The sequence below is a fragment of the Arachis stenosperma genome, chromosome 10, assembly GCF_014773155.1.
Source record: "Arachis stenosperma cultivar V10309 chromosome 10, arast.V10309.gnm1.PFL2, whole genome shotgun sequence".
NCBI lineage: Eukaryota > Viridiplantae > Streptophyta > Magnoliopsida > Fabales > Fabaceae > Arachis > Arachis stenosperma.
In genome coordinates this window covers 3,203,131-3,270,681 of record NC_080386.1, presented here as the reverse complement: position 1 = coordinate 3,270,681, position 67,551 = coordinate 3,203,131, and the positions used below count along the sequence as shown (strand labels likewise).

The 67,551-nt window shown below is 35.0% G+C and overlaps 4 protein-coding genes across 5 annotated transcripts; 1 reads left to right on the top strand and 3 right to left on the bottom strand.

Annotated features, from left to right (window-relative positions):
• The first annotated feature begins 30,597 nt into the window (after positions 1-30,597).
• On the top strand, positions 30,598-31,828 carry LOC130957653 (uncharacterized). Its single transcript, XM_057884503.1, has one exon. The coding sequence runs from the start codon at positions 30,746-30,748 to the stop codon at positions 31,571-31,573; it is 828 nt and encodes a 275-aa protein (XP_057740486.1). The 5' UTR covers positions 30,598-30,745; the 3' UTR covers positions 31,574-31,828.
• A 6,214-nt stretch (positions 31,829-38,042) lies between these two features.
• LOC130956584 (uncharacterized) lies at positions 38,043-38,570 on the bottom strand. The gene has a single exon (XM_057883627.1). The coding sequence runs from the start codon at positions 38,568-38,570 to the stop codon at positions 38,043-38,045; it is 528 nt and encodes a 175-aa protein (XP_057739610.1).
• A 2,600-nt stretch (positions 38,571-41,170) lies between these two features.
• LOC130956080 (uncharacterized) lies at positions 41,171-45,187 on the bottom strand. The gene is made up of 2 exons (XM_057883108.1): positions 44,754-45,187; positions 41,171-41,466 (listed from the first exon to the last, which is right to left on the bottom strand). The coding sequence occupies exons 1-2, from the start codon at positions 45,072-45,074 to the stop codon at positions 41,296-41,298; spliced, it is 492 nt and encodes a 163-aa protein (XP_057739091.1). The 5' UTR covers positions 45,075-45,187; the 3' UTR covers positions 41,171-41,295.
• A 3,008-nt stretch (positions 45,188-48,195) lies between these two features.
• Positions 48,196-50,176, bottom strand: LOC130956571 (uncharacterized). 2 transcript variants are annotated; one of them, XM_057883617.1, is made up of 2 exons: positions 49,068-50,176; positions 48,196-48,899 (listed from the first exon to the last, which is right to left on the bottom strand). In XM_057883617.1, exons 1-2 carry the CDS (start codon positions 50,101-50,103, stop codon positions 48,889-48,891), a joined length of 1,047 nt encoding a protein of 348 aa, XP_057739600.1. In that variant the 5' UTR covers positions 50,104-50,176; the 3' UTR covers positions 48,196-48,888. The 2 variants fall into 2 exon arrangements, with proteins under 2 accessions (XP_057739600.1, XP_057739599.1); XM_057883616.1 differs by lacking the exon at positions 48,196-48,899 and having other exon boundaries at positions 48,978-50,175.
• Positions 50,177-67,551: the final 17,375 nt, after the last annotated feature.

The following is a 67,551-nucleotide window of genomic DNA, read 5'->3' as shown; positions in this document are numbered from 1 at the left end:
AAATCTTATTAATATATCTTATTTAAAGATATTTATAATTACTTATTTTAATTTATAATATTTAGCACAAAAGTTAAAACAAATAGTTATTAATGTGGCTTTTATTATATATAAAACTTTTATCAAGCTAAAAGACTCTTTATTGTTCTAATTTTGTTTCTAATTCTTTTAGTATTTTTAACCAATTCATCAAATTGCAAGAAAACAGATTATGAAGAGATTACAAGAAAGGTGACAAATGAAGAAATGAAAAATGCTATTTTTTTATGGGTAGTTAGAAGGCATTTGAAAATGACAGCCTCCCAATCAAATTTTATCAACGAGTATGGAATATGGTGGTTATCTCTCTCAAAGACTGTGAATTTTTAGAGAACCAAACAATATTACAGATATTAACAAGACTCTAATTACCTTAATTCCTAAGATTTCTTTGTCGAAAAATTTTGGGTATTTTAAGCCAATTAGTCTTTATAACGTTTGTTATAAGTTTGTAACTAAAATTATTGTTTTAAGATTGAAAAAATTTATGCCTACACTTGTCTCTAACACCCAATCTAGTTGTGTCTGGTAGGGTAAGCGTAGACAATATATTAGTAGCGCAAGAAGTGGTTCACATTATGAGAAATAAAAAGCATGGGAAGGACTTTATGGCTATAAAAATTGACTTCGAAAAAGCCTATAATAGGCTAAATTGGGCGTTCATAATGGACACTCTTAAGAATGCAGGAATTCCTGAGAACATCACTAAAGTCGTTCGCTACTACATATCAACGACTTCCATGAATATTTTATGGAATGACTCTCCTTCAGAGACCTTCAGGCATACCAGAGAAATACGACAGAGAGACTTCTTATCCTCTTATATGTTTGTTCTTTGTATTGAACGCTTGTCTCACTTGATAAATAAATTAATTCATGACAAAAATGGGAATATATCATGCTTTCAAGGGGTGGACCTAAAATTTCTCATCTCTACTTTGCAGATGACCTAGTACTTTTTGCTAAAGTGGATATTAAGCAAGTCCGGATCATCAAGAATGCTCTCTTTCTCTCTCTTGCGATTGCTCGGGTCAAAAGGTCAATCTTGAAAAATCTTATGTTTTCTTCTCTAGCAACGTCAACCATAACAGTAGACATCTTTTGAGTCAAGAGCTAGGAATCAACTTCACAATTAACTAAGAAAAGTATTTGGGAGTTTCACTCATTCACGAACAGTGCAACAAACAACACTTTCAATTTATTATTGACAAGATGCAAAGCAAGCTGTCTAGCCGGAACAAGAAGACTCTCTCTTTAGCAGGAAAATGCACACTCATATAGTCGATTCTTGCAACTATTCCAAGCTATTGCAGGCAGATCATAAGGATCCCAACAGTAGTGTGTAAAACAATTGACAAAATTTGTAGAGACTTTTTATGGAAAAGCAGCAAAGGAGAAAGAAAAATACCTTGATAAATTGGGATAGCATATGCAAGCCTAAAGAGAAAGGTGGGTTGGATTTGCGAAAGGCTCAGAATTCAAACTCACTCTTCCTCATAAAACTCGCTTAGGGACTAATTCACGACATAGACAAGCTTTGGGTGAAAATCATGAGAGCCAAATATGGCAACAGTAAAGATATCCTACCAAAGATTCAGTATAGATCAAGAAACTCAAATGCCTGACTCGAAATAAACAAGGCCTGGAAGAAATTCAAAACCAATTTCATCTGGAGGCAGATGGGACTAAAGTCCTTTTTTGGAAGGAACAATAGATCCCTGGATTCACTAATTTGAAAGAGGTGACCTTAATTAATTTGGAAGAGGACAAACTCAATGAAACGGTTGCAGACTATGTCAACAAAAATGGTGACTAGGATTGGAAAGCCTTCAATCTTGCTTTATCCGAGGAGGTCACAGATATTCTACATACTATCAAAGCTCCTAATTTAAATTAGGAAAGATTCTATCAGTTGGATGTCCTACTCAAATGGTGTCTTTTCTATTAAATCAGCCTATAAAACTTTTTATATTGAAGATGGAGAGGAGCATACTCTATACAAACAGATTTAAAAAGCCAAATTGCCACAAAGACTTAGATCTTTTATTGGTTACTCACTCATAATACAATGTTGACAAATCATAAAAGAAGAAGGAGAGGACTTATCGAAGATGGCAACTGTCCAAGATGACAAGGAGAAGAAGAGACTTTGCTCCATACATTGTGTGACTGCTCTTTTATCTGCACTGTTCGGAACAACATTGTCAATAATAGTTTACAACAAGAATTTTTTAGCCTTTCTTATTCAGAATGGCTTAAAAATAACTTGAGTAAACATACTCCATCCCAAAATGGTACTCCATGGACCATCACTTTTGTGACAACCTGCAACTTAGCCTAGCAATACAGAAATGAATTAGTGTTTAACAATCTAAATACCCAGAATAATTAGATGCATCACAAGATTAGAAATTTGGCAGAGAACTACAACCATATTCTGGATATCCCAGAGCAGAGTAAAAGAGCACGTTGTCTTACCAAAACAGTCGATGAAAGCCACTGAAAAGAGGATGGGTCAAGCTTAATATTAATGGTTTTGTATTTCAATCTGACAGCAAAAGAACCAATAGAAACATAATCAGAGACTCCAGAAGACGACTCATTGCTGGATACAGTATGAACATTGAGAAATGTACAATTAATATAGCTGAGTTTTGAGATTTTTTTATAGGAATGAAATTAGTAGTAGACTTGCATATCCCTTACCTGAAAATTAAATTTGATTCGAGCTGTGCTATTAATCTCGTCCAGAGTACCGCAGTAGAGACTCATGTTGGAGCTCTTCTGGTGAGGTCGATCAAGGAACTGCTAACAAAATCGCAAAAGGTGATGATTCGGCACATTTTTAGAGAGGCGAATCAATATGCTGATGCTCTAGCCAAATATGAATAAGAAATGGAGAAAGGGTCATGCTATTCGAAGAAGTCCCAGTTATGATAGTTCTCTTGATGGAGCTGATGAACGTGGAGTGAAGTTCTGCAAAATCATTTTAATTTAGTGTTTTTTTTCCTGGACTTTAGGCTTCATTTTAGAAAAAAAAAATTGTACTTATTCTTTTTTATCTGTTATTCTAACTAAATAAACTTTTATTTATTATGAAACCTAAAATCATGTGTAGTTTAAATAAATATTACTAAATGACAGATATAATTAATGAGAACAATTATAAAGTACAGATGTATATATACAGATATTCTCTTTAGTTGAATACAAAAGTGACATGTGGATCTATGAGGACAATTATAGAGTACAGATGTATATATACAGATATTCTCTTTAGTTGAATACAAAAGTGACATGTGGATCTATGCTAATAATTGGGGGGACAACTTGATCATCTTTCTGAGTAGCTTGCAGTGTTTGCAGGACTCGTTTACAATGCAAACTGCTATTTTACCAGTTGCTACTTGTGACATAATTGATCGTAAATGCAGGTCCTTCCTTTGGGGTGAAACTGATCAATCAAAAAGGGTTCATCTTGTTAATTGGAAGAAGATAAATAGTCCCAAAGAATCAGGAGGCCTTGGTATTAGACATGCAAAGGATCTGAATCATGCGTTTATGATGAAAATGGGATGGGGTCTAATAGAAAAGAAGGACTCTTTATGGGCCAGAGTGTTGAGATCTAAATACAACTGTGAAGAAGATCTGCTCCCAAGGGTCTCTAGGAAAAATAAGGCTTCCAACTTGTGGAAAGGCATATGCACAACCTGGAATGGGGTGGAAAAAAATTCTATTTGGCGTATTGGAGAGGGAACAAACATCAATTTTTGGAAGCATAATTGGGTGCCAGAACTTGGGAAACTGGAGCATCATGCAACTCAGGTAATCAGTCCTTTAGATACTTGTTGTAATTTGACGGACTTCCTTACTGTTTCAGGGTCCTGGGACTTAACGAAGCTCAACGAATGGCTCCCGGACTCAGTAATTAAGAGGATTAGTGCAATGGCACCTCCATTGCCATGGAAAGGAATGGATAGCATTGCTTGGTCTGGTACATCAGATGGTTCTTTCTCCCTCAAATCAGCATACAAATCAATTATTGATGATGCAACACCCTCGGATGAGCTCTTTAAATTGGTTTGGAGATGGAAAGGAACTGAAAGAATCAAATCCTTCCTTTGGTTAGTGGCCCACAACGTGCTTCTAACAAATGTAGAACGGAGAAGACGACATATGTCCAATTCTGCTCAATGTCCGGTTTGCAATGCAGCGGATGAAGATAATCTCCACGTACTTAGAGATTGTCCATTTGCCAAAGCGGTTTGGAACTTCTTCAAGGCTCATGACATTATTACAGATTTCTTCGACATGACTATTAGAGATTGGCTCTTTGCCAATTTATCTAATGAAACTGATTGGTCATGTATTTTTGGAGTGGCAAGCTCATGTCTCTGGTTCTTCCGTAATAAATATATTTTTGAAGGCAAGAGGATGCACCCAACAACAGCTTTTGAAGTTATTAAATTCCGTGGAAAAGAGATGTTGAGCGTTATGAGGAAAAGCTCCCAATTAAAAAGAAATCGTACTGTAGCTATAAGCATGATAAAATGGTATCCCCCTGTAGAGAATTGCATGAAGTTGAACGTGGATGGATCATTTTTCAAGCGAGAAAACAATGCAGCTTATGGAGGAGTGTTTCGTAACCACCTTGGCAGATTTGTTGTTGGCTTCTCTTGCAATTTAGGTAGCTGCTCCATCACACAAGCTGAGCTCTGGGGCATTGTAAAGGGTCTGCACATTGCGGTAGCAAATGAATTCTCTCGTGTTCTCATTGAGTCTGATTCGGCTATGGCTATTGATTTTATAAGAGAAGGTTGTACTAATTCTCATCCTTGCAAACCTCTCCTTGACGATATAAGCTTGTTAAGTAGCCGCATTCATAAGGTTGAATGGAAGCATACGCTGAGAGAAGTGAATACTGTAGCTGACACTCTTGCCAAGAAAGGACAGCACCTTCCTCTTGGTCTTCATCTGTTTGATACTCCGCCTCCTGACATTACGAATTCTCTCTTGTTAGATAGTTATGGTTCTCTAAGGCCGAGAGGCTCTTGTTAGTTTTTCTTTTTTCTGTTTTTTGTTTTGGGGTCTTGACCTCCCTTATCCACCAAAAAAAAATATATAGTTCCATACTGAAGCTAAGCTGGTGGAAAGAAATACCATGGATGGGCTTATCATTGTTGGGCTATTATTTTGTTATTAAAATATTGTGTGGGTTTCATCACTTAAATCAAAATGCCGTTGGACATCACTTATTTTTAGATCATATTAATTGATGCTATGCATATCATTTTTTTTTTATTTTTTTTTTGCCATATGTATTTATATTTATGAATGTAAAAATTATATTTTGTATAAATATAAATTCTAATTTATTATGATATTTTATTGAATAAGTACTTATGTAATAACAATTATGTTATATTATAATTTTTTATCATAATAATATAAATTTTAAATTTATTGTAGAGTCAAATATAAAGTGTATATTACATTGTAACATTTAAAAATATAAAATATTGAAAAAAGATTTATTAGGTTGTTTGAATCAACAAAATAAAATAAACATAACAGCAATACAATTGTTTTAAGAGACTTGTGTAAAAAACTAATATTAATATGTATGTACAGATAAAAAAATCTAAATGAGTTTAACTCTCTTCAATTCTAGAAAAATTATGCTTCGAGTTAAAAAATTATGACCTATAAATGAAGCGGACTTAAACAGATCAACCCATTTAATTCGCTCAGCTAATTTAATTTTTTTCACTTAACTTAAAATTTTGAATTATAAAATTTTTAATTTGAAATTTAAATAGATATAATTTACATGAATGATTAAATTTAAGGTTTAATTATTCTGTTGGTCTCTATAGTTTCATAAAATTTTCAATTAAGTCCCTATACTTTTTTTTTCTTTTTAATTGGGTTCTTGTACCAATTTTTTTTCAATTAGGTCCCTCTTAGTAGTAATTTTCTTAATTGTATAGGGATCATCTAAAAAAAATTGGTACAGGAACTCAAATAAAAGAAAAAAAATAGTATAGAGACTCAATTGAAAAAAAAAACAGTGCAGAAATCCAATTAAAAGGAAAAAAGTATAGGGACCTAATTGAAAATTTCGCAATATTATAGGGACCAACAGAGTAATTAAACCTAAATTTATTTGAGTTAATAGTCAAATTAGTCCCTGAAAGGCGGGACATTCTTTAAATTCATCCCTAAAAGATTTTTTCCATCAACTTGATCCTTTAAAGATTACAAATTAATCATATTTGCCCTTCAGTGATTTCATTAACAATTTTCGTCAACAATTGATAATAAAAATATTAATTAACAACATACATAATACTTGACATAAATAATTAGATTTTAACTAGATATATTTATCAAAATTTATTAATTTAGTTCATTTTTTCAATTACATAAACTATATTTTCAATATAACTTAATAACTAAATTGATAAATTTTCATAAACATGTTTGGTCAGTATTTAAATAAAAATTGTTAATGAAGTTACCGAATGACAAATCTATCTATTCTATTATATAAAAATCAGATTTTTGCACTTAATAATAAAGTTGACGTGGCATGCTTCTAAAAGTATTTTCTGATTTATTTCTTTTAACACATTAAATATAATTTATTATAATAGATTAATTATATTAATTAATTGATTTGATTAGATATTTAAGTATCATATAATTTAATATTATATATATCAATTAATTGAATATAATTATTAGAGTATAATTAGAATAATTATTATTATTATTATTATTTCCCTTCCCTATTGCTTATATAATTATATGTTAGTTTAATATAGCTTTCTTTTCGGACACCGTATTAGTATCAGTATTATATTTAGACATTTAGTTAATGTTGGAAATTGGAATGTTTTATTGGTTTGTTGGGGAATAGGATCACATATATACTTCGGGTAATGCTACTGTGCTGAAAGACAAATTTTTCTTCATGTGCTGAAGAAGCGTGGCACTAGTGTAAAAGTGACGCGTGTTAGCATTGCCTCTACCTTGGGAGACAATTTCTGTGTCAAAACAGAATGAATAGACATCAACATTATAAATATTAATTACATTAGATTAATTTACTTTTAACAATAATAATTTATTTGTTAGGCTTTATTAGTTTTTGTAAAGGTTTAGCTTTAAATTTGTTATGAATATTATCTAGCAGCTAAAAATGGATCCATGAAATAATAAATTAAAATAATAATAATAACAACAATAATATCATTATATAATAATAATAATAATAATAATAATAATAATAATAATAATAATTATTATTATTATTATTATTATTATTATATAAAAAATGATCTTAGTTCTTATAATTTTTTATTTTGGATTTAATAAAATATAAAAAATTATCTATTTTTTATTAATTTACTTTGTTGAATATTATTGTAGCAGTAAGTTATATTTTTATGCTTTATATTATAAATAAATATGCTATAAAATAATATAAATAAATTATTCTAATAACTTTGTTATATGTATTTAAAATATATTTTTAAATAAAATATATAAAATATAATTATTTTAATAAAGTTACTTAATATGTTATAATTTTAATATCATAAGAAAAATAAATAAAGTTTAAAATAATTTACTTTCATGCATGTACTATAATATGTAAAGATTTTTTAGTTATTATAAATATTAAAATATTTTTATATGATAATAGGTGTGAAAATTAAGAGAAAAATATTTAAAAAGAGAAAAAAAAGTTTAAATTTTAAAAATTTTGGAAATTCATTTAATCAAAAAATGATTGAAAATAATGTTTATCTCAATTTAAGGATTATTACTTGCTTTTGAGTTTAATAATTTAATTATTTATCTAATATAATTACTTAGCTTATTCTATTCTTTAAATAAAATTATATAATATATAATAATTTTAAATACTTTAAATTGTTAACTTTGTTTAAAAAAATTATGCTTGCTCTATTTTAAATTCGTCCTTGCTTCAAAAGAAAAACATTATTCAAAAATAATGAATAATGTTATTTTTACTCTATTTTTTTTATTTTTGAGTTTTATTTTTTTTTAAATTAGATGAAAATATATTGAACAATTAAATTTTTTTCTGGAATATTTTGGTTTTGTTAAATATATATATTTTTTAATACGTTTCATCTAATTTAACAAAACCAAAATTTTTCAGCATAAATTTTAATTATCTAATAGACTTTCATTTACTAATTTCATGAAAAAATATAAACTCAAAAATAAAAAATATAATAAAAATAATACTAACAATTAATTTTGAATATTTTTTTAAAATTAAAAATATCTTTATTTTTTATTATTATACAAGTTAAATATGAATATACATATATAAATTTTGGCAAAAAAAGAAAAATTTGGGTGGTGATATTCTAACTTTTTTTGTTATTAGGCATTATTATTATTATTATTATTATTATTATTATTATTATTATTATTATTATTATTATTATTATTATTATAGAAGGATTTTATTGTTGTTATTATTATTATTATTTTAATTTATTATTTCATGAACCAATTTTTAGCTCTAGATAATATTCATAACAAATTTAAAGCTAAACCTTTACAAAAACTAATAAAGCCTAACAAATAAATTATTATTGTTAAAAGTAAATTAATCTAATGTAATTAATATTTATAATGTTGATGTCTATTCATTCTGTTTTGACACAGAAATTGTCTCCCAAGGTAGAGGCAATGCTAACACGCGTCACTTTTACACTAGTGCCACGCTTCTTCAGCACATGAAGAAAAATTTGTCTTTCAGCACAGTAGCATTACCCATATACTTCGGCTCTTGTTTGATTTATTCTAGTAAACTAATACGCAATTTAATTGATTAGATAAGTTGAATTTTAATGGTTAAAAAAAAGTTTTAGATATTTTTATTTGACTAATTTTTTAAAAAATTATGTTTTTAATTTTATATTAAATGTCTTTAATTATCTATAATTCTATTATTTTTTAAAAAATATTATATTTTATATTATGTCATATTATCGGATCATATACTATCCATGACGAATATAAAAAATTTGAACCTAGGAGCAAAGTATATATAATGCATGAAACAAAATAAGGGAAGTAGAGTAGTAGTTTAAGTTTAACAACATAATGGAAACTGTTACTATTTAACATTTTTTATGTCTTTTTTTTTTAAGATGATTAATTTTTTGTTTTTTTATTCTTTAGAATATTCAAATAATATTTTTTATTTTATTTATTTATTTTTCTATATTTGAAAAATATATATATATATATTTCATATTATTTATTCAATACAAAATAAGCATTTTCAAAAAATAAAATATCTTATGACAATTATTTTTATGCTGAATAAATACTTTACTGAAGTAAAATGTATAAAAAAATTGATTGGTAAATTGGTTCTTTATCTATATTTTATTTTTATCAAATAATAATAATAATAATAATAATAATAATAATAATAATAATAAGATAGTAATAATGTTAAGAAACAAATAGTAATAAGATAATAAAGTTATATTTTTGAAAGAACATAAATAAAAGACAAATAAATGACTATTTGTACACATAAAAGATGAAAACGCTGACATATGTATCCACACTAGATCGAAACTAAACTTGTCCTCACGTAAGATGCCTTCCGTGTGACAAAAGTACCTTGTATTTGGAGGGTTGGAGTGCCACGTAGGGTACTTTTGTTAGGGGTGGCAAAGCGGGCCAGCCCGCCCCAACCCGCCCCATAAACGGGACGGACCGGTCCGCCTCGCCAACTAATATGGTTCAAAATGCTAGCCCGCCCCTCTTTATGGCGGATTGGCGGGCTAGCCCGCTTGACTTTTTTTTTTTAAAATAAAATTCATTAAAATTAACTAAAAAATAATAATTAAAAAATTAAATACAAATAAAAAATAGTTAAATTGTAATATAATTTTTTTTACTTATTTTTTAAATTTTTAACTTTAATAAAATTGTTTAAAATAATATTTGCCAATAGAATCATCCTTATTTTAAAAAATAAGTCACATAATTTGAGCATATATACAAAATTGTAAAATAAAATAAATAAAGTTACTAACTAAAAAAACAATAAAAACAAAAAATGAAAAAAAAAGTTTAAAAATTCTATAATTATTAATTTCATAATAGTAATCACTCTATTATTTAATTAAAAAAATAAAAATAAAAAGTCTTCGGCCCCACGGATCGGCCCGTCCCGTCCCGCAAAAATCCGCCACTTTGGCGGTGCGAGTTTGGTGGATTTTTTTAATTCGGCGGGCTCCAAATCCTAACCCGACCCAACCTTTTTAGCGGGTTTAACAGATCGGCCCGACGGGCTCGACCCGTTTTGCCACCCCTACTTTTGTCACACGAAAGATACCTTGCGTGGATATAAGTTTAGTTTCGATCTAGTGTGGATATATATATTAGTATTTTTATTTTTTATTGATATAAATAGTCATTTATTCAATAAAAGACTAATAAAACTATTTTAAAAAAATTAACACAATTAAGTTTCTATGCTATCTCATTAATCTCATACAAGTATTAGGATTATGTCTACGAACTTAATATCTTAATGTAGTAGATTAAAAATATAGATCATTGCAAAGTTATATATAAAGTTTATATTAATTTTTCTATTCTTGTGTTTCAATTTTTAAAATTTTTTACAATTTAAATTAAATGTGATATAAATTTTACTATTTTAAAATGAACTTTTTAAATCATTTTGATTTCTCGAAATAAAAATAAATGGTTCTAAATCAGATAAATATTAAAAGAATTAGAAAGTATTAAAAAAATAAATTGACATGAAGGCAGCATAAATTTCTATTTGAAACTCCATTATTACTGCTGATTACTAAACATGGGCTGCTTTCTCTTGTTTTTTTCTATTAACAAAATCCAAACATTTGAGGTCCAATTCATTATTTGGAGCATCCAATCCAATGCTGCCACAACCCAGTCCAGAAATCCACCAACTAACACTAGCAATGGATAGGCTTGGCTCAGCCACAGCCACCATCACCCAGACAAGCCCTGACACCAATTTCTATCTGTCGATCTAATAGTGAACCAAAAAGAATATCTGTATATCTGTACTGTGGAGCGACCCAATTAATGATTATTCAATGATCTTAATTAAATTCTATATTTGTAAATATTTTTTAAGTTTTAAGTTTTTTTAGCTCATTTGTTAAGTAAAATTATGGGTTAAGTATGATTTTAGTCTCTAAGATATAGGTTGAAAATTTTTTTCATCTTCAATTTTTTTATACAAAATCGTCTTTTTTACTTAAATATTAAAATTTTGAACCAAATTACTTATAAAAAAATTATAAAACAAAAAAAGAAGAAAAAATAAGAGAAATTGAGTGTTTCTGCTCCTACGAAAAAGAAAAGATGAAAAAGAAGTTGTCCACGATCCATCTTTACCTTCGTCACTACTGTCACTTTCGTACGATTTTGGTCTCTAAGGTAATGACGATTTTAAAACCAAATTAAATTTTAGGGACTATTTTATATAAAAAAAATGTTGAGAACGAACAAATTTTCAATCTATACAGACTAAAATCATATTTAACCCTAATTATCAATAAATTCAAATTTCATATTACATTAAATATTTTATTTTTGTAATATCTAATCCCCCTGATTTATTTAGTGTCCAATATATCCCTTTTCGTAATATATATAGTGTCATTTATGTTATCCTTTCTGCACTGCCATTATAATTAATGTTATTTATAGGAATAAAAACAAATTGAAAAAAAATATATTAATATTCTCTGATTGGACAACTGAGCTTCAGTTAGATTTCTATCACAATGAATTTTAATTATTCATATCTTGACACACACAGTTTATATTAATTAATTTGCCAACTAATTAAACAACTCCTCATCATAGGATTCTTCTCTTGTAGTTAGAGGGAGCCTACCACATGGGTGGCAGCACTCATATACTAAAACTTAATAATGGTGTTACATCTAATGCCAATACATCAATTATTCAATAAATTAACCACATCACGTTACCTCCAAGCAAAAAGGTACAACCAAATAATGTTAAATGAGACCATATCTATGGTTATGGGACCAAAAAAAAAAAAATTCCCCGTGTAGATTACAAAAAAATTATGTTTGAATGGCTTATATTGGCTTATGCATGTTATGTGTGTCTGTACAATAGGGTTCATATTTTAATAAGCTGACGCAGAATATTCATGTAGCCATCACGTTTTATACACTGTTCATGCATAAATGTTAAGTGAACCAAAAATTTAAGCAGCCACATTTTCACACATTTGACCTAGATCCCATGCATTATTTAATTTATTACCATCCATTATTGCTTGCAATTCCAATAATAATTAACCTTTATAATTGATGCCTATTTATTTCTTATTTCGCCGCTTCAAACTTCTGCCATTTCATTAGACATCATGTTTTGTTTCTTTTTTCTCACCGAAATCAATTTCCTAATTATTATAAAAAAATTAATTGTACGTATATTAATATTAATCATTATATATTTACATTTTATATTTTAATATACATATATATATATTTTGTATTAATTATTAAATTTAGTGAATGCTTTTGCTATATATAACGAGGGATCCTTAAAACTAGTTGCCATATCTTATCATAAATTATTATTATTATTAAATGGACAAAAAATCTGCACGTAAAATGACCCATGATTGCGGCGTGGTATGGATCCACACACCGTTTTTATCATAAAAAAACAATAATATTAATATAGACCTCACTTTATGACTATGATCCCTACACTTTACTCATTTAATTTAATATGTAATAACTAGTGTGGTTCTTGCAGAATCTGATTTTCTGGATATCAATGTTAAAAGTTGAAACTAAATAATAATATAATATTAGAGACTCAATATTTTTTAGTTTATTTATTTTTTAAAATATTATCGTATTTACTTTAAATTATAAATTTTAAAAATAAATTAGTTAATATTAATTAACTAAAAAATTAATTCTTTATGTTTTTCTAAAAATATTTACGCATTGTCTATAAAAAAATATTTCTCACATTCTCATAATAATAAAATAATTGAATCCACATGTTCTTGAGATATATTATTCCAAACTTTTGTCAAATGTATAGACTCTCCTAGTCTCCTTGACAAATGTACATACAAAACATTTTTCTTGACCCAAACCTTAGAAATCTCTTAGCAAGCTTATGCTTCCGTATGTTTTGTTTTTTTCTGCTGAGATACATTGGATTAAATGAGTAATGAAATATTGAGCAATGGAGGTTGTATGAATCTTTGTCATGTGAAATTTTGGTAGCCCATATAGGAATGACTTGATTAATGGTGGGTCCCACCTCCATGATATGGAGTCCTTAGGCTGCTTTTGTTTACTGACAGTTGAAACATAAACAAAAACATAATGGTGGATTTTATGATGTTTTTTATTATTCTGTTTAAATTGTTTAACTTATTTTTATAAGTAAAAAATAAAATATATAAAATAAAAATAAAATATTTAAAATTTATAAAATATTATTTTTTATTTTTTTAATAAGTTAGATACGATATCTTAAATATTATAGTATTTATTAAATATTAGATACATATTAAATTAATTTATTTTATATTTATATTGACAAAAAATAAAATATAAATATATTAACAAAAAATATTTTTTTATTATTTTTATTAATTTTTTATAATTATATTTTTTATTATATATTTTTTAATTTTTTAAATAAAAAAATAAAAATAAATTAAATTTTTATAATTTATTTTAATTTATTATCAAATAAAATATAATAACATTAATTTTTATATTTTTATCTTTTATGTTTTCTCTTTTTTTGTTTTTAAAAATCAAAGACGGCCTTAAATACTACTCATACTTAATATATATTTTTTATTACTGCCAATGTTTTGTCATTGACTATTTCTAGTTAGAGGTGGAAACAGATCATGTTAGACTAAATTTTATTTTTAATAGGCCTGATCTGTCATTAAACAATTAGTCTGAGTCTGATTTGTAATTTATTATAGATTTTTTTTAAAATATTAATTCTGGTCTGTTATTCAAACTGGCCTAACTTAAAGCCTGTTAAAAGGTTTGATAATTTTTTTATAAAAATATTATTTAAAAAATTATTTTTTAATAAATATATTTATATGTAATATGTCATATTTAATATTTATAAAAAAAATTAAATTTTAAAATATTTAAAATATATAAAATTATTTATAATTAAATATAATAAATTTAAAATATCTCATAATTTTATTAATAATAAAAAAATATTTATATATATAATTATGTATTAACAAGTCTAAACAAATTTGACAGATTAATAAAATTAATTAGTAAATCTGAATCTAGTTTATTAATATAATAAAACTTTTATAAAAACCTAAACTTATACCTTTTTTATAACAAATCAAATCAAATAAGACTAAACACAAATTAGACTACAGACTTCTAACAAGTCGCCTAATCTTTTTTCACCCCCTAAATCTGCTTTCTACTAATACTCCACTAACAGCTTACTTAATTAGCATCCACTGCATAATTAATACTAATTAACTTTGCACACACAAAATTGTGACGCACGGATCCAGATTCCAGTCTCACATGGAGAGCCGCGCCTCAACCATAATCATATATATGTAGCTACTAAATTTTATAGATTTTACTAATTCGTGTTCTAAGGATATAGATTAAGTATAGTATAAAAAATATTTTATAAAAATTATTATAAAAATATTTTTTTATATTTTCAATACATTAAATATAATAAAAATATTTAAAAAAATTATTATTATATTTTTAAAATATATGTTTAATGCATAAATTAATTAAATCTTAATTTTATTTATAGAAATGTGCTAAATTACTAGAATAACTTTATCATTATAAAGGTTAAGGGCATATATTAGAATTATTATTATTAAATAGTTTAAACATTTTATTTAATAAATATATTTAAAAAATTAAATTTTATATATTTATTAAAATTTTCAATTAGTAGCTTTAATATGTATTTTTAAAAATACATATTAGTTAAACTTAAATGATTATTAATAAATTTTTTATGTTTTTACTTTAATAAATATAAATAAATACATTGAAAATTTTAGTTTTGTGTGTTTTTTATGAAAAAGCTTCTCAATTAATAATTATTTTAACATGTAGTCTAACAATATATGTTTAGTTAAATTCTAATTATGATAATAATAAATTAGTATTTGGTTAAAATGTATTTATTAAAAAAACCAAAGAAAAAAATTTTTGTTTGAAAATTGAAGATTTTAATATTTTTATTATACCTTCAAAATATTCAATACATAAAAAACATCAAAAGTTACTACGTAACTTTAATTACTATATATTTAAATTATTATACATTAGAAAAAATTAAGAATATATATAAATCATAAAGTATATATGATAGTTTCAGTGGCTAAGAGAAAGCGGGGTTGAATCTTAGCCCCCTTTTTCTTGATTACACTTTCTGGTCTTTGAAGAGACTTTTCTGTTTTTGTCTCGTCCCTAGCCACGAAACTTTTTACTTTTGTCTCGTCACTTGGCACGAGACATTTTTTATTTTAGCTCCTGTGCAGCAGAAACAGAAATGAAGAAGTAGAGAGAGAGAAGATTACACCTAGATATATCCTGGTTCAGCTGCTAAGTGCAATGCAGCCTACATCCAGTCTCCATCACAACAATAATGGAATTTCACTATAATCATCCAAATTACAAATTGTAAAGTGCTAACCCAACTTACAAGGGGATTCCCACAGAATCATGAAACACAACATAGATGAACAAATGAACTTTAAGACATCTATGACTTTTTCTTTTAATTTTGCACTCTCTGCCTTTTTTCGCTCTATGGCTTTTTCTTACAAACCTCACTGTTTGTCTTTTTCCATGAGACTCAAGACATGATAAAATTAAACAGAAAAATTACAAAACAGAATACATTGAAGGAGAAGAAAATCTGTAAGCTTAGGTAGCTATGAGACTTCTGTGCCTTGCACTCTCACTTTCTTTCCTTGAATCAAACCGTGACTGTTCACCCCTTTTATAGAGAAGTGAAGCCTTCACAGTTGAAACACAAAACCGAGCTTAGCTTCTTTTCCTTCAAAACAGATCCGGTTCGGCCACACAGAGAGAAGAGGTAACTCGTGCAAAATCCAACATGCAAGCACCTCTAGTTCTTCCTTGGTCATCACACTTCATCAATCCGGGCGCTCCATCCTTGGCTTGCTCTCCAAGATGGATTTCTGGCCCTTGATACTTCATGATGATGATGACTTCATCTGCTCCAATCTCTGCCTCTTCCATCACTTCGCCACTCTAGCTACTTCCTGTGGTGGTTGAGCAGAATCAGAGACAAGTCATGCCTCCAAGAATCTCCTCCTTGCTGGCCGAATCTCTTTCTTTTTTTTTTGAGTATGAAGGATCCGAGATTACCTCACCAAATCTTACAACTTTTTGGTGATAATCTCAGACACAGCATACTTTTCTTTTGTTATGTTTTATTGCCATCATTAGCTTGATGGTCTTGATGCAAGTAGCTTCTTCTTCCTTTTGGTAGCCGAGCTTAGCTTCCATTGTTTTCTGGACAATAACCGAAGGAGAAGAAGGAAAGAGATGAGAGAGAATGTGAAGTTAAAGTAAAAGCAATTAATTGAAATGAAACAAATTGCTGGATTGCTTTTACTTCCCTTGCTTTGAGTGGCGTGCTGCATTGATCATAATGATTTCCATCAAATCAAAGTCAAGTTCTCTCTCATGTTTCCAATGCTAGCATATTAAGTTTTGAAATCCATCCTTAACAAGAAATGGAATCCGTTGGAAAACATGCAGCTAATTTGCTTTCTTTTTAATTTGGTTTCGGACCAAGCTTGGAAATATTCATCAAAATTAATGTTAAGCTTGGTAGCAATAAAATTTAATCTGGCCCAATTAATAACATTTGCTTTCCTGATGAATTTTTTGGATCAAGCATTGAACAAAAAGGAAAGTTTTCTTTGGGCTTATAGTAACAAGATTTATTCTGGCCCAACTTCTATTATAGCCATTCAGCCATAATGTGGGAAACATTAAATAAGGCTGATTGCAAGTTTTTTTATTTTGGGCTGCTGCACTTCATTTATTTTCGGCCCAATTAAATCCTGCATCACAAAATTATTAATTAACACATGTTTATTGAAAATCATGTTAATAATTTTGTAATTGATTATTTCAATAATGTTTGTTCATCACAAATGTTAATTTGGAGTTTTCCAAACTCATCAATCTCCCCCTTGATGACAAACATTATTAAAATTAAAATGGAAAGAAATTTTAAAATTGAGTAAGGAATACTCCCTTTGAATTTGAATTTCTCCCTTTCTCAATGTCACATGGCTCCCCCTTAATGTATGCTATTTTACCAAGGGAGGCATAAACCTATAACATTTTAATCAAGTCTCAAACGACAATGTTATTTAGCATATTTATTCATGATGCTAAATGCTTGATCTATGAGCAGTTTACATTGATAATCAAAACTTATTTGACATCATAAACTTATTTTCTGCTCAATGCACACAACATAATCAAACAGAAATAATTTTTGCTGTTCAAATTGATTTTAAAAAAATATTTTTCAGCAAATCAGAGCAATCATAGTTATGGTAGGAAAAATATTTTTCAAGTAAGATATAATCTTTCCAAACACAGCAACTATTTTCATTAAAAATTAAGAGAACTGCCAAAAATAAATCCAACATAAAGCATTTTATCAAGGTAATTCAAATGTATCATAAACACAGTAAACACATTTTACCAAGATAAAAATCAAATGATGGCAGCAATGTATTCAAAGCAATATTCAGAGCAGATGCATCAATCAAAACATGATCACAATTAAAACAGATACTTCAATCAAGCATCAATCCTCTTTAACACGAGTGATCATGAATTCTCAAGAGAGAATTTCAACCCCTGTTTTCCAATTTCAATTTTTTTATTTTTCTCCCCCTTTTGTCATCAAAGGGTCACCTGCAAACAGTTTTGATATAGCAAGCAAAATATTCAAAATATAGTCAAACACAGCAGAGTATCACAGGGTATCTCAGAATCATAAGAGTATCTAACCCAACAAAATAAAGTACCAGATTGAGCCTACATAAGCAAATATTCTAAAACTTAAGACAGAGAATTAATCATCAGACAGATTGAGATCAGAATCTCCTTCATCATCTTTATTATCAACTCCCAAGTCATTCTCCAAGTTTTCCAGCATTAGACCTACTCTATATTTGCATCTCATCCATGCTTTTTCAGTTTCATATGCCAATTTACGTGCAGCCTTATGAGATTGCACCATAACTTCTGACATATTTGAAAATTCTGTGAGAATTTCTTTGATGGACTTGGCGGTCTTGGAGGACTCAGGTCTGCCCTCAAACTCGCTTTTTGAAGCCATGGATTTCTTGCTTTTGGTTCTTTTCACTGCTCCGCCTCCTTTGACCATTGACACTTTATTCTCTACTTTCTCATTCAAAAGGTCAACTTTAAAGAATTCAAAGATACTAGTTAAGAACATACCATATGGCAGATTTTCCTTTTTGGTGCTTCTTACCGAGTTCCACATATGGCAGATCATAATATAACCAAAAGAAATGGGAGTAGATGTAACGAGTGCAAATAAGATGAGTGAGTCAGAATATGTTACTCTGTTGTGAGATCCACTTTGAGGAGTGAGGATGTGTGTGATGATCCTGTGAAGCAATGAATTGGTGGAGCCTAAAGCCTTGTGAGTAGGAATATTTCCATCCAAGTCTGAGAGATTCTCACATATGTGCTGAAGAACCACGGTATGAGTGACGCCGATTTGTGAGTCCCATCGTTCGGCCATGTATGCTTTCGGTCCTTCATCTTTGTAGCCCAAGGCAGTTCCAATGGTAGCAGCGTCAAGAGTAATGTGAACTCTTTTCACATATGAATGGATGGTGCCATCAATAAGACGCATGTTGGCGTAGAACTCACGGACCAGACCTGGATAAACTGGTTTCTGGATTTGAAGCAGAGGAGTCCATTGAAGCAGTTCGAAGAGTGGGGAGACATTTACTCCCTTGTTTGCGAGATTCTCAAGGTTGACAAGGTACGTCAAACAGAGATGACGCTTTTGTATGACCTCCTTGTGAAATTAATAGGAAGTGCAAGAGTTGAATCTTGCAGGATCGAAGTGGGAGTGATTCTTGGCAAATTTATTTTTGAACTCCAGGGATTCCAGATTGGCCGGTCCCATGGTGTTGTTTAAAGCGAAGCCCTTTGATTTCTGACCACTCTTCCCAGGTGTGGCCTTCTTCGGTGATGGTGGTGGTGATGTGATGGGTGAAGTGTGAGATGATTTTTCCTCAACACTTGGCTCCTTGTTTTTGCCTCGGCCTAAACTTTTTTGGGCAATCACCTTCTTTCTCATGGTGGAAGTGCGTTTGGATGGTGGTGAAGGAGAAGATGAAGATGTAGAATGAATGTAGATATGAGTGTGGGTTTGTGGAGAGGGAGTTTTCTGAGAAAGCCGAATGCGTTCACTTTTTCTAGAGGCCGTTTTCTTCTTCATGATGAAGAGAAGATATGGAGATGGAAGAAGCAGAAAAGACCGAAGAGTGTGGAGAGTGGAGAGAGGTTAGTGGTGCATTAAATGGTGATTGGAAAGGGAAGTTAATGATCAACATAGCGCGGTTATTAACCAAGGGTTTTGAAAAAAGGTGGTTTCCTAGAATCAAGGGATTACATGGAGAGAGGGATTTGATTTGACAATAACCACTTCCAATAGGATTTGAAATGACAACAAGAAGATTTTGATCATCATAAAATGAGGGATCAATAAAAAAGTCAAGGTAGGGTCAAATAAGATTTTGTGGGGCCCATGAGAAACAAAGTCTGCGCAGCCTCCCCCTTAATTATAGCTTTTCCAACATGCTTGAAATTTATCTCGTCCATTCCTACGAGATACAACTGAGCAGAGTTAGAATTTCACAGATTTTCAACAAAACTTAGATCAAACATTCCCAAGCTCTTTCTTAGATAACAGAATCTGTCTTCACAGAGGGATTTTATAAAAATGTCAGCAAGTTGATCTTCAGATTTAACAAATTGAATATCAATAGTACCCTTTTGCACATGTTCTCTAATAAAATGATATTTGATTTCAATGTGCTTTGTTCTTGAGTGCAAAACAGAATTTTTTGAAATATTTATTGCACTCATGTTATCACAAAATAGTGTTATACTATTGATTTTAATTTGTAATCTTCCAACTGTGTTTTTAACCATATCAATTGTGAACAACAAGCAGATGCGGATATATATTCAGCTTCAGCTGTGGATAGAGCAACTGTGGCTTGTTTTTTGCTTGACCACATGTTGAGTGAGCTTCCAAGGAAACAGCACATGCCGGAGGTACTTCTTCTATCCACTCTATCCCCTACATAATCTGCATCACAAAACCCTACTGCACAAAAATCATCAGATTTTGGATACCACAATCCATAATCACATGTTCCCTTAATATATCTAATGATGCATTTAACAGCTGATAGATGGGATTCTTTTGGGTGAGATTGAAATCTTGAACATACACCCACACTTTGAACAATATTCGGTCTAGAGGAGGTAAGATACATTAATGAACCAATCATTCCCCTATACCGTGTTTCATCCACATCTTTGCCATCATCATCTTTTTCAAGTTTATTGTTTGGATGCATTGGTGTTCCCATTGGTTTAGAATTTTCTAGGCCAAACTTTTTGATAAGTTCTTTTGCATACTTTCCTTAGTGAATAAAAGTACCACTAGGAGTTTGTTTAATTTGGAGGCCAAGAAAGAAAGTAAGCTCTCCCATTAAACTCATCTCAAACTCGCTAGTCATGAGTTTTCCAAACTCTTCACACAAGGACTCATTGGCCGAACCAAACACAATGTCATCCACATAAACTTGAACTAGAAGAATATTATCATTAGATGCTTTAATAAATAAAGTTGTGTCCGTGGTACCCCTTTGAAATTGATTTTCTAATAGGAAGGCACTAAGCCTTTCATACCAAGCTCTTGGAGCTTGCCTAAGGCCATAAAGAGCCTTTGAAAGTTTGAAAACATGATTTGAAAAATCTTTATGTTCAAAACCGGGGGTTGGGCCACATACACTTCTATATCAATAAAGCCATTAAGGAAAGCACATTTGACATCCATTTGAAACATTTTGAAACCCTTATGGGCAGCATAGGCAAGAAACAACCTAATTGCTTCCATTCTAGCTACCGGAGCAAAAGACTCATCAAAATCTATTCCCTCTTCTTGATCGTAACCTTGGGCCACTAATCTAGCCTTGTTACGAACAACTTGTCCATCCTCACCAAGTTTATTTTTAAACACCCACTTAGTACCCGTAACTTTCTTACCATCCGGATGAGGTACTAAAGTCCAAACATCATTCTTGTCAAATTGAGCAAGCTCCTCTTCCATGGCCTTGACCCATGATGGGTCTTCAAGAGCTTCTTTCACATTATTGGGCTCCATTTGTGACAAAAATGCAAAGTTGCTTAGTTTGGATTGTCTTTTGGTTGAGGATCTTGTTGTTATTCCTTGGGAGGGATCACCGATTATGAAGTCATGAAGATAACCCCTCATAGACTTCCATTCTCTAGGATTCCTTTGTGGTGTTAAGCTTTGATGAGTTTCTGTTGGTCTCACTGTTTCAGTTTCTCGTGCTGGCTCAGGAGACAAAATGAAAATGTCTCCTCCAATCTGATGAGACAATTCTGGACTGGCAGATTCTTCAATTTGGGCAGACTTAGGATTTTCTTTGCTTGTTCTAACTCCTTCACAATTTGAATCACTCTCTATCACAATACTGGAAATTAAGTTAGAATCACAAAAAGTAACATGTATGGATTCCTCTAAGGTTCTATGTTCTTTAAGGTAAATTCTATAGGCTTTGCTAGTGGTGGAATATCTAACAAACATTCCTTCATAAGATTTTGGATCAAACTTACCAAGATTTTCTTTGTTGTTAAGCACAAAACATTTGCATCCAAAAACATGAAAGTACTTAAGATTTGGAGGGGTTCCTTTCCATAGCTCATAAGGAGTTCTTTTCAACCCTTTTCTAATTATTGTTCTATTCAAAATATAACATGCTGTATTTACAGCTTCAGCCCATAGAAATTTAAGAACTTCATTTTCACATAACATAGCCCTAGTCATTTCTTGAAGGCTTCTATTCCTTTTTTCAACAATCCCATTTTGTTGAGGTGTTCTAGGGCATGAAAAATTATGAGAAATTCCAAAGTCATCACAGAATTTTTCAAAATCTTGGTTTTCAAATTCTTTTCCGTGATCACTTCTCAAATGAGCTACTTTTAAATATTTTTCATTTTGAATTTTCTTGCAAAGGGTTGAGAAAGCATGGAAAGTATCATTTTTATGAGCAAGAAAAAGTACCCAACCAAATCTAGAGTAATCATCTACCACTACCAAACCATAGTGTTTACCTCCTAGACTTTGTGTTCTAGTTGGACCAAAAAGATCAATGTGTAACATCTCTAATGGCCTTTTGGTTGAAATTCCATCTTTTGGTTTAAAAGAAGATTTTACTTGTTTGCCTAATTGACAAGCATCACAAGTAAGATCCTTATCAAATTTAATTTTAGGAATTCTTCTAACCAGATTTTTTTTCACTAGCTTAGAAATTTGGTACATGCTAGCATGACCCAAATTTCTATGCCATAGCCATTTTTTAGATTCAAGAGATGTAAAACATGTTACATTTTGTTCTTTCAAGTCCTCAAGAGTTAATCCATACACATTGTTGCATCTCTTAGCTTCAAAAAGAATATCCCCAATTTTTTCACAAACAACCAAGCACACAAATTTTCTAAAAATTACTTCAAATTCTAAATCACACAATTGACTTACACTAAGTAAATTATGCTTCAAACCATTGACAAGAAGAACACCATTTATACAAGATGAAAAGTTTTTACCAACTTTTCCAACAGCCACTATCTTTCCTTTTCCATCATCACCGAAAGTGACAAGTCCTCCATCATATTCATCAAACTTTATGAAGAAGGTTGTCTTTCCGGTCATATGCCTAGAGCATCCGCTGTCCATATACCACATATTTTCTTTCCTTTTGGATGCTAAGCATACCTACAAAATAAGCTCAAGTGACCTTAGGTATCCAAATTTTCTTGGATCCTTTCACGTTAAACCATCTCTTATGTCCCAAATTATTGTAATAAAAAACAACCTTGTAAACTTTATCACCAATCATTCTTTCACCAAAGAAACATTGAACGGAAAAATGACCACTTCGGTTATACAATTTACAAAACCTTGGAGTTGCTGTTTTGTTATAGTAGGTGGGATCTTGAAACCTTGTGTCATTGGATGAAGAAGCTTTATCTTTAAAGGAAGGTTTCTTATCAGATTTATAAAATCCCAAACCAGCTTTATCAAAGAGTGGTTTTTGACTAGCCAAAATTTGATTTAGATTTTCAGAACTTTGAGCAAATTTAGCTAAGTCATTTTCAAGATTTTTAACCTTTTCCAGCAACTCTTCACTTTCTTTAAAACAGTTTACATATGCAACTACCGAGTGATCACTTTCACAACTTCTAAGTTGGGCTTTCAACTGCTTATTTTCTTCCACAAGTTCACAGGCAGTTTCGGCCTCCCTTAGCTTTTCTTTGAGAAAATCATTTTTAGCTTTAAGAATGAAAATTTGTTGTTCAAGATCTTGATTATCAGTCAGAAAACATCTTATTTTTTTAGAAAGGTGATCTATCATAAGATGAAGGTCTTCAGTGTCAGGGTTTTGAAAAAATACCTGATCTACATGATTTGCCATGAGACAAGGCTGTGACTTAGTCTCAGATTCTTTATCTCTGTCCGAGTCATTTTCTAAGTCTTCCCATGATGTCATCAGACCCTTCTTCTTTCCTCCTTTTTTCTTCTCCTCCCTTTTTAACTTGGGACAATCAGATTTGTAATGCCCCATTTTCTTGCAGTTGAAACAAGTCACTTTGCTAAGGTCTTTCTTCATTTTTCTTGAGCTGCCGCCTTTGCCTTTGAACTTCATCATTTTCCTGAATTTTTTGGCAAACAACACAAATTCATTTTCAGATGAGTTATCACTGGATTCATCATCCAGAGGGTTAGTAACAGAAGAAAATGCAATTCTTTTCTTTTTTGACTCCTTTTTTAAATAAGTGTTTTCAAAAGCAAGAAGGTTTCCTCTCAAATCATCAAGTGTCATGGAATCAAGATTACTACTCTCAGAAATAATTAAAGCTTTTGTTTCCCACTCTTTAGTGAGACATCTCAGCACTCTTCTCACAAGCACAGAATCAGAATGTGTTACTCCCATAGCATCCAAGCCAACAGTGATGGTGTTGAACCGTTTGAACAGTTCATCAATGGATTCTCCTTCCTTCATTGTAAACATTTCATACTCCCTGTTTAACATGTCTATTCGAGTCTTCTTTACAATGGTGGTTCCTTCATGAGTGATTTGTAATTTATCCCAGATTTCCTTTGCCATTGTGCATCGTGATACCCGTCAGTACTCCTCGAAGCTGATAGCACAGTTGAGTAGATTTATGGCCTTGACATTTAGCTCCACTTTCTTCCTATCTTCCTCTGTCCATCTTGCTTCTGGTTTAAAAGTGACTACTCCTTCAGCACTAGTGTTAGTAGAAAATTGTGGTCCTTCTAGGATGATCTTCCAAAGCCCGTAGTCTACTGCTTGCACAAAGATCTTCATTCTCTCCTTCCAATAGGTATAGTTTTTCCCATTGAAATGAGGCGGTCTGTTGCTTGATTGTCCTTCTGTGAGATTGTATGATACCAGATTTGAGCCACTGCTTTCTGTCATGAGGATCTTTTCTCCAAGCTGCAAAGCTTGATCTCTTTGAGACCAAACTCTGATACCAATTGATGGTTTCAATGGCTAAGAGAAGGGGGGGTTGAATCTTAGCCCCCTTTTTCTTGATTATACTTTCTGGTTTTTGAAGAGACTTTTCTGTTTTTGTCTCGTCCCTAGCCACGAGACTTTTTACTTTTGTCTCGTCACTTGGCACGAGACATTTTTTATTTTATCTCCTGTCCAGCAGAAACAGAAATGAAGAAGTAGAGAGAGAGAAAGAAGATTACACCCAAATATATCCTGGTTCAGCTGCTAAGTGCAATGCAGCCTACATCCAGTCTCCATCACAACAATGATGAAATTTCACTATAATCATCCAGATTACAAATTGTAAAGTGCTAACCCAACTTACAAGGGGATTCCCACAGAATCATGAAACACAACATAGATGAACAAAGGAACTCTAAAACATCTATGGCTTTTTATTTTAATTTTGCACTCTCTGCCTTTTTCCGCTCTATGGCTTTTTCTTACAAACCTCACTGTTTGTCTTTTTCCATGAGACTCAAGACATGACAAAATTAAACAGAAAAATTACAAAACAGAATACATTGAAGGAGAAGAAAATCTGTAAGCTTAGGTAGCTATGAGACTTCTGTGCCTTGCACTCTCACTTTCTTTCCTTGAATCAAACCGTGACTGTTCACCCCTTTTATAGAGAAGTGAAGCCTTCACAGTTGAAACACAAAACCGAGCTTAGCTTCTTTTCCTTCAAAACAGATCCGGTTCGGCCACACAGAGAGAAGAGGTAACTCGTGCAAAATCCAACATGCAAGCACCTCTAGTTCTTCCTTGGTCATCACACTTCATCAATCCGGGCGCTCCATCCTTGGCTTGCTCTCCAAGATGGATTTCTGGCCCTTGATACTTCATGATGATGATGACTTCATCTGCTCCAATCTCTGCCTCTTCCATCACTTCGCCACTCTAGCTACTTCCTGTGGTGGTTGAGCAGAATCAGAGACAAGTCATGCCTCCAAGAATCTCCTCCTTGCTGGCCGAATCTCTTTCTTTTTTTTTGAGTATGAAGGATCCGAGATTACCTCACCAAATCTTACAACTTTTTGGTGATAATCTCAGACACAGCATACTTTTCTTTTGTTATGTTTTATTGCCATCATTAGCTTGATGGTCTTGATGCAAGTAGCTTCTTCTTCCTTTTGGTAGCCGAGCTTAGCTTCCATTGTTTTCTGGACAATAACCGAAGGAGAAGAAGGAAAGAGATGAGAGAGAATGTGAAGTTAAAGTAAAAGCAATTAATTGAAATGAAACAAATTGCTGGATTGCTTTTACTTCCCTTGCTTTGAGTGGCGTGCTGCATTGATCATAATGATTTCCATCAAATCAAAGTCAAGTTCTCTCTCATGTTTCCAATGCTAGCATATTAAGTTTTGAAATCCATCCTTAACAAGAAATGGAATCCGTTGGAAAACATGCAGCTAATTTGCTTTCTTTTTAATTTGGTTTCGGACCAAGCTTGGAAATATTCATCAAAATTAATGTTAAGCTTGGTAGCAATAAAATTTAATCTGGCCCAATTAATAACATTTGCTTTCCTGATGAATTTTTTGGATCAAGCATTGAACAAAAAGGAAAGTTTTCTTTGGGCTTATAGTAACAAGATTTATTCTGGCCCAACTTCTATTATAGCCATTCAGCCATAATGTGGGAAACATTAAATAAGGCTGATTGCAAGTTTTTTTATTTTGGGCTGCTGCACTTTATTTATTTTCGGCCCAATTAAAACCTGCATCACAAAATTATTAATTAATACATGTTTATTGAAAATCATGTTAATAATTTTGTAATTGATTATTTTAATAATGTTTCTTCATCACAAATGTTAATTTGGAGTTTTCAAAACTAAAGTATATATAATAGTATAATACAAGAGGTAGTTACTTAGCTTTCTTAAGTGTTATGTTTCGGGTGCAATTATACCTATATGTATACGACAGATTTCATAACGAACTTCCTTTCTATCGAAATCTGAACTCAAAGAATTGATTATCTCTAATAACTTAAAACACACAAAAAAAAGGAATATTAAATATATAATTATAATATATAAAGTGATATAAACTATAAAATAATATGAATTAAATAAAATTTAAAATCATTTAAATTTTCGTTCCACGTGTTCAGCTACAATTATCCTCTGACTTCTTTAAAAAAAAAATTATATTGTACAACAACAATATATGAATTAGGTTTGCTTATATTTGTACATGTCTTTTTTTATTTGTTTTATATTATTTTTTTATTTTTAGAATTTATTAAAAATCAAACTCTTAATCTTTTGGATATAGAATTAATACTATATTATAAAATTATTCATTCCAAAAGTTTAAATTAATAAAAAAAGATAATGTTAATAATTATATTTCTAACACTTAAATTAAGTAGCTATATAAAAAAATTATCTACCTTTGGCTGAATCTATAAAATTTATGATCGGTCTTATACACTCACGAGTAGGGTTAGAAGTGAGTCGAGTTATACCAAACTCAAACTTGACTCACGAAAGTTGAGTTTGACTCACGGCTTAACTCATTAATAATTGAACTCATTTCTTAAGTTTAAATTTGGCTCATTGAAAGATCATGAGCCGATTCGAGCTCACGAACTATCTTAAATAACAGGAACATAATCTATAATTCTATATTAATAAATTCTAACTTATATATATTAAAAAATACTAATTTTATATGTTGTGTTGTATCTATTAATTATAAATTTTTTATTTATATCCTATATCAAAATTATATAAAAAATAATTATAAAATTTTAAATAAGAATATTAAATATATGTGTACTAATAATTTAATATATATATATTCAAACCAGCTCATGAACTAATGAGCTGAGCTTATTCAAACTTAAACTCGGCTAATTTATTTTATGAGCTCAATTTTAGATTTAAGTTCAACTCATAAGCTCATTCAACTTATCGAGCTATTAACGAGTGGAGTTTAAATTGATTTGAGTTAACTTGGCTCACTTCTTACCTTATTCACAAGAAGAAATATATATAATTTGTCCATCATTTTCTATTTTTTCAGCCTTAAGAGGTGATCCATGAATGACAATGTGAGGCCAAAAAAGAAAGAATGATTACAGCAAAGGAATTGCAGACACTAACGAGTTATGAGTTATGAGTAGGGGCCTCTCACCTCTGCCTCTCTCATTGATGCCTTCAAAGACAAAGACAATGACTACATATCACCTACTTTCAACTCTGTCCGCTATGTTTTTATTGTTCACTCTTGCAATGCCACATGTCCATTAATAATGCGCTTTTAACACTTAGTTTTCAAATACTCACTCCATCAACCTTCTTATGTTAGTTTAGTTGCTGCTATAACCTGGGTTTATATTCTAATAAACAAAATATCCAATAATTCGAAAGTATGTCCAGTTTATAATGGATAGCAAAAACTATCAAAAGTATCCATAAAATTTACAAACGCTTATAAAAATACTCATAAATTAAAAAAATTAATGATGTATCCGTAGAAGATGGATTTCGTATGAGAAAAGTATCTAAATCTTAAATTTTTTAATAAAATTTTCAAACTATCATCACTCTCAACCTCAACTCACTTTTTCAACCTTTCATAACTCAATTTGTACCTTTAAAACCTTTGTCATGGAATCCAAAACTACTCCTACAATAGACCAGGCCAAAATCAATAGTGGTGGTGGTGGTAGAGGATTTCGACCGATTCCTAACAAATAAATTTAGTATGATGAGCTCTTTTTTATTTTTTTTTTGCCAATCCATTCACACAAAGAAAGCCCTCAAATTAAGAAAAAAAAGGAAAAAACAAATGAAACGATTAAAATTGTTCCTTTATGATTCTTTCTCTGATTTTTCATCGGTATTGATTGATTCTTTTGTTAATTTCGGTGTTATTATCCAAAATTTTCACCATAAAAGGTTCATTTCATCTGTTGTAGGAGTAGTTTTGGACTCCATGACAAGTTTTAAAGGTGCATGTTGAGTTATGGAAGATTAAAAAAGTGAGTTGAGGTTGAGGGTGAGAATAGTTTAAAAATTTTATTAAAAAAATCAACAAAAAATTAGGATTTAGATACTTTTGTCATATGGCACTCATCTTCCCTAGGTACATCGTTAATTTCCTTAATTTATGGATATTTTTATCAACGTTCGTAAATTTTATGGGTACTTTTAATAGTTTTTTCTAATGGATAATATATTACCATAGAAAATGGAGTTTTAATAAAGAGTGGAAATTATTTTTTAATTAAAAACTTGTCTCTTCAATAAAATTTACTTTTCACCAAAAGAAAAATTCCCTTCTATAATATGGTAAGTGAAAGTTCGAAGCTTCTGACATAGTAAAAGATAAAGAACTATTCTTCATCCACATTGTATTTTTTATTTTTTACCTTGTAATGGCGGGATGGGGTCCATAAAAAAAGTACAATAAACAAAAGATTAATGTTGAAAACTACTATTCCTGAACATACATCAAACTATACTTCTTCTGAAAATTAATTTGTGCCAAACATAAACTATAATTAAAGTTTGTCTAACTTTTTCTTTATATATATTGATAACTGTTAAACCTAATTTAAAAAGAAAAATTGTCTAACGACAGTCAACAATTTAGTTATAGTGTTAGGCCACATGGGCCTCAAAATTTTCTTTCTTTGTTTTGTTTAGGCGTACATGTTACTTTAGTAAGAAGCGATAAAAGGGGCGAGACCGACCGAAAATTTTTTAACAAATAAAAAAAAATATATTTTGTGAATTAGTTTGATGCCAATAGACATTATATTCTCTAATAATTATAAAATTATAAATCGATTTTTATTCACTCTCATATTTATTTAATTCAATTCTTACAATCAGTTGACAGTAAGTCACATGTTGATATGTTAAGTATTGTATTGTAGCTGTCTCTTTTGTAATATAAACAAATTGCGATAAGAATGAAGAAGAATGTGAGTACGGTAATGATGATTTCAGAGAAAAACTGAAGCAAATTAAGAGTATTGGTAAAGAATAAGGAGTTGAAGAGGGAGGAGGTGGCGACAGAAAGAGAATAAAAAAAATGAAGGAAAAATCACGTTGGACTATTAAAAGATTAATGAAAGGATTTGTTCGTATATTAGAGTAAACATGTTATCTGACATATCAATGTGTGACATGCTGTTAATCGATTGTAAGAATTAAATTGAATAAATAAAAAAATAAATAAAATTGATTTATATTTTTATAATTGTTAAAAAAAATGAATTTTTTTAATTTTTTAATAATTAAAAAATAAAATATAATTTTTTATTATTAATTTTTTAAATGAGATAATAAATATAAAAAATAATAAAAAATTAAAAATCATATTTTATATTTTTAATTTTTTTTAACAATGGAGAGAATCTATTCTGCCCTAAAAAAATACAATTTCTATCAAATAAATGGTGAGAGAGGGGGAAGAAATTTTACTCTCAGTATTAAATGTTAAGTTGTGTAGGCACCGAAGTGCTTGCGTGACTGTTGGAGATCTTACAATAAATGGGATATCCTTGAACCTTTCCAACTCCAACTCTGTTGTAATCAAAATCTACCATTTTGGTCACAACCCATCCACACTCTATCAACCTTCATGTCTCTCATTTCTTCTTCATAATCCCAAACAACCACCAACTTCATTAGCTATGGGTTGCTGTGTCAGTACAGAAACTAACAGATCTTCACACTCACAACCACCAAGATCCACCATTTCCCGAGCACCACCACCTCCTCTCATTGACGAAGAGACCGTCAAAGAAGTCCTCTCAGAGACACCCAAATGGAACCCACCACCAACCTTCTCCAAATTCCAACCCCAACAACCCCACAAGCCCAAAGCCTTCCATACAGAGATCAAGAATTACGACGACGACGATGCTGATGCATTATTTGCAACAATGGCCACCACCAAACCCCAAGAGATCTCCCAACTCACTGAGGAAGTTTGCAGCTTGAGCGAGAGTGTCTCCACCACAACCTTCAACGAAGAAGAAACGCGCCAAAGGGTAGTAAACAGATCACCCGCCAGAACGCAGAAAAATCGTTCCTTTTCCGGTGACTTCGCCGCCAGGACGGTCGGGAAGTCTCCGGTCAGGAGGTCGGAGCAGTCTCCGGCGAGGAGGAATGGTGGGTCGGTGAGGCTTGTTCAGAGCAAGGACCAAATGGGGAACGGATTATCGAGGAACCAGACTCACCGCCGTGACGCCGGCGAGAATTCCTGCCGGCGTTCTAGGTCTCCGGCAACCCGAACCGACAACGGAGCAACTAGATCTGTCGTGGGTCGGAGCCCATCTAAGAGGAGAGGAACAAATCAGTCCCCTGCAAGGGTGAGGCAGGCCCCTGCACCGGCAGTTGAGAGTGGTGACCGGAAAATGGATAATCCGGCCATGGAGGAGGGAAAGTGGTCATCTTCAGCTAATAATGAGTCTCTGGAAAACCCTCTTGTGTCATTGGAATGCTTCATCTTTCTCTAGTTATGCCCAAACTGCAATGGCGGTTGCGGTGGTTATGGGCGGTGCCACCACTTTTAGTGTCAGATTATAGTACTATTAGTAATTATTAGCAAGTCATAATTTCATGTACCTTCCTTGATTAGTGTTTGGACTTTTGGAGATGATGAAATTTGGGTGTAAATATTTGAAGTCAAGGTCAATTGTAGGACCCAATTATAGGATATCAGAGTTAATTAGAGCTGCCTTGTCCCAAATCCCAACCTGAGCCCTTTGCATTTGAGGAATTATATGAGAATATACATAATTGTCTGCTAAGTAATTTTTTGTCAAATAATAATTACTAGTAAAAATCCATATTTAGTTGTTTTTGTGTGTGTGAAGTTAATTATAAAATTGATAATGGTATTATTAAATAATAATTTAGTTAAATTTATTAAATTATTTAATAAATTTTAATTATAATTATTTTTTATCATCAACTATTAATTATATATAAAAATTATATGTAAATTTTTATTATAATTATGAGTTTTTAATCCAATTCTTAAAGAAGAAATGAAGTATGCTCATTTTATTCTTCACTAATGGAAATTATAATCCATGTTACAAATTATAAACAATAAATGTTTGATACTTTTTTTTTTTATATGGAAGTAAAAGTAGTGATATACTTTAATATTATAATTTTTGTTATATTTTAAAAGTGCGAAAGATAGACAAATAGTAGGGTTCGATTTCTATACTTTAAATTTTTTAATTTTTTTAATATAAATCTCTCGATCCCATTTCTGTACTTTCACAAATTTTTCGATCTGATTTCACAAATCTCTCAAACCAATTTTTATATCCTTACAAATCGGACGGTACAGTGCGGTCTAATTTTTGTTTATCTAATTAAATGATTTCACATTTAAAAATAACATCCTATCAATCTATATTTTAAAAAAATACCGTTTTTACTCCAATATCAAAAACAAAAAATCTGTAAATGTTTTGCATGTTAGAGTTAGTAAAATTGATATTTGTTTTTCCTACCTGCACTTGTCTGCTTCGTCCACTGCAAGTGGGTTGCTTCTATGGCAGGGTTAGGAAAGATTGCATTCCTGGCATATATGATTCAGTCTCTAGACTGTAGCAGTAAATTAAGCACCTACCGCTTTGTGACAATGAATATATTTTGAAGCATTTAAGAGGAGGAGCATGAAGACAAATTATAGAAAGTACAAAGCATGTTCAACTTTTTGTTACAGTATAAATAGAAGCCCTGTTTTTAACCATAGGGGATACAAATACATCTCCTTTAACCGTGACCAAATAAGGGAACTACTTATTTTGGCGGGTTTCCAATCCTCATTCCCCACAAAAAAACACAAACTGAAAGTGGTGTGTGTCATGTCAATTGTCATGCACATGGCTTTTCTGCTTCTCGATGTGAGATTAGTTAACAATTCTACTTTGAGTCCACTTAATTGGAAATAAAAAAGAGAATACTAAGAAGGAACCTGCTCTCTGCAATCTGCATCATCAACAACTTCGAGGCTTATCTCATTCTCATCTTATCTTTATTCTCATTTACAAATTACAAACTTACTTCATTAGCATTATTATATTCTGTAACTATTTACATTGATATGGATATTTACTTAGTTACTTAATAATTGGAAGAGAGCATGAAAAGGGTCACCGACTCTCATGAATTTTGATTGATATTGAAAAGAAAAAGTAGTACCCTAAAGTACGTGGAAGCCCGGCTCCCCCTTCTAATGTTAGAACTTGGAAATAACTTTATGTTCTTAATCCCATGTTTGAATTTATATATGGAATCACATGTGGAACAAGTTTGCCGTATAACTAATAAACTAATATCACGAGCCTGCAAAAACCAAAACCACACCCAAACAAACGTGCATATCTGTCTACTTAATCAGCTCGTAATCATTGCTACTTATCTAACTTCCCTAAACAAAACTAAACTCTACTTTCAGCATGAATACAAGAACTCAATCGAATCGGTCGATTTGACCTGGTTAATCGAGAATCGGCCACTAGGTCAGTTCAATTTAGGATAAGGAAAAGAAAAAAGAAAAAACATTTTGTAAATGAATGGTTCAAAAATAAAAAATGATATAATAAAACTATACATCAATTGAATCAAACCACCTTTTTAGTGTTTAATTCTATGAAACATGGCCGGATCTGTGTGTGCAATATATTTTAAATATGACACTTATTTATACTTGTCTAATATGTTTGTGTTTTTTATCTAATTATGTTTTAATAAAAAATAAAAAAAATTTCTAAACATATTTAGACACATCTAAATACTATCATGTGTCAGCATGTTCAGTTTTATTCTTGAAATGAGTTTATAAATAATATATATTATTAATTATTAAAACAAAAATATTTTAAATAGTTTATATAATTAAAAAATATGAAAAAAATTTAAAAATTATTTTATATTTTAATATTAATAAAATATTAAAATATTATTAAAATTTATCTAAAAAATATTTTATATATATGTTGTGTCTCTGTGTCTTATAAGAATTTTAAATTTATATGTTCACGTGTCATGTTATGTGTCATATTGTGTTCCGTATCCGTAAATTATAGTATTAACTTTTTAAATCTTAAAATAATAAAACACAAAGCATATTTTTTTTAAAAAATATTTTTTATACATAAATATATTATTTATTATATCCTATTCCATCTCCATTGAAGTTTTTTTTGGCCTTTGGCCCAATGCCAAACCAAACAAAAGATCGGGTCGGGAAGAAGCCAACACAACCCTACGCTACTGGTGTAGCACCCGCTCTCCTTGTTCGTCTCTCTCGTTTTTCAACACTCGGTGTTCATCAACGACACAGCTATTACCGTCGTCTGTTCGCCGACGATTCCGGAGGCTGTGCTGGCAGTATATCTCGCCGTCCCGCTGCGTAAGATCTTCAGTTCTGTCGCGGCGTAGTCCTTCTCGTTCAATGCAACCGCCGATTTCCACCGTCGCCGTCTGATGCTTTTGTTCGCCAGTGAAGCCCTTTTTCGTCGCATGCCTGCCATGATTCGTCGTCGCCAAGGAAATCCCAGTTGGTTTCTCTGTCTTGTTGAATTTTTCCTTCCCTTGTTGACTGTCTTGTCCAGGTATGATAGCGTTATTCAGGAAGACGTTTCTCCTTTCCGGCAAAGTCGCATCAGTACCTTTGCTAATTGAGAGAGGGTTTAGAGTTCCGGAATTTGGAATCAGGTCTATCCGCCACATTAAATCCTCAAAATTCAAATGTTCTTGCCTCTGAATTCTGGAATGCAATGTGTTTTGAGTCTTGCCCATTGAATGGCTTCGATTGGAGCATCCGTTCTGGTTCAAAGCTTCTCTCGTCAATTGTTATGCTATTTCTCGTGGGGGCTTCCGTCTCTAGTTTTCCTCTAATTGGCCTGCCAGGAAACATTTCGCCACTCCATTAGTGACTTTGTTTCCCTCTCTAGGGACCCATGTAAAGCCACAATTGGACAAACTCTCATCTAGAAGCAAAATATCTCGAAGAATTGATTCCACCTTTCCTATATAAGTCTTTGATTTCACTGCTTGCACAAGAGGTAAATTGTCCGATTCTATTAAAATTTGCTCCATATTAAGATTTATAGCTAGAATTAGTGCCCTTCTCATTGCTTATGCTTCTGCTGCCAGGCTGGAATAAGCTCTAATTCTCATTGATTCTCCTGCTAACAATCTCCCGGAATTGTCTCGAATCACAACTGCAATTGCTCCCTCTGCCGTCGATCTACTATACACAGCGTCTACATTAGCCTTCAGCTAGTCCCCCGATGGAGGTCTCCAAGTAATGCTCCTTCTGCTCATACTTCTGTTCTGGTTTTGCCTGAGCTGCTCCTTTTTTTTCCTTGCTTCCCTGATTTTTTATTCTAGGATTTTAGCTTTGATGATGATAGCATTGGGGTTGGGGTTAGTATTTTGGAATATAGCCTGGTTTCTCATTTTTCAAATCTCCAAACTTAGCATTGCAATTCTTCAAATCAGATTCTCTGCCTCTTCCTTTCCTTGTCCTCTAATTTTCCTGCACATTTCAATCAGCCATTCTACAAAAGATTTGACTGTCTCTGGTGTTGGTAGACATTGACTCTGTGCTCCAAACCACGTTGCTCTAGTCCACGAGCATAGAAGAATTGCATGCTCCGTTGTCTCTATTCCTTCCCTGCAAATTTGACAGATAGGGGTATTGGTTATTTTTTTTTAAATAAGTTGTTATATACTGGTATTATGTCATGTGCTGCTTTCCATAAAAACATTCGTATCTTCGATGGAACATTCATTCCCCATATCTCTTTCCAAAGATCCCTCATATATGTGCTTGTTGAAGGTCCCGCTCCTTCGCTGACCTGTTTTTCCTTCTTTGCCACATGATATCCTGTCTTAACTGTGTAACCCCCATCCCATTTGAAAGGCCATATTAGTCTGTCTTCGCTCCTCAGTAGACTTATGGGTGTTTGCAGAATTTTGTTGCTTATGTTCTTCGTTAATAATTCTGTTATTCTTTGTTGTTTTCATCCTTCTCCCTCGATGATGAGCTCGTTTACTCTATCCACTAAGTGATTTCTGTTCAAAAGGATTTCACCCACGCCCATAACCCAGTTGTCTTCCCATATCTTTACTTTTGAGCCCTTTCCAATACTCCATCTCCCATTCCTTCTCAAGAAGTCCCTACCTTGGATAAGACTTTTCCATGTCCATGATCCTCTACTACTGATGCCAGCTTCCCAAAAATCACTATCCTCAAAATATATTGCATTTAGGGTTTTTACTCATATTGCATTTGGATGTTCAATCACTCTCCATACTTGCTTGGCTAGATAGGCTAAATTCTAACACTATAAGTCTCTATAACCTAACCCGCCATCCCACTTGCTTTTGCAAATCTTGCTCCAACTTTTCCAGTATATCCCCTTCTCTCTTTCCGAATTTGCCCACCAAAATCTTGCAACTTTTGATCCTATTCTTTGGCAAAAGTTTTTGGGCAGCAAGACAATGCTCATAGCGTAACTGGGTATGGCTTGAATTACTGCTTTAATCAAAGTCTCCTTCCCTGCCTGGTTGAGTAGTCGCTCTTTCCATCCTTCAATTTTGTTGTCTATCCCTTCTTCTAGCCATGCCAACGCTTTGTTCTTCGATCTTCCCCAATGTGACGGTAACCCAAGGTATTTCCCACGATTTTCCCAGGTTTGCATGCCCATAATCTCTTCTATATTGACCCTTGTCTGAATCGATACCTGCTGTCCAAACACTATGCCCAATTTCTCTAAATTTATCTTTTGTCCCGATACATCCGTGTATCTGTTCATAATTAAGATGCTTTGATAAAGTTCCTCTTCGTTGGCTTCCGCAAAAAGAATGCAATCGTCAGCAAACATAAGGTGGGTGATAACTGGTTCTGTTGGAGCAAGCTTAACGCCTGAAATACGTCCTTTCCTTTGTGCTTCTTCCATAAGTGCTGTGAAGACCTCTGCTGCCATAATAAAAAGGTATGGTGATAAAGGATCACCTTGCCTCAGACCTCTTTGAGGTTTTATCCTCTTAGACAGCTTACCATTTATTTTAATTTTATAACTTGCGCTTTTGACACAGTCCATTACTAATTGTATCCAGCTCTGCTCAAAACCAAAAGAACGTAAAACATATTTCAAAAAGTTCCACTCTAACCTATCATAAGCTTTGTTCATGTCCAAATTTACAGCTAAGTTTTGGGAGCCAAACTTGCCTTTTTTGTTTAAATTGTGGAAGGCCTCCTGAATAATAACAATATTATTTTGTATGAGTTTTTCCCCCACAAAAGCGCTTTGGATAGGGGAGATTAATTTATCAAGAAACTTTTTTAACCTGAAGACAATGATCTTCGTCACGATCTTGTAAATGTAATTACAGCAGCTGATAGGTATTAATTGGCTAAGGCATTCTGGTTGTTTAACTTTGGGAATCAGGACCATTGTAGTCTCTCCCATGTCCTCTGGCATTCTCCTACTAGCCAAAATATCCTTAATAACATGACAAACCTCTCTACTGATAATATCCCAGTGATTTTGAAAGAATAAACCGTTAAGACCTTCTGGACTAGGCGCTTTCAGGCTTCCCATACTGAAGGTTGCATCCCTTATTTCCTTATCTGACACTTCCTTTAGAAGCTCCTTGTTCATTTCAACTGTGACCTTTTTCGGGATAATCCGGGTGCATTCCTCTACTTTGCTCCTTGTGGTTGTGGCAAAAAGATCAGTGAAGTGTCTCTCCACTAATTCCATGATGTCCTTGCTCCCTGTAATCTAATTTTTCTCTGCTTCCTTCAATCTTTCGATCTTATTCAAGTTTCTTCTTTGAATTGTTGTTGCATGGAAGAAGGAGGTATTTTTGTCTCTAAACTTTATCCATTTTAATTTTGTTCTCTGGCCCTAGTACTTTTCTTTTTTCTTCTATAGTTGTGATATCTCAACCTTCAGATCCTTGATCCTTTCCTACTGCTGTTCTGAAAGTCCTGATTCTATAGTTTTGTGATTTCTTCCTTAAGTTGGTTGATTTCTTGTCAGCTCTGGTGAAAGTTCTTTTGCTCCATTGCTCCAATTCCTTCTTGTAACTCTTGAATTTTTCTTGTAGTTTTTCCCATTTATTCCTTTTATTTTCATTCTTTTCCCATCCTTGCTTGATGATCTTCTCACAATCTTCGTAATCTTCCCAATATGCTTCATACTTGAAGTGTCGTTCGAATTTTTCTTTTGGTTCCAGCTTTAAAACTAGAGGACAATGATCAGATCCTATCACTGGGAGGGATGTGAGGGTTGCATTCTGATATAATCTCCTCCACTCCCAGTTGACAAGGACCCTGTCTAGCCTTTCTCTTGTAACAAAGCCATTTCTAGGATTGCTAAACCATGTGAATTTTTCTCCCTTAAGATTGATGTCCATCAATCTGTTGCTGTTCACAAAATTCCTAAATTCTTCCACCTGCTCTCTTGGCATTTAGGTGTAAGCCCAATTTTTCTTCCTGAATCAAAATATCATTAAAATCCCCAATGAACAACTGTGGTTCATTTTGATTTTGATTTTGAGTTACTAAATCCCTCTATTACTTTCTTCTCTGCCTAAAGTTGGGGTCTTCATACACAAACATCAATCCCATTTATTTCCTTTCCTATCTGTAATATAAGTTTTAATAACATTATGATACCAAGAGTAAATATCAAGATTCATATTTCAATTCCATAAAAGACTTAGACCTCCGGACAAGCTCCGGGATTCTACACAAAAGGATTTATCAAAACAGAGCTCTCTCTTTAACTTTCTAATTTTGCATTCCTTAGCTCTTGTTTCCATAGGGAAAATAATGGCCGGCTTGATCTTTTTGCAAAGATCTTTTAATTCGAAAACTGTCATGGTTGCCGCCACTCCCCGACAGTTTCAACTTACTATACTTATGGCTGGGGTTGGGACATGTATAGGCCCGCCTCCTCAGCCTCTGTACTATTGAGAACAGTTTGCATTTCCCCGACAACTATGTCTCTCTCTGTTACATCATCATTCCTGGTCTTTTTGGTCTTGGTGCTGTCTTGAAACAATTCTTCTTCTTCTTCTTCCCCTGCAGCTTTAATCATCAGGAGTTGCTTCAATTTCAACCAAAACATAAACAGTTACATTAAATACCATACAATCTTAACCTTCTGTCACCTCCACCTCACAAACCCAACACCTTTGATCACACTTTCACTTCTCTCTTCAAACTAGTTTACCACGCTAGCCAATTAACCAACAACCACATACATCCACGAGTAGCACTGCACCAAAAGAAGATACACAATATGTCACAAAATATGCCAAACTTTGGAAGGGAGTCGATAGAAGGAAAAACAATCACTATCAAGCCAAACAGCCAAAAGAAACATAAAGTAGACATCATCAATTTAGAAGGACAAATCATATCAAGCAAATAAATCCCATTCAGAAGCAGCAAAAATGCCATTATGGAAATCTGGAAAAATCCAGAAGGAGTTTTCATCTCTGAAGTGGGACGTAACAAAGTTCTAATAAGCTTCAAAGATATGTGGAGAGGTCTGCAGACATTGAAAGGGGGGCCATCGAGTATAGAAGGTCATCTCTTAAATCCCTACCTATGGTCACATCATAAATCAATATCGAAGGTCAGCTACCAATATATGGAGTTTTGTGTTCAGATACATGGGCTACCCTTGGAGAACATGAACAGTGAAACATGCAGAATCATTGGAGACATGATGGGGATTGTTATTGATGTGGAAGATCCGATGAGGAACCATGTACTCGTGAGAACTTTTCTAAGGGTAAGGGTAGCCGTGGATATTCTCAAGCCTTTATCCACATGCTTCTATAGGTAAGGAAAAACCTCCCCAGTATTTGGGTTCATTTTAAATATGAGCGCCTTCAAGATTGTTACTGCATGAACTGTGGGGTTGTAGGGCACAACAAAAAAGAATGCAATAAAGAGATGGTCATGGTGGCGTAGAATCCAGACGTAGCTAGATATACCCATGGGCTAGGGGTAGACCAAGCCAAATCTCTGAATAGGGAAGAGGGAAGAAGATGGAAGCAGAGTAAATCACAAGAAGGGGATGAAGAGACGGAGGCGCGTGACATCCATGACAACTATGAGAGAGTGGAGGAATTACAGGAGTCTGCAGCCAGCGGAGTAGGTAGAAGTCTAGAAGAGGAAAGGAAGAAAAAAGAAAAGAAAGTAGCATCAGAAAATCAGGAGCAATTAGGGCAAATGGATCTCAGAGCTGCAGAGCAGGTAGGAGAAATTCCTCTTAATCAGTTGAGGATGGCAGAAAATCAAGGGAATTATAATCGAAGAGTCGAGAAGATACTAGAGAAAATTATGACAGACTTAAAGGAGATCAGGGCCAGAAGAGGAAGGAATACTAATGGGGCAAGCCCAATAAAAGAAGGAATAGAAGCTAGTTATTGGATCGGAAAACAACAGGGAGAACAGAAAAGCATTAACCAAGAAGGAAGAAGCCTAAATAATTTGGACCATACAAGTCTAATGGAAGTGGACCAACAAAGCACAAAAAAGAACAAGAAAGAAGAAGGATATAGAAAGCAGCATAACAATATGAAGAATGATTTGGGCCCAATGACAATAAGGGAGATTCTAAAGGCCAATTTTAGTGCAAAAAACACAACAAATGTAACAGGAGAAACGGAATCTTTATGGAAGGTTTAGTTCTACCTATTCAATGATTGGTTTGGTTTTGATAACCTTAAGATGTTTTTGCTTTTAAGCTATGTGACAAGGGTTGTTCCAAATAATACAGGGCTTGGGGCTCAACACCCAATCGGCTTCCTTGACATGTATATTATTTTAAGGCCCATTAAATAACTGAAGAGTCTATTCGGTCCATTGTATCCCAAATATGGGAGCCCAAAGAAGAAAGCAAAAGGCATTGTTTTGTTGAGATTGTTTTGCAAATCATTGAGAGCAACTTTATGCCGCATTTCGTGTTCACGTGTTACCATCATTTTAATACTTTTGAGTTTCAGCGTGCGTTTTAACACTCGATGGTAATGTTTATGTCTTAGCAATCTCATCAAGTGCAATTTTAATACTTTCCATTCATTCTTCATGGAACCACATTTTTCCCTTCAAATGTAACACCTATTTACATTGCTACTAATTATGGAGATAAAAATGGTTTGGTGTAACAACACTCTATCAACAACTTTCTCTCCTCATACTTGCCTCAGTGTTGGAACTGGAACAATGTTGATGAGACGGCCATAAAATCCGCTCCGGTCGACATGGCGCCGGCGCCGGATGAGCTATAAACCTAGGAATCTCGTCCCCCGGCATCATAACTGAAACCCAACTAGCATATAAACTCATCTGCAAATGCATTAAGTAAGAAAATTTATGACACTAAATACAAATCTTAAATGTCTCTAATTCATATGGTCACAAAAAAGGTAGAAACTCGGGTGCAGTCGACTTCACATGAAGTTGATAGTTAGAAACCGTTAAATGATTTGATTGATTTGACTAAATTTTCATCTAGCAACTCTCAGTTATCAACTTCACGTGAAGTCGAGTGCACATGAGTTTTTACTCACAAAAAATTGCAAATTAAAGCAAAAGTTGCCATATCATTATTGCTTAATTTTCAACGGAATAATCAAAATTCATAAAATTTACAAATTAAGAAACATAATCCAGTGAATTGTCGGCAAGGAGAGGTACAAAGCAATTAATTTTCCATTACCGAATATAGACTCACCATGATTTCAACATTGTCAGACACAACAATAACACATGTACGGATTTAAAGATGCAAGCAACCACTTGCGACAACAACCAAATTAAATTATTAATTACAATTAGCTAGAGTGAGCAACAACCTATAAACATATAAATAATTTTTCCTAAAGATATAAATGAAGCACTAATCAATCTTCTAAAATAATAATCATCATTAACAAACCAAGGCCCAGAGGGTAGTGATACATCCCATCAATCATAAAAAAAAGTGGGTAAAATTAAAAAAATAATATAAGATTCTTAGGTTACGTAGAATCTTATCCGAGTGGACATCACTTCTGGACGAAATTATAAAAAAAAATGGAAACTAAAAAAGACATTCAACAAACACAACAAAATGACAATGTTCCTGCTACATTTTTCTATTCATCTTTTCTTTCAATTTATGGACAGATGTGTTAGATAAGGCGCAAACATCATCCAACATCGTATCATATATTTGACTTTTGACATCAATATATGACTCATGACATTAAATATGCTCACCAAGAAATAACCATGCCGGTGACACATGGATCAAATAAAAAGCATAATATAATTAAAAAAATGATAAATCGATTCCTGAATTTTTTTATCTATAGACATTTAAATTTTCGAGAATTTAAAAATACATTTAAATCTCTTATCTCTTTACAATTTATACACATCAATTCCTGAGTCTAATTTTAAAAACTCTTACGTGTGTACTCGTATCAACCAGATCAATACAATGGGAGTCACGTTTGATTTTTCCGTTGGGTCTGACAGACCCAGATGAACATGAGGAATCAATATATCCAGATTTTGAAAAGGTTAAAAACTTAAATATATTTTCAAATCTTCGAACACTTAAATGTCCACGGATCAAAAGGTCAAAAACTTATTTGTCCTTTATTCTGTAATTAAATACTAGTTGCCTTTTAGAAATAAATAAATAAAAGAATGCTTAATTATGTATATTACATGTTAAGATCACCTTTAATAATTGTGTAGTTATCATGCAAAAACTTTGTTTTACGTCATAGACACTACAACACTGAAACCACTATATAGAGGAGTGAGTGAGAGATCACATGGTATTGCAATTTAGTTATTCCCAAATCACAATTATATATTGCATTATTGCTACCCTTAATCCAATTTCCCAATGGGTTGTGACATTAATGATAACCCCCAAAAGAAACATTATTAACTTGTAACTTTAATTAAAGTGAAATTAAAATTTTAATTTCCTCACATGGTCTCATTGCCTAAGCCCCTTAGTGGCATCATTAAAAAGAAGAATCAGTGTCAGAAGCCTAAGTGCTGAAGCATGTTCTCTACTAATACCTTATCCTTTGTTGATGATCTGAGTTCAAAACTAACAAAAGAAAAAGAACAAAGTTATTAAACTATTTATATTATTATTATTATTTGTTTTGTTAGTGAGGTTTTGCTTTCAAAGGGTGATTGGCCAATAGTAGAAGAGAAACATTAATTTTGTTAAAGTTGAGAGAAACAACTCTAAACACAAGGTCCCATCAGGGGGCTGTGCCCTCTTCCCTCCTGAGAACATAGGGTTTGATGAAATATATACACATAGGTGGGCCTACTGTGTTCCTCCAAAGAAGTGGCACAAGGTGGACTACACAATTCTTGCATCACACTTACTTATCATAAGATTTACTATATTGATTATTATTTAAAAAAGAAATGGGAACTAGTAGCTAGAAGGATTGAAAATTAGTAATTTTATTTGAGACTCTTAAATTTGATCAACTTAATAAATATGTTGTTTTTTTGTGCTATATGCAATTTTGAAAAATTATAAGAAAATGAAGCTACCTTTTTACTAGTAGTTACAATAACTTTGGTTTAGTAATGAGTGTTGAGTTTAGTGACTATTAATTAATCAAACACGGGCCATGCATTGGTATCATTAAAATTTGGAATTGATGGAGCAGATTAGCATCAAAGACAATGTGGGTCTCAATTCCAACACAAATATGAAGAAAGACTCGTGGCTAGGGAAGGAGAGGGACCTATGAATGATTCAGCAGAACACTTCTTTGGAGGACCATGTCCATATATATAAATATCAGTAAACTGTAGACAAAACAGTTCACTCATAATTAAGGGGTATTTGATAGAACGTGTAGATAGATCCATTAAGAATTAAATGAAACAATTTGGTGGGTTATCATCTTATCATACACCTTTTATGTATATCTTCAGATTTTTTGTATTATATATTATACCCAGTAAAACAAAATTATAGCTTCTGAGAAGCTAAATTCAAAGTTATTACCTTTTTTTTTCCTATTGAAAAAAAATTGGGGGTTAATCACAATGATGAATAAGTACACTTCACATAAGTCAATAAATGCATACTAATAAGCAACAATCTTTTTAGTGTTAAGCTAATAAGAAGAATTTCTGGAACAAAGAACATTATGTTTGAGGGAATGAGAAAGAAAAGAAACACAAAATTTCCTCAAAAAGTGATTATTTGGGATTTTGGGATGTTGAACAGTGAGGGAGATGATGAATGCACACAGTACACAAACTTTCTGAATTGGAAAAGGGTGAGAAATTCATTAGAAGAAAGGAAAAACAGAACCCAAAAAAAAAGGTAATTTTTACCAACAAGTAGTGCCCAAGATCCAATATTCCAAATTCCAAACAGTGAGGGGATGCAGAAACAGAAACAGAAAGCAAGAAACAATTTTGGGAAATTATGTTATTAGATGGGAAAAAAAAAGTGTTTAACATAAAAAGAAAAGAAAACTTGGTCAACATAAGCTTTTTGTTTTGTCAGATAAATAATGATAAGTTAAGCAGAAGCAGCAAGAGTGAAAGAAATGCATTAACAAGTTGAAGGAAAGCTAATAAAGACTTACTTTTGGTGATGGATGAGTGAGTTTGGAGTTGAATCCAAGGTGAGGGCGGTTGTGGGAGGGGGTGGCGGTGGAAGAGGAGGAGGAGGAAGGAGAAGAAGAGGAGGAGGGTCTGAGGAACCTCTCAAAGATGGCCATGAGCAAGAACATGGAGATGAGAATGGCAGTGGCAACAAAACCAAATGAAACTGCATTAACAGAGCTGTCAAAGTTGGACCAATGTTGAGGAAGATCTTCATCCACCATCTTGTGCACCTTCACTGCTACTGGTGCCCCAATGGGTCCCCATCCTTCACCACCATTTTTGCTATACCCTCTCACCATTCTTAGAAGCAAGAGAGAGAGAGAGAGAGAGAGAGAGAGAGAGAGAGAGAGGTGTTAAAGCCTTGGAATTTGGATATAAGGCTTGTCATTTCTATTTCCTTTGCCTTATATCAATGTCTAATGAAATATAATTACATGAACACTAGAATATAAAATTGGAAAAATAAGATAAGATATGAAATTGTTGTAAAATGAAATTGAAAACCAAATATTGATGATGGATTATTGTTGTTAATGGTAAAAGACAAAAACAGTGATTTTTGAGCTTCGAGTCATTGACGTTTTGCATGTGTATCTGTTGACAATTTACATTAAAAAAAAATCTCTTCCTAAAAACAAGTGATGGACAAAATCCAGTTTTACCCAAATTTGAGTCTTCATGCATTTTGTCGGATGCACACACATTCTTCCTACTTACTCCTACTTAGCATGGAATCAGAACCCTGATTTTGTAATTTTAACTCATTTGGGTTAAATTCAGATATAAAAAACATTCAATATTTTCACACTTTTCCAACACACATATACTTTAAAGGAAAAGTATATGAAACAAATAATAATCAGCTAAGAATGGAACAACATAATTAATTATAATTAATTTTATTAATTTATAATTTAATTTGTTTGTTAAATTATTGTTGACCACGTTCAAAATATAAAGAAAGATACGCTAGTGTTAGGAGAGAATCACGGAACAGATGCTTTGATCATTCATTAGTTTGTTCCATATAATTAATTATGTTTTATTAAGCGTAACACATGAAACATAGAAATCATATCAAAAACCATCCAATTTACAAGAAAAAGAAACATCCATGTGCATATCAGTAGTAACATCCAGTTAAAGTCACCGGTGCCTCTGGTTTATCAGTTGGCTGATTCTTGGTTCCTAGCATTGTTTTACTTTAAATAACTTGGAATATCATGTTCCCTAAATTTTCACCCTATTAGCATAAATGCATAATGTGATGTTCCCTAAGCAATTGCTTTTTATAGTGATTTTGACGTTTTTTTTCTTTTGTTTATTAGTAGCATAACAAACTTTTATTCATGTCTATTCCCTTTATGATTGACTGAAATTTGCATGCAAGAGATGCCCTCAAAATGCATCTATTCAAGTTTTCAATTATTCAAACTTTGTGTCTAATCAGGGTTATTACGTTGGACAAACTTTGATAGAACTTTTTGGCTAATTTCTCAATCGTATCCAACACATAATCTTATATATCTTTGGGCTTAATTAATCAATCCGGATAACATATAAAGTTGAATTTAATTACTAATCGTTTCATGTAAATAAATGGAGATTATGATTATAAGTAGTAATGGGTTTTGTCTTTTGATTATTACAATTTTTAATTACTTCCATTCTACTGAAGTCTATAAATATCGATCCCTCACTAGAGTTATTAAACATCCATTCAATCATCAGGCAAAGACAATAAATCGAATCGAATGTGTAACATCATCCAATAATGGAAAAAAAGATGAAGCTAATTTGCCTTAAGATTTAATTAATTTGGAAAAATGAAGAAGCAACAACTTTTTGTGAAGAAAGGGACATGTATGGCCTAGTTTGGGAAATCATTACGAATTACTTTGCAGGGTATCGTGGAACAGTACTACACTACCACATTTATCAAACAAATTGACCAGATTTCTTCAAAAAATAATTCTACTTTAAAACATTACAAAAGTAGGCAAATTTTTTTAATTACAGAGGTTTAAAATATGTTATGCTCAATTATAAAAAAATGATGTGTTTTTTATGAATATGATTTTTTTAAAAAAAGAATTGAAATTCACAAATCGAAAGCTCAGCTTTGTTTGTGTGGGCTGAAAATTTTTTTTAAGAGATAAGCAAATTGATGGATCAATTTTGTGAAAAAAGAAATTATAAACCATAAATCTGATCTTTAGATTTGTATTTTTTAAAAAAAAAAATTAAAATCCACAAAACTGTGCCTCATATTTGTGATCATCCATAAAAAAAAACACACACCAACTCTCCACATTATTTAAAAACACCACCACAATCTCAATAATAAAAATAAAAGTCTGTACAAAAGTATTATATGAAAAAGAGTATAGTGCTAGTTTTTTTTCGAATTTTTTATTTTTAATATTGGAGTAGTAATAGTATTTTTTTTAAATGTGGATTATTTATGTATTATTCTCAAATGTAGAGCCGTTTAATTAAAAAAGTAGAAATCAGATCGTCTGATTTATTAGAAATATAGAAATCGAATTTCGATTTCTAAAAGTACACAAAATCAGACCATCTGATTTATGTTTAAAAAAATTAAAAAATGTGAGGTACATAAATCGGACCTTTCAATTTGTGTACTTTTCACAATTTTAAAAAATACAAAAAATTATAATATTAAGATATATTACTATTTTTATTTCCATAACAAAAAAATACCCGTTTTTTTCCTTTCCCAACTTACCCTAAAAAAGAGTTATATAATAGTTTGGTGTTTTCTCTATAGTAATATTTTTTTTTGCGTGGTGATAGTTGTTTTAGGATCTTGTAGCTCATTATATATTCATTCAGTAATTATCAAAATTTAAATTTTTTTATGAATTAAGTTCAATGAAATTAAATAATAAAATTTTTATGTTAAATTAATTTAGTTGAACTTAGTTAATAAACAAATTTAAATATGTAATATTATTCATATTTCATAAAATTATTATTTGTTCTTTTTCATTACAATGCAAATATAAAAATTTTTTTCTATCTTTTATATATATATATATATATATATATATATATATATATATATATATATATATAGGTAAAAGCTTAACTGTAGTCAATTTTACGTGAGATTAATAATTAAGAGATATTAAATAATTTGATTGATTTAGCTAATTTTTTATCTAATAGTTCTCAATTATTAAATTTACGTAAAATTTACTGCATTTAAGTTTTTAATATATATATATATATATATATATATATATATATATAATTTATGAAACTTAAGTTATAATTAAAGTAAATAGTCAGCATAAAAGCATAGGATATTCCATGAGGGGTGAATATGAATCCAATTATAGTGAATCATGTGTTAGCGCCGTTAAGCTTACAGCTTCAGATATAAACAATGCAAACTAGTTTGGCCCAACAAGGGGAAGAAATATTAAAAAAAAATTAAAGAAAGAGAGAGAAAAATCGCATGCATGATGCACCATTCCTTCCCCCATCATCATGATTCGTATTTCAACCTCTAAGCCTCTTCCACGTGTCACAAATCCATAGCCTACCACGTATCTCAGTTTCACTAAAGGGAATAAAAGTACCAAGACGAAAAAAAAAGTAAAAAAAAGCCTCCCATATACGTGTGTCGGCCTTTTTAAGGCCCAAACCCAACATGTGGCCCTCGGGATTGTCTCACAAGATCAACGGCTCATATGAGTTTAAGTACAAAGAGGGTCAAAGTCAGAGGTTACTATAAAAATGAAATATCACGTAATCAAAATATCATTGGATAGTGACGTGAACTGTGTAGGGTTCACGCGTGGATGCCACGCCCGGCAGGTGCGAAGATCTTTGCTTAACCAAATTGTGGGGCCGGGGTCTGAGCCCATGGCTCACGTGAACCATGGGCCCACATTCTCTTCTTTTCACGTTGCTGATGGTCACACTAAAAAGGAATGGTGCGAAAAGCATTAGAATTGAGTGTTGGGCTTTTTATCTATTTTTTCGTGGTTTTATGTTCACAGGCCATGTGGGCTTGAGAAGTTTGTGGTTTAGCCTACAATAGAAAATGGATGGGGCCCAGGAAGGACTTGTTGTTGACCCACCTTAGGGCTTGTCTGATTTGATGGGATGAGATCATGAGAATCATGCATCAAGACCAAAAAAAAAAAAGAGAGAAGAGTATGAATGTTTATGTAAGCATCTACAATTGTAAAACTATAAATAACGATAATAATATTAGGAGAGTTGAACAACACAGCAATGGCTACAAAGCTCTCTCTCACCGTCGAATTCGACAGGCTGAAAGGTCCTCCAAGCATGTCCGGTGGCTGACGTGTCAAACACGTGGACAAGAGACAGTGTAGAGACAACGTGACGATCCAGCCTGTAACCTGCGAAGAAAAACAAGGAGGTCGCAATTGGTGCCATTGTTAGGTACAAACGTTTGCTATAGGTGTGTTCCAAAGAGGAAAGGCTTTGGTTGCTTGATCCATCAACTTCATACCAAAGCTTCCCATCATAGGCTTCAATCTGTCCCTTCCATGCATTCAAGCAATCTCCAGAGCTAAACAGAGTTCCATTCACTTCCACTATTTGATTCGCCGGCACGTCCAACTGCCACATCCCCGCCATCAGCTCCCACTTTTCCGTCGCCGTCTCATAAACCTCCGCCGAGCTCCGCTCTACTAAGCTAGGCATCGTCTTATCTGAGTCTTCCCTTCCAGCGAATCCTCCCACTATGTACACTTTTCCCTGCCACGTCACTCCCGTGCATTTGTACCTCAAAACACGCATATTGGGTAGAGCTCTCCACGTGTCGAACTCGGGGTCATACACCTCGGCAGACGAGATTCCTCTCGCACTTGCCAGCGTGGACTTCCCTCCTGCCACGTAGATCTTGTTGTCGCAAACCGTGCACGCGAAGTCATACCTTGCCACGTGTAGTGGCGCACATGGGAAGAATTGGTTGGTTTTCAGATTGTAACGGTAGACCGTTGGAACAACCTGGATTCCAACGTCAAGCAAATCAGCTGACTCATCAGTGACGTGGACCCTTTCTTTGTGACAAATTTGGCCACCAATTATGTAAATGGAGTCCCCTAAGGAGACCATAGAGAAGCCCTTCAACACTTGACCATCCATCAGGCCCGGAATTGGCCCAACATGGCTCCATGTGTTGGTGTGTGGGTAATACAACTCAATTGAATTTGGGAGAGTCACTTCTGAGCTAGCTTCCCTTGGACAAAACACAGCAGCCACAACATAATTCGAGAGATAATTCTCCGGCGACGGCAACGGCGGCGAAGGAAGGGATCCCATTCCAGTTTGGGTAGGTTAATGCAAAATCTAGAAAGATATATTTTTGTTTAAAAAGGGGTATTATTAAGATATCGTGAAATGTTACGGAGGAAACAAAGTTAGAGGTGGCATCATGTGGCGCTGAAATCAAAGGATTTTCTTGTGATAAATAGTATAGAAAATAAAAATAAATGTCCTATGTCCGGAGTTTCCAAAGTGTAACTAGCTAGGAAGTGATCAACAACATGTGATTAGTTTAATGTGTCTAGGTGGCGGGGATTCTGATGTTAGGACTTAGGACTAGGGATTAATTATGATGGCTTGTCATTTGTGTCTCCCATTTTGCCAGCACCACGGCCGTGAGAGGTGACATTGTCATCATTGGAAATTAAAGTGTTTGTGCAAATATTATATTCTTTCTAGCTACACTATGCCGTGTAATTTTTAGCAGTTAATCATGGTTTTGGTAATGTAAAATTAAATTTATGATTGATTAGCACATTAATATAGATGAATGTCAAAGGCATGGTATGGCATTGCTCTAATTAGAAGGTTGAAAATGTAGAACCTTAAATTTGATATGACTGCCTAGGTATGAGTATACTAATTAGAATTTTAATTTAACTCTTAGAAGTATTTTAACATTATAATTTTGAATGAGTTAATAACTCTATAAAATTTATTTAACTCTTGTTACCATTTTATGTTTCACATATTCAATATGCTTTTTCAATTTTATGTATCTCTACCTTGCATGAGTATATCAAATATCTTGTGCATGCATATGGAATCTTTCTAAAATTTTGGTGTCATAGGCTCTTTTTTTTTTTTTTTGAAGGAAACATTTTTCAATTATAAAAAAGCTAAAAGACACTTATAAATATTAAAGAAATATCAATTTTATATGGAGAACAAGAAGATAAATATCTCATGTCTTAAACTATAGTCTAATAGTAAAACCAATATTTGAATACTGAAAATTTTAAAAAGTAGAAACAGAGATCGACCAAAATTTCTTTTGTTTCCATATTTACACGCATGTGCTGGCGCTGCAAGTCAATAAGATAATCTTCTTCTTTTTCATATAGATCTAAATATTTTCTAATTCTAAAAGTTTTCTTATAACCAAAACTATTTTTTTGTAGAGTTTTTCTTCTAGATTTGAAAAGATCAACAACATTAGAACACCACCAACAACCATAAAAGGAACCAAAACACCACCACAAAATGAGAAAAATCACATATAAGTTATAAGATCAGGAACATAGAGCTAAACTCAAGTCCAAAGAAAGATTATTTTAGGTCTAGATCTAGATCACAAATCTAAATCTCTGAAAGAAAAGCAGAAGAAAACTAAGAAACAGAAAACAAGGAGAAAGGAGATAAGAGAGAAGGAGATAAAGTGGCGACGGAGCGATGTGAGCGTAAGCGGAGGAAAAAACGGGAGACGGAAGAGAAGGAGAAAAGAGGGAGAAAGATGGGGAGACAGAGAAAACGAAAAGGAAGATAAGGTTAAAAGTTAAAGAAGGGCCACTGCGATTTAAACTGAGGCGGCGGCGGCGGCCCTCAAGAGAGCTTTGCGTTTTACCTCACCGGGAGAGAGACAGGAGTTGCGTTAGGGCTTTTTACACTTAAGTGGAATGTCATGGGCTCTTCTTTTATTAGCCTAAAGTTGCCTTTTATTGGAGAAAAAAAGTTATATATGCACGAGAAAAGATAGACGTTGAACACTTGAATTGAAAGGAGGGCACAGATTCCATGTGTCGTGCGTGTTTGGCTGACCAGTGCGCATAGCACTTTATTTTTGCTAACCGGTGCGTTTGTTGATGAGGGCTGTTGGATCTTTTTTGTTTTTTAATTCGATGGTAGAGATCACCTTGTTACTTGTCTCCTTTGATTGGTTAGTGAATACCTTTTGCTGCTTTTATATCATAGGGGTAATTTTATAAAATTTATTTTGTTGTTGGTTATTTTGTTAGATCCAAAAACTATTTCGGTTTATGTAAAAAATGTTTATGATTTTTTAAGTTGAAATTAATTACAGTTAATGATTGTGTACTTCGTTAAATAAGAGACGATGGAGTTAGGCTGGAAAGAAAGGAGATGCGTCTTGGATGTTATTTGTCGCATAGAATAAACGCTTTGATGTTTACGTTTTCGTCACTCACCATCGTTCCGTCTATGCCGTTCGAGTTGCAGGAAGTTTTTCCCTGAGGAATCACGGTGTAAAGTTGCCATTGCTGGAACGGGACTCGATCCCCAATGGATGACAAAGAGTGTTGTTTCGGGTGGATGTTTAGCTTTGCTAGAGAGGATCAGCAACGAAGGATGGAAGCGGCATGGAGATGGTGGGCGATAGACTGATGAAGGAGAGACAGAAGATATTTTGGGTTAGGCGGGTCATGTTGGCACACAGTTGAGTTGGACTTGGTTGCTTCTAATACCTATCTAAAAAAATAATGGACATGTATAGTATATTTTTTTATATGGAGATGTATGTTTTTTTCTTAAACGAATGTTGGATTCATGGGTTAGGTTATTAATAATGTTGTTAAAATTTGACCAATCTTTTAGTATGGTCCTCTTTACTATACCAAAAAAAAAAAAAAAAAACCTCACATGCCTAAACAAAGAGAAAAAGCAAAATAGTTATTGCATGTATAATTAGTAGTTAAACAATTTAACAGCAGTATTCAATTATTGTAGGATATAATAATTAAAATATTCTGTAAAATCAACTTAGCTGATTAATGTAAGATTTTATCATATGTGCACTAAAAAATGATGATGGTGTATAAAATGAATAGAAAAGTTGAATAATGAACATGCATATACATACCAATTGAATATGAGATTGTATTCCTACAATATAATTAGTTTAGAGATTCTTTACTTGTTCTTTAAAATTTAGTCTTTGGTGAGACTTTTTAAGAATCTATTATTATTTAATTGTACTAATTAATTTATTATAACCTCAGAGAGAAATATTTTAAAATTTGTTTAAACCATTTCTTTCGTATTCTTTGTTCATCCAAGCAATTTAATTGGAAACATATTTCTTTTTATAATTTGACATAATATTAGGATATGTTAAAAATGATAATATGATGACATTCCTTTGTTTTATTATCTAGTGTAAAATGACAGTATGTTAAAAAATATATAATTTTCGTTGGAAAGAACTCGTAAATATTCTTGACAATCAAACGCGTTGCTTGTGCTAATATAAGACAGAACACAATATTAACAGTTAATCGCATCTAGAATAAACAATGTGAATACTTATTCTACACAATTGCACAATTTGTTTTCCGCATTAAAAACAAGGTTATATTCGATGTCACATAACCTTCCATACTTAAAATAGTTAACTTTTGTAAACAAAAGGATCGGGGGAGGGGACATCTATATAGAAGTGTTCCCTGGGCCGAATATATACTGACTACTTAGCATATAATATTAATCTTTCGAAGCAAAATGAAAATAACTTAGAAAGTTTCTTCTTGTGGTGTAATACTACTTTGCCTAGAAAGAAAGGATAAATCGATAAATAGATTTTTGATAACGCACACGTAAATAGTTGTCGATATATTCCAGAATCATGATTTGGTAATGGTAATTGACACCAGCGCAGCATAAATCCCTAATTATGTGTCAACCGCTTACATAACTTTAGACGTGTGTTTTATATTCGCTGATTTATAAATTGAGGGTATGAGCTATGAGTAATTTAAAACAATTTAAGATAAATAGACTTTAAGAACAAACTGAAAGCAGATATAATTAGGGTGACTGAGTTATAAGTAACATTCCTGAAAAGCAAAAGGGCGACTAAACAAACTAAGCAAATAAATTGTTCATACACACCTCGATGGAAAACAACATAAACATATCAATATATGCAGCAAGTCAAATACCTCCAGCATCGTCTTCATTTTGCCTAACGGACTCTTGATCACTACAGCCATGTGCCATTTGCTCCGCTTCAATACCAGCACCACTGAGCAAGACTTTATGCTTATCCTCCAAGGAAGCACCCCTGTGTGTAGGGGTGGCGAGCGGGGAAGCCCGCCCCGCCCCGCCAGAAGCCTACCCTTCCCCGCCTAATGAGGCGGTTCCAAAATCTTAGCCCGCCCCACCTAACAGCGGGCCGGTGGGCTAAACCCGCCAAATAACCTCTTTTTTTCTTTTTTTACTTTTAACTATTAAATAATATATATAAAGGCATAAGAAAATCTCTCCTATTTTTTTACTTTTAACTATTATAATTTCTAAAAGTATAAACAAATTATAATTTTTAAATTCACAAATATTAAAGTCTTTGTAATTATAAATATCTAATAAATATAATTATAAATCAAGTTTTCATCCAAAACATAATTATAAATATTGTTCTCAAAGCAAAATAAACATAATCCAAAACATAATTATAAATATTGTCTCTAAAATAAAATAAATATAATAAAAAATACTCAATTTTCATCTTCATTCTCTTGTAAGTTGGGTTGGGAGAAGTTGGGTTTTGGTAAAAAAATTGTAAAAATACCCCCTTGCTAAAAAAATTCTAAGCCCAGCGGGGAAGCCCGTTCCGCCCTGCCAAAGTCCGCGACTTAAGTAGTGCGAGTTAGACGGGCTTTTACTATTTGGCGGTCCCAATTTTTCAGCCCAACCCGCCTTTTTTGGCGGGTTACGCGGGTCAGCCCAGCGGATTTAGACCCGCTTGCCACCCCTACCTGTGAGCCAGTTCATGCCACTTTGCCACCTCATATTGTTCCTGTTGACGAAACTTGTTGATCTCCATTTGGCAAACTGTCATTTTATTCTTCTACCACGCAATCCGCAACATCATTTCCAGCCGCCGCCGTGCCTTCTCCTCTCCCTCCACTTCCAACTCCTTTGCCTTCAACCTAACGTCGGCGGTCAACTACACCACATTCGCCACACTCAGTTGTTCTGTGGTCATTTCAAGTTTAGCCTTCAAATTCTCCTCCCTTTTGACCAGTGCGGCCTCAACCAGGTCATAGTCTATGCATTTTTCATTTCTACGGATGATGTCGATCAGATCGGTGATCGACAGTTCCGCAAATGGTGTGGCTTGGGTCCGTGATGGATTCCTACAACATTCTCTCAGAAGAAGATGGCAACGCGAAGCCGATGATGACGATGCTTCAAGCAACGATTCTAGTTCTGGCGTTACTAGTGAAAAGTGGATATTTTTTATATTTCTTATACATTTAGTGTGCGTTACTAATGGAAAGTAGAAAGTTGTTTTGTATTTTTTTTGTAATTAGCATGTTTTAATTTTTCATCTAACATTTAAGTTTTTAAAATATAAAATAATCATTTTTAACATGCGTAAATAATTTTTTTCTTTATTTTTGAAAAAATAAAAGATTAATTTAAACTACTTCGATGAACAATAAAAAAGAAAAACATAACAGTTATTTTGTGAGTAATTAAAATAAACAATTAAAATACGAATAATAGAACATTAAAATTGATTAAACCATTCAGTATTAGATGAACAATCGAACAAAAACATTAAATTATTACATTAAATAATAATTAAAATACTTTGTAAAACTGTTATGGCCCGGCCCAAGGTCCACACGGGTCGACATGGCCCAAGTTCTACCCGACCCGGATGCCTGCACTCCAACCGACCCAGACACGCGTCCTGTACGGTTCACACACGGCTGCGTGGCAGCGTCCTTGGAGAATTGGGCCTGACCTCACGTGGGGCCCATTACTGACATGTATAAAAGGGGAAGATTGGCTCTTCCCCCGAGGTACGTCACATTCTCTCACTTATCACTCTGCCCGCCTGCACATTACTGACTTGAGCGTCGGAGTGTCTTTGCAGGTGGCACCCCCCCTCAGCATCTCTCCAAGACAAGTGCTCGGCTATCCGGTAACCCTCCTACAGTGCGACCCAGGTTAAGACGTCCTCTCCCCTTCACTTATCCACCCGATCTGTCAGGAACCCGACAACCGAACATTGGCGCCGTCTGTGGGGACGTCTAAATGGAAGTTGTACTGGGTCCCGGCGACCAAGGCCGGGCTGCCGGAGCGGAGGGGGCAGCCTTCGTCGCCTCGCAAGGGGGGCGGCGAAGGTCCCCCCATCGACACACGAGGACACGACCCTTCGGAGGAACGGGCGGCGATAGCGCCATAATAATGCAAGAGCTACGCCACAGAGTCCAGAACCTGGAGCGACAGCTTGCCGACCGGGAGCGGGACGGACGGTCTACCGATCCGAGCTACACCCCGTCTCCCGGGAGCGAGGAGGAAGACTCTCGCCGAAGCCGCCCGCGGACGGAAGCGGAGAGCTCGCGGGAGGAGTCACCCATAGTGAGGAGACGAAATGACACGATTATCTACTCCCGCGGCAGACCGACCCATCGAGCGACAAGAGGTCGCGAAGACGGAAGAACGCGACAACCTGTGATAATGGGCGCCACCCCGTTCCACCGATCTATCCTCGAGGTCCGACTGCCGAAACACTTCGACAAGCCAACGGACATGAGGTACGACGGAACTCAAGACCCTCTAGAACACCTCACGGCCTTTGAGGCCAGGATGAATCTAGAGGGAGTAGGCGACGAAAGTAAGATGCCGCGCCTTCCCGGTGACCCTAGCAGGACCAGCGATCAGATGGTTTAACGGCCTCCCTCAAGGTTCCATCTACAATTTCTCAGACATCAGCCGCGCATTCCTGGCTCAATTTACAACGCGAATAGCAAAGACCAAGCATCCTATCAACCTTCTCGGGGTAACCCAGAGACAGGGAGAGCCGACCAGGAGGTACTTAGATCGGTTCAATGACGAATGCTTGGAAATCGACGGCTTAACCGACTCGGTGGCCAGTCTCTGCCTGACGAACGGCCTCCTCAACGAGAACTTCCGAAAACACCTTACCACGAAGCCGGTTTGGACAATGCATGAAATCCAAACGGTGGCCAAAGAGTACATAAACGACGAGGAAGTCAGCCGAGTAGTGGCTGCCAACAAGCGGCAGTCCGGTTACGGCCAGGCTCGTCAGTCCGGTGGCGACGGGGAGAGAGCAAAAGAAAAGGCTAGGGAGGAGGCATCAAACAAAGCACCTAGGCCGTTTCCTCGAGTCGGAAAGTTTACTAACTACACTCCGCTCACCCTCCCCATCGTGGAAGTCTATCAACAAATAGCTGAAAAGGGAATTCTTCCGAAGCCCCGACCACTCAAGGACCGCACGGGTGGAAACAAGAACCTTTATTGCGATTACCATAAGGGATATGGCCACCAAACACAGGACTGTTTCGACCTGAAGGATGCATTAGAACAAGCGATAAGGGAAGGAAAGCTAGCAGCGTTCTCCCATCTCATCAGGGAGCCGAGAAGGCGTTATCGTGAGCAAGACGAGGAAGGCAAGACACGCTCGACCAAGCGGCGACAGAAGCCCGAAGACGGAGACCACGGCCTCACTATAATAAACGTGGTAACGACAAAAAACACTGCACCGAAGTCCCGGTCGGCACAAGAAGACGCCAAGGTTCTGGCGATCTCTCTCCACCGGTGCAGAGTACCAAAAAACCTCCGTCCATTTCTTTTGGCCCAGAAGATCAATGGTTCAGCGACGCCCCGGAAAACCCTCGCTGATTCAAACATCATGTTCCGCAATGTGTTCGACGCACTGGGGCTGAAGGATGCCGACTGACGACTCACCAGCACGGGGTTATCGGGTTAGGCGACCACTTCATCAAACCAGACGGAGTCATTTCCCTACCAATCTCGGTGGGACAGGTGCAAGGCCGAAGATCGGCGATGGCCGAGTTCGTAATCCTCGAGACTCCACAGCCTACAACATCATCTTGGGAAGAAAAAACAATCAATGATTTGAAGCCATAATCAAACCAAGCTGCTAGTTATGAAGTTTGTCACCGATGATGGATCCATAGGGACCATGAGAGGAGACCTCGAGACGGCGGTCGCTTGTGACAACGCCAGCCTTTCCCTCAGAAAGAAGTCCAAGGAAGCATCTGGCGTTCTAGCGACCTTGACGCCAGAGTTGAGGACAAGCCGAGGCCGGAACCAGAAGGGGACCTGGAAAAATTTAGCATCGGTGACGAAGGGGAAAAGTTCACTTTCGTTAACAAGAACCTCCACATGAGCTGAAGGAGCCCTTGATTGAAATGATAAGAGCCAACAGGGCCGGAAGCACGCCCAGTGGCTCAACGGAGGAGAAAATGTCGGCGGAAGAGCAGAGGAGGTAGCCAAACAAACGGCCGGCCTCCTAGAAGCAGGCTTCATACGAGAAGGTGGACTACTCGACGTGGCTCTCAAATGTGGTACTGGTGAAAAAAGCACAATGGCAGTGGAGAATGTGCGTGGACTACTCTGACCTTAACAAAGCATGCCCCAAAGATTGCTTCCCCCTCCCATATAGAGCACTCGTCGACGCTGCGGCGGGGTACCGGTATCTGAGTTTCATGGACGCCTACTCCGGTTACAATCAGATACCGATGCACCGACCAGACGGCTTGAAAAATGCGGGGCGACATATCAAAGGCTGATGAACAGGATATTCCACGACTCATAGGAAAAAACGGTTGAAGTCTACGTGGACGACATCCTGGCAAAAACCACGACCTGACGACCTCCTAAACGACCTGGCAAGTGTATTTGCGTCCCTCCGTCAACACGGTATGAGGCTGAACCCCCTCAAGTGCGCCTTCGCCATGGAAGCGGCAAGTTCCTGGGATTCATGATAACCAGAGAGGGGTAGAAGCTAACCCGGAGAAATGCCAGGCAATACTGCAGATGAAGCCGGGCTGCATCAAGGACGTCCAGAGGTTGGCAGGACGATTGACATCACTTTCCCGGTTTCTCGGGGCTTCGGCGACAAAGGCCCTGCCATTTTTCAACCTCATGAAAAAAGGGGATGGCGTTTGAGGGGACCCCATGTGAAGAAGCCTTTCAGCACTTCAAGGAAATCTGGCGGCACTCCCGTTCTCGGGAAGCCAAAGGACGGGGAACCACTATACCTATACCTCGCTATAACAAGCGAAGCCCTGGCCGCAGTTCTGGTACGGGAGGATGGAAAAGCTCAACAGCCAGTCTATTTCGTAAGCAGGGCCCTGCAAGGGGCAGAATTAAGATATAGCAAGTTGGAAAAATAGCCTTGGCACTCCTAACTTCCTCGAGAAGGTTAAAACAATACTTCCAAAGTCACCAAGTGGTCGTCAGACGGACTAGGGGATCAGGCAAGTTCTCCAAAAACCTGACCTAGCGGGAAGAATGATGACTTGGTCCGTCGAACTCTCTCAATATGACATACGGTTGGTTGAAGTAACGGGAGATCCAGGCGAAGACATGGGCACACGGTGGAAGCTCCATGTGGACGGAGCCTCCAACCAGACCTTCGGAGGTGCCGGGATCATCCTGGAAAGCCCGATTGGGGTGATACGAACAGTCGGTTAGATTCGAATTCCCATCTCAAACAACCAAGCAGAATACGAAGCCCTCATAGGAGGCTTGACCCTAGCGGCGGAAGTCGGCGCAAGAAGACTGGAAGTGTGCAGCGATTCCCAAGTCGTCACTTCCCAAGTAAACGGCAGCCACCAAGCCAAGGACCCCCTGTTGCAAAAGTACTTGGAAAAGGTTAAAAGCTTGAGCCAAAAGTTCGAAGAAGTCACGGTCCAGCATGTACCCAGAGAAAGGAACACACGGGCAGACCTCCTATCAAAATTGGCCAGCACGAAGCCAGGGGGGGGAACCGGTCTCTAATCCAAGGCATGACAAGGGAACCAGCAATTGCACTACACATAACAACCCTAAGGTCTTCATGGCTAGATCCCATCACCAACTTCCTAGAACACGGCCAAGTCCCTGGTGATGAAAAAAATGCGGCAAAACTAAGAAGAGAAGCGGCAAAGTACGCCGCCATCCAAGGACAGCTGTTCAGAAAAGGGCTCAGCCAACCCCTCCTGAAGTGCCTACACCCCACCAGACAGACTATGTCCTCAAGGAAGTCCATGAGGGCTGCTGCGGACACCACATCGGAGGCAAAGCCCTAGCAAGGAAGTTAATCCGAGCTGGGTACTACTGGCCGTCGATGATGGCAGATTCCAAAGAATTTGTCAAAAAATGCATAAAGTGCCAACGGAACGCCAACTTTGCCAAAGCGCCGGCCTCCGAGTTAAGCCTGCTAATGACCTCCCGGCCGTTCTCTCAGTGGGGAGTCGACCTCTTAGGGCCCTTCCCAGTCGGCCCTGGGCAGGTCAAATATCTCATAGTAGCGATTGATTACTATACCAAATGGATAGAAGCCGAACCACTGGCTAGCATATCCTCGGCCAATTGCAGAAAATTCATGTGGAGGCAGGTGATAACAAGATTCGGGATACCAGAAGTCGTCATCTCGGACAATGGCACGCAGTTTACCGACAAGAAATTCACAGAGTTTCTCAGACGAACGGACAAGTGGAGTCCGCCAACAAGGTTATCCTCTCAGGGTTGAAAAAGAGGTTGGACAATAAGAAGGGTGCTTGGGCCGACGAGCTAGCGTCGGTCCTCTGGTCTTACCGAACAACCGAGCAGTCCTCCACCAAGGAAACTCCTTTCCGGCTAACGTACGGGGTGGACGCGGTAATACCCGTAGAAATCGGAGAACCAAGCCCACGACTTCTTTTGAAAGGGGTGGAGGAAGCCGTAGAAAAGGACCTGATAGAGGAAGCCCGAGAAATGGCCCACTTGACAGAAACGGCGCTAAAACAAAGAGTGGCGCTCCGCTACAACACCAAAGTGCTCAAGAGGAAATTCGAGCCAAACGACCTCGTCCTGAGGCGAAATGATATCGGCCTGCCGACTCCCGGAGAAGGCATGCTGGCGGCCAACTGGGAAGGCCCATATAGAGTCAAGAAAGTGATGGGAAAAGGAGCATTCAAACTAGAAAGACTCGACGGCAAGGAAGTCCCGAGAACTTGGAATGCGGACAACCTAAGAAGATTCTACTCCTAGAGGAAGGGCCGGCGCGCCGACCAGGCTAGCTAAGTAGTCGTTTTGCTCATTTATCTCTTGAAACTCTCATAGCGATTTACGTATCCTTTATACGACTGCTGAATAAGACATACTTGTACAAATTCTCCATTCTTTTATCTCCGTTTTTCAGATAAATCGTCTTGTCATGACTAACGACAACGCCTAACCCGGGACTGATCACCCCGGGAGGTCGTCAACTACCATTGTAACGAACAACTACACGAGAGCCCACGGGCCGTCGGTATAAACAACTATAAACCAAAAACGATTACTAGAAGCGATAACGCAATCGGACAAGTAAGAAAAACTTTATCGCGACAACACGAGCAAGCAACTAAAAAGTCATTGTTCACGAGCCAAAATTAAAACGGCTAAGATTAAATTGTTCATAGGCCAAAACGGCTAAAATCAAGTGTTTACAAGCCAAAACAAAACGGCTAAACAAGAAACAACGAAACAAAGAGTTCATTTCTTGGGAGCATCGACAACTTGGCCATCCTTAATAATCTTGAAAACACCAATAGCCGACGTGTCGAACTCAGGGGCAACAATTTTAATTTGAGCCTTCAAGGCTTCCTCAGTACCCAAAATCGCACCTTTACCCTGTTTGACGACGTCTTTGTACTTAGCCTTCCACGTTGCCAGTTCGGCCTCTACGGCCTGCTTCTCCTTCTCGACCTCGGCAGCACGCTTCTGCGCCTCACCGACCTGTTTCTCCAATGCCATCTCACGCTCGACCAACCGTTCAACCGTCGCGTCCGATTCTTTTTGCTTTTTCTCAGCGGTTGTGGCCTTCTGTTCGGCGGCAGTGGCTTTCTGCTCGGCAGCAGTGACCTTCTTCTCGGCGGCATCTAATTTCTCTGAAGACTGAGTCAGCTGCTCCGAAGAGTTTCAACTTCACTCTTCAACTCATTATTGCCTTCCCACTGGCCTCCAACCTCCTGCGGAGGGACTCCATCCCGGACAGCTCAACTCGGCCTTCCGGGCTATCACGGCGCCCCGCAGGAGTGTTCGGTACATCCACCTCGCCTGCCCGGCAAGGGATGACTCGGGAAGTACTCTTCAGTGCCAGGATCAATTGGGTATCTATGAAGTTGCTCGCATCAAAATTCCTCTCCATGACGGTGAGGACCCCTTCAGGGCTTGACGACGCCGTAGAGACTTTCTTCCTCTTTCTCTTCAGGCTGGAGACTTCTACCACCTCCTCCTCATCATCCGGAGTGGGCACCGAACCCCCAATCCCGGTCACCTCACGGATAGGGGAAACGTGGACCGCCTTGCCACCTTCTACCGTGGCGCCCTGAGCCGAGGTTCCGATCCCGTCGGTTGCGGCCCTTTGCTCTGGAGCATCCTGGCCCTCCGGAGGAGCATCAGGTCCCTCGGGGGTAGGCTGCTCGTCACCCTCCTCGTCATCACCACCGGCAAGAAAGGTTTGAAACAAGTCGGCAAGGCCCGTCACCGACGCAGACATATCCACTACAGGAAAACGAAGAAGGTCGGTTAGTCGCCACACAATATCAATAAAAGGAAAAAAGACAAAGGGAAAAGTGAAAAGCTCCTCACAAATAATTACGGCCGGACTCCCTGTCACCCATGAGGAGATGGGGATTTATCGGGTTCTTCCCAAAAACTGCGTTTAGCACCTCGGCAATCTGCTTATCTACTGCCGACATGCTTTATAATTTACCTTAATAAAACTATTGGACCCTGCCCCGAAGCTCCAATAAGTCGGATGAGCCGTACCCCCTCCAAAGACACCAAAAGGGGTGACGACCTTTGACAGGGCGGACCTTAAAATACTTGTCCTTAAACCCATGGTAGGAATCTTCAAACAAACGAAGATCTTCCGACCCTGGGCAGCACGGAAGGACATGAACCCTTTTTTATGTTTTCCCTCCTTGGAAGGGTTTGTGAGGGTAAAGAAGAGGAAGACATCCACGGACACCGGCAGTTCGAGATATTCACAGACCATCTCGAAACAGCGGATCGAAGCCCACTGTTCGGATGCAACTGCGACGGTGACACGGAAATTCGGTTTAAGAGCGCCATTTGAAAGGCTGAGAAAGGAATGCGAACTCCGACTTGAGTGAACATGGATTTGTAGAACCAAATCCAGTCGGCGACCTGACGGGGTTGGAAGTTGATTTCGTACAATCGCTCGTGAGGAGCCGGGACGAAAACGTCGTAATTGGCCTCCTCGTCAGTCCCGCCGCACAAATACCCGGCTTGTCGGAACTCGGTGAGCTCCTCCTCGCCCATTTGATTGGGTGAATCCCTTACATCAGAGACGACCCAAGCATACTGGTCGTACGCCGCAGGGTTGACGGATGCCCGGGAGACCGTGCGAGCCATACCTACATGGGGGTACCATCCAGTTAGTCTAAGAGATCGGTTGCTCAGGCCGAACACAAACATCACCCTCACGACTTCTCGACTAAGGCTAGACAAGACTGAATGGCTAAGAGAACGAGAAAAAAGCCTACCCTGGAATGGTACTTTCCCCCCTAACACATCTACTCGCAACTAAAAGGCTACGCAGTAACATCAAAAAACCAAATAACAAGCATACAGAAATAATGCACAAAAGGGAGGTTGATCAAAAAATTACCTGAATTTATGAAAAGGAGATGGAGTTGCAAGTCTGGGAAAATGCAGGATAGATGAACGAAGGCACCACAATAATGCTCTGAAATCTCGCCACAGGGAAGAAAAAGAAGAGAAATGGGAAGTGTGATAAAACACAGAAGCACAAAAGAAACTGTTTAAAAACTGCTCCCCCAAAGCGCGAAAACACCTGGGGGCAGAATAGTCTTTTCAAACGGGGTTTTCTCCACCCCATTATGAGCATTCAATGCTCGGCACGAGAAACGGAACGACGAAACGGTTGCCTACGCAAACCAAAGGACACGCGCGTTGAAAGCGCCTCCTCCCCACGAGCGGCCGACCAGACGACATGCGAAACTACACGCCATTGGTAGCTCCCACGACTACCATTGGCGCGTGGGGGCACTGTTATGGCCCGGCCCAAGGTCCACACGGGTCGACCTGGCCCAAGTTCTACCCGACCCGGATGCCTGCACTCCAACCGACCCGGACACGCGTCCTGTACGGTTCACACACGGCTGCGTGGCAGCGTCCTTGGAGAATTGGGCCTGACCTCACGTGGGGCCCATTACTGACATGTATAAAAGGGGAAGATTGGCTCTTCCCCCGAGGTACGTCACATTCTCTCACTTATCACTCTGCCCGCCTGCACATTACTGACTTGAGCGTCGGAGTGTCTTTGCAGGTGGCACCCCCCCTCAGCATCTCTCCAAGACAAGTGCTTGGCTATCCGGTAACCCTCCTACAGTGCGACCCAGATTAAGACGTCCTCTCCCCTTCACTTATCCACCCGATCTGTCAGGAACCCGACAACCGAACAAAAACAAAAGTAGTTAAATAGGATATAGAACAGAAGTATTATATGTGTTCATGAAAGCAACTAAATAGGATAGATATGATGACACGTTTTTAATTAAATATAATATATACTATTACGATATGCTTAAATTATAATAATATAATATTCCGTATTTTTATTAATATCACCTAGAAGCATCGGTAAAAAAAGAAAAAATTTAGAGAAACGTATGCGGCATTAAATCCCCTTAGCTTAATGCTAGTATATTAAAATTTTAAAAAGATATAATATGGACAAAGTAATATAATAATTCTCCAATAATTCTCCCCTCTTTCTCCCCCAAAGTACTTGCAAATGGCTGAACATCCTTGTTACGATTTTATGTTTCACATATTAAATATGCTTTTTCAATTTTATGTATCTCTACCTTGCATGAGTATATCAAATATCTTGTGCATGCATGGGATCTTTCTAAAATTTTGGTGTCATAGGCTCTTCTTTTATTAGCCTAAAGTTACCTTTTATTGGAGAAAAGAAAGTTATATATGCACGAGAAAAGGTAGACGTTGAACACTTGCATTGAAAGGAACCAGCAACAAGATGCGAAAATGGTAAATAAATAAGAAATGATGGTATTTTGTAGGCAAGCAACAAACACAAAGAAACAAAAAGAGTGAAAGAAATTAAAATACGGATTCAAAGGGAACATGCTTATAAAAAGCATCTAAAAAGACGATAGATCGGAAGCAAATCCAAATGAGATACTACTTCTGCACTGCTTCATGATTTTCTTTTATTATTAATTTTCTTTTTTCTCATTAAGAAAATCGTAGTTCGGCTGTAGGCATAGGCTTGCATATGTGTCATAGTGTGTGTTATTTAAATTTAGGTTTAATTATTCTGTTGGTCTCTATAATTTTATCAAATTTTTAATTAGGTTTTTATACTTTTTTTTTTCTTTCAATTGAGTTCCTACAATATTTTTAGTTTTGTAATTACGTCATTTTTATGCTAAAAATGTTAAAATTAACATAATATTTTTATCAAAATACATGCCGTCAAAAGATTTAATTAAGTTTTTAATTATAAATACCTTTAATTTGCGAAAAAATATTCAGTTAACTCAATCTTTTTTACACTAGGAAGGACTTAATTACAAAATGAAAGGAATGTAGGCACCCAATTAAAAGAAAAAATAGTATAAGAATTTAATTAAAAATTTGATAAAATTATAAGAACTAACATAATAATTAAACCTTAAATTTATTATAAAAATGTGTATGATATCATACAAAATCTAAGAATACAGTTTAAATTTAAGATTTAATATATATATATTATATATATATATATATAAATTACCATTAAATTAGTTATTTGTATAAAATATATATTAAAATATAAAATATATATTAAAAATGAATAAAATAATATATATTTATGTATAAATATATAATAACTATTTTAATAACTAATTTTTAGTGTGTATATAAATATTTTTTAAGATTTGAAGGAGGTAAAAAAATAAATATAAATACCGAGTATAATACAGTGTTTAGAAAGTAGAAACACATCAAAACAGTATAGCCTATGAAGAAAATGACCCTTTTTGCTATTTCCATGCTAAACTTTGGTTTAATAATATTGCATGCTTTAGCAATCTATCATCATCTTTATCTTCTTTTTCGCCTTTGAAGATTTGGTGCCCCATGATAGAGATTTTCTTTGATAAAATTTCACTATCAAACATGTGTTGCCTATTACAGCCCCAGCAGATCTTTGCTCACATGCTAATCCTTTCACATTTGTAATTGTGCATGCCAATATTCTTTTTAATCTTCGAGTAACAAAAAATAGGTATTTAACTTTTTATTTCGTAGTCAAATAAATTATCAACTAATTAAAGATACAAAAATATTTATCATTTTATAAAATACGAGACATTTAAGTCTTTCTAGGGATCGATTTATCCTTATATATTTTGGACAGAAAAACTTAAATGTCTTGTAATTTAGAAAATCAAAAATATTTTTGTATTTTCAATTACTTAGGAATTTATGTTTCTTCGAGTAAAAAAATTATGAACATATTTGTCTTTTTATCTTCATTTTTATTTTGCCTTTTGGCTGCTCCTAAAGAATGGCAATGTCCTTGAAAAAGGTTTGGGCATTGTTTTTTAAGGTCTGAGATTTTTGGGCATTCATAAAAACTCTCTTTTTACATACATAAATCTAAATCTTGTACTTTGAAACTATATATTCAAGCAAGCCCACAGGGCCCATATATTGATTGTATCAATTGGATTTATATCATTTGTATAAATAATTGTATTATGATGGCATGTTGATATTCTAACTATATGTAGGTGCTGTCTGAAATTTAACAATTTTGACCAAAGAGGCAATGTGGAAAGCAACCACACCCACTTTGTGTTGCAAGTATCATGTGGAAGGAAACCCCTCTTTTGTCCAGTTTTTTGGGGACTTGCACCCAAAGAATTCATGATCATGACTAATTGCTTGTTCTGAATGCTGTAGAAGAATCATTCAAAAACATTAAGGGTGACAAAGACTTTTTAACAGAAACCACCTTGGCACTTACCTATATTTATATATTTGGCAAACAGAATTCTCCTAACAATAGGAATAGTAACATTTACATAGGAAGAAGAAAAAATATTGTCTTAACATGCCATAGATATATTTATTAACATATGAGAGAGTGTTATATTATACATTGGTTAAAAAAGAGTCTGAATAATAAGAAGAAAGGGGAGTTGGGTGGGTTTAGTTAATTAAGCACATGAAGAAGAAAATGGGGAAATGGAACCTAACATGTATAAAAAGGTCCAGCTATGAGTGATAGGGATGGGGAAGAAGGGTTATAGGGATAATATTGAGTGGACAGTTGGGAGTGTTTGGCTATTTTGTGATTGCAAGTAATTGGTCCTGCCATATTGATTCAATATGGTTATGATCACAGAAATCAGAACAAACTAACAAAAATGGGTAACCAGTTCATTCCCTTCTTGGCCATACCCAAGTGGTAAA

Excerpts from the sequence above, each read along its gene's own strand:
- LOC130957653 (XM_057884503.1), top strand. The coding sequence starts at position 30,746 with ATGGGTTGCTGTGTCAGTACAGAAACTAACAGATCTTCACACTCACAA.
- LOC130956080 (XM_057883108.1), bottom strand. The coding sequence starts at position 45,074 with ATGGTGAGAGGGTATAGCAAAAATGGTGGTGAAGGATGGGGACCCATT. Across the intron at positions 41,467-44,753 it reads TCACTCATCCATCACCAAAA|ATGAGTTTATATGCTAGTTG; the intron begins GTAAGTCTTTAT and ends ATGCATTTGCAG.
- LOC130956571 (XM_057883616.1), bottom strand. The coding sequence starts at position 50,103 with ATGGGATCCCTTCCTTCGCCGCCGTTGCCGTCGCCGGAGAATTATCTC.
- LOC130956584 (XM_057883627.1), bottom strand. The coding sequence starts at position 38,570 with ATGCCAAGAGAGCAGGTGGAAGAATTTAGGAATTTTGTGAACAGCAAC.